The sequence below is a fragment of the Ruditapes philippinarum genome, unplaced genomic scaffold (assembly GCF_026571515.1).
Source record: "Ruditapes philippinarum isolate M1 unplaced genomic scaffold, ASM2657151v2 ctg5949_1_1_1_1, whole genome shotgun sequence".
Classification (NCBI taxonomy): domain Eukaryota; kingdom Metazoa; phylum Mollusca; class Bivalvia; order Venerida; family Veneridae; genus Ruditapes; species Ruditapes philippinarum.
Window position 1 is genome coordinate 1 of NW_026857928.1, and position 58,217 is coordinate 58,217.

At 33.1% G+C, this 58,217-nt stretch overlaps 1 protein-coding gene across 1 annotated transcript; it reads right to left on the bottom strand.

Annotated features, from left to right (window-relative positions):
• Window positions 1–50: 50 nt before the first annotated feature.
• LOC132751543 (uncharacterized) lies at window positions 51–36,288 on the bottom strand. The gene is made up of 7 exons (XM_060741723.1): window positions 36,179–36,288; window positions 23,289–25,700; window positions 20,873–21,447; window positions 20,144–20,302; window positions 18,817–18,993; window positions 15,349–15,418; window positions 51–10,094 (listed from the first exon to the last, which is right to left on the bottom strand). Exons 1-7 carry the CDS (start codon window positions 36,273–36,275, stop codon window positions 7,720–7,722), a joined length of 5,865 nt encoding a protein of 1,954 aa, XP_060597706.1. The 5' UTR covers window positions 36,276–36,288; the 3' UTR covers window positions 51–7,719.
• Window positions 36,289–58,217: the final 21,929 nt, after the last annotated feature.

Sequence of the window (58,217 nt, forward strand, 5' to 3'; positions counted from 1 at the left end):
AAATGAAGAGATACAAAGACATGATGTAGGTCGTTCTTTATGTTTAGTGATGTCACTCTGAATAATAAACTTTATTGATTTATGCAACAGATAACTATGCAAATCTTTAATTGTAACATAGAAAACTAAGAAAATGTCTTGTATAAAATGAACAATAATTGTACCATCAAGAAACAAACATTAAATACCAGTTAAGTCTTGGATTTTCATCTCTTTTGCTACCGAAGACCATATGTTTTTTATCACCAGCGTGTCTTTATAGTCTGATAGAGATGCATCATCTCTCGCACTATTTCGATGAGCTTTTCTGTATTATTTTTCGAAATTAACATGGCATTTATCTTCGTTCGTGGCATCTTGTCCTGTCGGGATCTCTCCGGTGACTGTCCGCGTCCGTAAAAATTCGCTCATCCCGCGAAACGTCGCTGATGCCGTCGCGGAAGCGGATGGTAAATGGACAAAAGGAATAGGTTCAACGTATTCTTTGATTAGCGAATCATTTCCGGACGCGGATGACGGACGCGGACCACTGATCACGTATAAATGGAATAGCGGCCTTATTCATTTGATTCCCATATGAGTCCGTTTTAGTTTATATTATTTCACATATTACATGTCCCTCTCCTTTTGCCGCCCTTGTGTCCACTCAGGGGTTTTGTTTGAGAGAGAGAGAATGAGGGACGGATGGAGAGAGAGACAATGTAAAATAGATAATAGATAAAATATTTAAGGAATAATATAATATTTTAAGTAATAATGGAAGATAAAGAGGGAACATGCAAACTATTAACCTGTATAAGAAAAATTGTATTAAGGGTTACGGACCCTAATGGTCACCTATAAGAATTTCATTATCCGATTTTTATTGCTATTTTTATTTTAGTGCCACTTACCATCTTTCAAGTTTTGCTCAAATTTAAATCACCCTGTCATATTCAGAAGAATTATTTTTGCATATGAAAAATGTCTATGTCTATTATCTATGTCTTTGTTTTTATTTTGGAGTTATACATTGTACCGAGTGACTATAAGTAACGAGTATTCAATGTGTTTAACGTTTTCTCGGTCTTAGATAAATGCATGAGCGTCAAAGAAACTCCCCTGTTCACATGGTTAAAAACGACATATTTTTCCAGCAAGTAAAACCAGTGCTCGTATGTAGGAAATTCAATAAGCTTAAATAAAGAAATATCTTATTATGTAAGTAACCAAGTTTAAAAATATAAAACACACTAAAACGACACTTCAAATAGTCCCTTGACTGGGATTTGAACCTCATACCTCTCACATCCTAAACGAGCTTGCTACTTAATAAATTGTAAAATAAATTAAGATTTATAAGCACATATCAAGAAATTCATATTATATACACTTAACCATATGATCAGAATTGAATTTAGCTTCCGTAGCTAACACAATTATAGAAAAAGATGCTGCTTGGAATTTTCAGTTAATTCTGAAAACTGCTTTAAACTGTAGTCCGTTTATTTTGGCTTTTAACTGGTGCCAGAATTTACAATTTGAGAAAAGGTAAGATTTACGCCATAAATTGTAACAAAATAGAAATATTAATGCAAGATTTTGCCTTTGATATTCCCGGTATTGCAACTGCAGTCCGCTCGTATACAAACAACTTCCAAGGTTATAAATTGTGTTTGATTAAATGGCTCTTCTACAAATTGACATCTAATATTCCGCGGAAAGCTAATATTTTTCCTCGTAGACTGGCGCATATTCCATAGAAATTGGTGTAGAAATAAAATACTTAAGACCATTTTCCCCTTTGAAGCGTGCAGGTTTTCTCTTGGAAATGATGTCAAAAATGACGTCACGGTCACGTGGTATTGCTACACTGATACTGGTGCCTTCATATTGCGGCAATCTTACCTTTCTTTTATATATAGGTACATTTATTATACGGTCAGTTTTTGTGTAGGTACTTTAATAATCGGCAGAGTTTGATTGGCTCATATTTAAAGATCTCATAAGTCAATATGTTTCTATCATTGTTGACCTTTTTTAATATATATTGAACCTTCATCAATAAGTAATTCAAACATATTCTGTTCACCACTTTGCTTTTTTACAACTTCAAATACTTCTGAAAATACAGTGTACATTTAGTCAATTGTGTAAACATTTGTAGAATTTGATCTTTTGTTGGACTACCCAGTAGTGGTACCACATTATGATCTTTGCCACAGGAGGAACAGCTACAGATCCTAAGGGCACCTTACAACGTTACAAATTAACGTATATAACAACTGAAAATAAAAATCGATGTTGTTTCATAATTTCAATTTTATTAAATATATTGAATATGATATCAAAAAAGCTGTCAACATAAATTCACAAAATAATAAAATATGTTTTAACATCGAAAATTGTAAAAGTCAGTACTTACAGTATTATCGTTATAATTATAATAACATTTTTTTTCTTTTATTAAATTTTGTTAAAAAAAACTGTCCACCTAAAATTAGTTATAAGAAACTCTGGTTTATTATCGCTGCACGCTTCTGAGCATTGACCTTTAACAATTTTGAAAGATTTTTCTATATAAATAAGATTGTATTTCAGGCGTTTGTAGATTTCTTTGCTCATTCAAATCATTAGCGCTTATTCGTACTCGTTAGTTTTTTTTTATAGTATCTTGCAGAACAAAGGCAGATTGAAATCGACAGTCTGAAACTCTGGCTATATATAATAAAACCCCGGGATAGGGACAAATCTGACTCAACAGCTTGATATGAACAAATTTGTTAAAGTTTGTTATAAAACGCTACAAACCAAATGTCTAAACTCTAGGACTTGCGCTTGCCTCAGAGAAATTCTTCAAACTTTAATGATCTTAATGCAAGGAATAGCCTACGCAAAGATTCTCAGATCTGCCCAAATGGTTTCAGGGTTAAATAAAGTTATAAAATAACACAGAAAGACGAGGGACAGCCAAAATCATAAAAACTATCACTAGCACCATGGTTTCATGGGAACTAAATAAACAGAAGATACATGTTCTCTATACTAAATCATTATGAAAATGAAATTCAAATAATATAAAAAAAAAAAATATGATTTATCATTATTTCTTTTAACAATATATTCTTCGCTTAAATGCAAACCCGCAAAAATAAAAAGGTTTCTTATTATTAAAAGACGCACCATGTGTTTCAAGCATAACAAAAACTAGAAATGTGTCCACAGGACACGCGTGGCCATACACGGTAATGTTTTGTCAATTTTATGAGTCTGGTTCGAATATTTTTGGGCGACACTTGACACAAGTTAAAAAATAAAAAATGTTTAACTAAGTCAACAGAACGAATTTTATAAATACTGAATAAATCCACAAGCAAACACAAAGGTGCATAGGTGCACATGCTGACTATCATTATTGTAAACTTTCATTCTTGTAAAACATGCAAAACCCTAGGTGCACAGTTTCACAGTGATGGTGATCTTTTTTCCTGTAAATATGGTTGATTCTAACTTACCGATCAAGAAACACATAACACAACATAATGGAACAGTTTTTACTTAGTCAATGGCAATTACACTTTACACTGACAAAATTCACATTCGAACCCTAGGTGCACAAATACACATGCCAACCAAAGTTTCATAACTTGAGGTCAAATACATATTGAGTTACACACGACCTAATTTGAAACCCCAGGTTTACAACGTCACACGTTGAACAACATTCCTGTAAGTTTCATGACTCTAGTCAAATACTTTTTGAATTACATGCGACACAACATGGAGAACGGACGGAAGGACCGACATTCGAACATTTTGTGATTAGGGGTAATTTTCGTTGTTATTTTCTTAAGGTCTGCTTAAGGTCTACTAGCACATAGCTCTTTTGTTATCCTTAACGTTATATAGCCCCGTAACCCAAAGTGAATGCTCGTCCGGACCGACAAACGGACAAGGGTAGTCTAAACGCCACCCATAAAGTGTTGTGACGCTTGTGTATTCAGTCTTACATATAACAGATGTTACATACATTTTACGTAACAAATTTACAAAAAGTCAATTAAGTTCACCAGTTTGTGATGCTATAGAAATAACAAAATAGTCATTTTGCAACATAATATTAATATAAACCAACATCATACCGAAGTATGCATTACTTCAAACAGAAACAAAGATGATAAAAAATATGAAATGTATATATTATGTATAAATGGATCAACTTTCATCCTTCTGAATGTATTCTTGTATGCTATGTTACCTGAATATATGTAACTTTCCTATATAATATATACAAAGGTCACAAAAATACATGTAATTATCTGTGCCAAAAAACACAATAATTTGACAAATAAGATATTCTGTACAGTTACTCAAAAATTTAGATCTATATACATCTTAATCTATCTATCTTAAAGGCACATCTTTTTCACGTAAAATTATATTTGTAAATATGTACATTTTGTTTTATTCTTTTAATCAAACTGGAATGGTTTGTGCAGATAATTTAAAGAAAAAAAACTATAATTAAAATAAAACTTTTATCCGGGAATTCAAGGCTTCAAAGCATTAAACTGCTATGCACATGTTAGTGTTAATTTAGTAAATATTAACAATTTAAAACCAAAAGGGACGCGACCGTGGGTACTTAATTGTTAATTTTTCCACTTTAGTAAAACTAACTGACTTAGTGTTTAACCTCATTTGACCCCGCTGGAACGCCTCAAGCTTATTGAAAGTTGTTTACAATACAATGAAGGGAGTTATGGAGCATATTCCATGTATCAATTACGTCAATCAAGATACAAAAAGAAAACGTTAGTCTGGTGACAGAGTGCGGATTATTAACATTGTGTAGCGCTGAATTTCTTCAATGTTGCAATTTTCTGAAAAATATTGGACGTGAACGATTTATGTGATATCAGCATTAGCCCTTCTCTGTATTTCCAATAATCCTAATTATATGTGTCTTTATTTTTCACAAGAGAGTTATACATGCATATCTACTTAAATAAGATAATAAAAACTTATAAAGAAGACGAATTGATAAATAATAAAAGTTATTTATTCAGACTTCCTTTAATAAAATTCGATTTCCGTACAAAAAAAACTCATTTTTATTTCCTGAAGAAACTCCACCGAGGTCAAAAAGCTTAAAACACACAAATCTTAAATTTCTTACGTAGATCACCTAAAAAACAAACGGAATAAGCAAAATGTTTGAAATTTTGCATGCAATTTATTTATCTTTTTATTCGTCAAATGGCGCATTAGTCTTGAAAATTTCCCAGTCATGTCATGAGAAAAAAAACAACACGGTTTTAAGTTATGAGTGTCATTCAAACATTCAAGTAATACTTTTAAGGAATTCTCAAATAGTGACAGTTATTAAGTGCTCTTGGTTAAAGTAACTTCTCATCAAAAAGAAATGTATATGGTACAACCGATACAAACGTTTGTTGGTCTGTTTTCGTTTAAGCCAGGTGCAAGGAGATTATACAAAGTATTGGTGATGCAACATCTGTAAACAATTTTCTTCCGGCTGTATTTCTGTTTCGCCAATTACCGGGATTGAAGTCTTTATATTGAATATTAATTGTCATCACAGTCACTGTAAATTTACTGAAGTTGATTGCTGGAAAACGCTGAACAGTGACAAATAAGCGAATTAAAAGATAAAGTTGCGTTGCAGTGTAGACAATAGATTATACTACAGCCTGATTGCACTGCCCTGTCAAATATGGATATATTATAGCACTCATTTAAATACTCAATCCCATGTCTGTTAAGTCCGTGTAGTTTACGAGAATTAGTATGGGGTATAAAACTAATGTTTAGTAGGTCAAATTAGCTAAATGTATTGGCGTCGTCACATCTGTAATAGCAAAGTCAGTTTAGTGACATTGTGATATAATGTTCATGAAAGTGTTTGGTTTGATTCCTACTGATGTCACTGTTTTAAATATGCTTTCATTATTTTGCAATGTATTATAATGAAAATGGCCGAGTGCTTGCATAATTGCCTTCACGGATATATAGCAACAAAGAAACACTGTTGTTTTGCCTCGACTTGTTTTACGGTATTGTAATGGCATGTAGTTATTTTAATCCATTAACTTTTAGATGATAATTCTATAACCATGTAATTTAAAAAGAGTACAGACTCAGTACAGTACAAAAGTGCACAACATAATTAACCAAAACGAATACCATAACAAAATCAATGCTAGCTTTTGAAGCCGCTAGTTGCTAAGGAAAGTCGTTGCAAAGTAAAGACAATTGAACTAACAAATTGCTAGGTAAAATCAACGGTTATAATGAATGTACGTAGTTGCAATTGAATCACTGGTTGCTATTTAAAGTCACTTGAAAATTAAAAAGTTACAAGAAAGTTGAATGGATAAAAACCGATAAGTATGTAAGTCACTGTTTGCTATAAAACGTCAATGGTAACCGTTGTTTTGAGTGTCACAGGTCGCCATGAACGTCACTAGTTGCCAAAGAAAGTCGGAATTTGCTATAAATTCTATCAATTAATGACCCTGGGCTTTAACTTGAATATACTTGGTATGTAGAGGTCCTCTTTACAACGCTACAAGCAAAATATCTAAGATAACACCCTAATGGTTCAGGTGAGCGCTATGTGTAGGTAAGGTAAAATCGCACATATCTTATTATTATGATACTCAAATTTTTCACCAAACGAAACATAATACAAAAGTTAAGAAATATGCCGTCTTTAATTTGCTATGATTTGATAAAAAGAAAAAAAAACGAATTCAACTAAATATATTTCATGAAGCAGGTAACAAATTATATTTTCTAAATGCAAAATTATACTTAATTTAAGGCTGATTGTAAAAAGGACAAATAAGATGTTACTACAGCAATTGATACCATTAAATTTCGAGAATAAGGAAAAAATAACCCGTTGAGAAAAAACAGCAACAACACATAGACAGACAGTCAGACACACACACGCACGCACCCCCCTTCCCCCTCCCCCCACACACACACTTATGTAATGTTTATCGAATCATTTTTTTTATTGAAAAACAAATATATAGCTTATTTTACCTACAATTACTATGTATATGTTAGTGTTCATCCGTGCTACTCTACAGAATTAAGCTACTTCGACGCGAGAAATAGCGACTGGAGAATGTTTCTAATTTCTGTAGAACAGCTATGAATACTAACATAGTTAGGGTCAAGCTTTATTTAGCTTCAATAATATTCACTTTTTACCGAGACAACTATTTTCGGAACGCGGTTCTATGAAGCACTATGAAAAATAGAAGGCTAATATGAACGGAGTTTGATATATTATTGACTTTTTTTTCTTTATGAAAATCATCACACATTTTTAATTAGAAATACATCGTTTTCATTGGGTTGCAAATAATGCTGGACACAATATTCAGAAAAAACTATGTGTGTGTGAGAGTTTGACTGGTTGCAATAAAAACTCAATATAAAGTCTCTTACCTGTGAAACATTCCATATCCTTATCAAAATTTTATATTCATTGAGTTCCATAAAACCTTCCTTGAATTATGTCTATCATTTAAATGTTTTTATTTATAAAACAATTGTCAAATAATTTATCTGAAAACGGGAGTACAAGTATGTCCTAATTAAAACTAAAAAATAATTCAAAGTGCCATTATTTTTTCACTGTCCGTTTACATTTTTTTAGTATTAAAAAAAATCTTCGGCTTATTTAACAAATATTTTGCTGGTCTATTTTTTTGTTTTGAACTTAAACCCACGCCAGTCCTCTTGTATCACGTGAAAAGCTTTTGACCTCCGAATGTGTTCTATAACAAATGCATATTCTATTTCTGGGTACACCTGTACCAGATTTACTGTGACTGACTTCGGCAGATTTTCCAGCAGGTTAATATCGTTCTGTAATCTTCCTGGAGGCAATGCTATCGACAACAACTCCACACGTTCAATATTCAACATGTCACGTGACAGTAACCATGAACTTTCATCTAGAATCATTCCCCCTAATTCAACATCAACTAATGACGGTGTTGTTATATTTAATTGTATCCCACACATCGCCCCAAAGCATAACTTTCTTAGAGTTGAATGTTGCGAAAAGTCCATGTTCAACCTCATACAACCGGAGTGGTGTTCTTTACAGGTTACCCCGCTCAATGTTATCTCTTTCATTGATTTTTGACCGGCGATAAAATTTAAAATTGTTTCCAGCATTTTGTGAGTTAACTTGAAAAGGCTAATATTTAAATATTGCAAGTCTTGTAATCGCACAAAATTTTCAATTTCATCATTTGTCCATTTACCCGTTAACAAAGTAACGTTCTGTAAACTTGGAAACAATAACAGATTTATCCAAGCCACCTTTTGCCCGTTACTTCTATAACAAAGTTTCTGTATATTACCGAGATCTTTGAGAGAGAATAAATCTATACTTTCACTTAAACGGGTGGAAGGAAACATAGTGTTAATATCAAGTGATTTTATGTTGGTTTTGTTTTGTTTTAACAAATGTTGTAACTGCTTACTATGCACGGTTAAGTGGTCAATGAAAAAATCTTGTAAACATAAATGAATATGTTTGATTTCAGGCATTTCTTGTAAACACGACATGAACATTTCCTGTATGTGATACAATGGACTACCGAAACCTTTTTGCGTGTCATCTGTGTCAGTTCTATAGTTGCGTGTTGTCTCGTCTTCATTTATCACAAACATCAAATCATTTGATATTGCACATATACTGTCAGCATTCAATCTACTCATAAATTCATAAATTTTTGACATATCCAGAATGTCTTGAACATGTCTACATTTTTCTACAACATTTTTCTGTTCGTCACTATGAGAACTTATAAATATGGCGGCAAAGAATTCTTGAACTGTTTTGTGGGAAAACGATACTTTACTTAACATTTCCCTTGCTGATTTAGATGTACTTTCTGACAACATTCCAGATTGAAGAGCGAATGTCATCTCGTTTTTTGTGAGATATTTTTCAGCAATTGATCCATCAAATACTAGGGTGTTTTCTTTTGTTTCATTGAATAATGTACAATAAGCTAATTTTCCTAAGTACATAAGGAGTGGGTAGTATTTCGTACAGTTATCATATTTAGCAAAGCATTCTGGGATGTCACTGGAAGAAAGCTTCCGCAATAGTTTCAGCTCCCCGTGGATCTTAGTTGTTCTCGATAACAAAAGCTCGACTATATTTATATAGAGATCACATTTGAAATTTTCTATTTGAACACCTTCGCACCATAAACAAGTTGTATATATTAACAGTAGAGGTACATAAGCAAGTTCGGCGTTTTCTCTCTTTCTGATTGCTTCTATGAACTTTTTGACGTCATTTTGTAATGCATCATTATTCGGGTGAAACTTCAATCTTTGAATTATCCTTTTTGAAAGTGTCATTGCCGAGATGTAGCTTAGTTTTGTAAGTTCTACCTTTTTTCCTAATTGACTCGAATTTAGATTCAAAACACCTATTTTCCATGGTCGCGTGGTTGTCAGTATTGTACACTTTTCCCGGTCCTTCCTATGGGGGATCGATCGTGGCTTTTTGTAACATTTCTTGTCTGGGTGAGTCCATTCATCTAGTCCATCTAGTATTACTAGGCATTTCTCATTTTTCAAAATTTTAAGCAGGACATCTTCGGAAAGCTTTTCTTCTAGACCCAAACATTCAACAATGTTTTCAAAGATAAGATCATCTATTGAACATAAATCATCCGAGTCTCGCAGTAAGACTAGGAATAAGAAATCAAATTCTTGCATACAGTCTATATCATCCTTTGACAATTCTTCTTTCATGTTTTCGTCTGGTTTGTGAGCTTGACACCAAACGGTAGCCAAATATTTTGAAAAGGCAGTTTTTCCCAGCCCTGCATCAGCGAGTACACATATTTCTTGATTTCCAGTTTTAAAAATTTCCGATAACGACAGTATCTTTTCAACATTACCCGTCTGTGTTGAGACATTTGAGCTTAATTCCGGCCTGATATAGAAAGAGGACAACGGAGTGTCTTTCTCATCAAAAAGAGGCGACAGGAAAATTTGACTGTGTCTTGTTTTGTAGAATTGAACCAAGCCCTCTTTTAGCCCTGAAATACAAGAGCCGTTCGACCCGAGTGATGCTACCCGAATAGGTTTTTGACACAGAGAAGTTGTTTTTTAATATTATTCTTAGAAGTTTTAGAGTTATGTCCCGGAAAAAGTTCACAGTGTGAAAATAAACAAAAGACAATAACTCAAAGATAAGGCAAGGCAGAGTAACTGTTCTTTTGTACCTCTACTCAATGAGATCTATCTACCTACAAAGTTTCTTGTTGATATCTCTTTTTGCTTCAGAATAATCTCCCGAACGTTATTTCAAGTGTATAAATGAACAAAGAGCAAACACTCAAAATGAAGACAAGGCAGAATTACGGTTCCTTTGCACTGCATATTTATGAGATTTTATTCATAAGATATGCCTACCTACAAAGTTTCTTATTGATTCCCTTTGTGTTTTTCGAGTTATGTTCCGGACAATGTTCAAAGTGTAAAATAAACGAAAGTCAATAACTCCAGAATAAACAAGACAAATTTACAGTTCTTCTACTAAACGAGATCTATATACCCACATAGTTTATAGTTATGAGTAATGTCTCAGACAAGAAAAGGGGACGGACGGACAAAGCAGCGACTAAATACCCACCTTTAGGGGAGAATAATAAATCAAATCAGGTTATAACTCGAAAATTCAATTTGATAAAAAGAACAGATGATAAAAAAATGTATTATTATTTCCTTTTATGTACTTTTCAAATAATACAAATCCACATTTAATATAAAGTTTTTACAAATGCTATAGTTACACTATATAATTAATATATTAATATTTATATAATATATAATTATATTAATTATATTTCATCACACAGTCATATGGATTCGAACCTTATTTCAGTTTAACACTTGACATGTGTATCAAATAATCATTTGTGGCTATCAGTCTATATCTGTTTCTTTTTAATACTATATAAAAAGGGGAAAAAAGTCAAACCACGTGAACTTTCATTTTGTTCGAAAAAAACCACAAAAAATATAGAGGAAAACTAAAAAAGGCACGTTTATATTGTTTTGTTTATGTTTCATTCAGTCTAATTTATTTGATACTACTAGACAGTGTATTTATCTTCGCATCTTTCCTAGATAGACTTTATCGCCAGAAAAAATGCTGCAAATATGCATAAATAAAATAGTATAAATGAAAATCAGATTTTCGAATCCCAAACATTTAAGCGAACGAGACATTATACGATTTATGGCCTCACAATTAAATATAATTATGTTGGTAGTATTAACACTCACACTTTCATTTGGAACAATTCTATATTACGGAGCAGAATGCAAGGTATAATTTTTTTCTTTTACAAGGAGGAGGCTTCAGCCCATTGATATAGAACGATTTTCGCAAATATTATAGATTTAGAAAAGGATAATTTTAGTGGCACACCTAAAAACATTGTTATACAAGTTCAAAAAGACAATTAACATAAGTGGCAGATAATATATGTACAATTTCAATAACGAATACTGACTGAGTACTGATATTAGTGGCGATAAGAAAACGCAGGGTTATGCAGAAGTACTAGACATTTATAATAATTCATACATGCATAACAATTGACCCCTTGATCAAGTTTTAACTTTATAACAGTTTTTAAAGAAACACTTAACAATGCTTGTCATGGTTTTAATCATAAAACTAAGTGCTTTGATTAATATTCTAAGAGATTTTGCTATGAAGAATAATAATGTTATTTATATTCAAAGACATTATTTCAACAAATTTGTTAAAAAATCTTAGACTAATTAATTTTAACGCTTCATGTCGTGTTCTTGTATAATACGTCGTATATGTTTTTAATAATGTAAAATGCGATTTTTGAATGACTAGCACTCACCAAGCTTTAAAACAACTCTGTTCAAGGAACATTCTTAAACTTTGCAAAGTGGGTCAATTTTTCGACTACTTGTACGCGTTTGCCATGACAATCAAAAACGTGTTACTGTTTCAGTAGACCAGAGAAACATTTTGATAAATATATTTCTTCCAAGAAGAACTGAAGTGAATTTCAAATCATTTGCAAACTCTTATGAAGATAAATTTTAACCAATGAACATTCATTCTTATGTATGTGTTTGTACTAGTAATATTTGTCTTGCTGATAACTGAATGATAGAGTGCACGGAATCCGATTGAAATCAGCTCATAGTTTACGCTTCTACATGCAACATTAGTGCACGTAACTGATCGATTTTGTTTAATATACAATTACTTACAGTGCTTCATAATATAACAATTAAAATCATTTAGCAAATGAAAACAAGTGGTTACTTTGTTTAGAATATGAATACCAAAAATCAATGTCCGACCGTTCAGGAACAGTTTGACGGTAAAAATATCCGCTTTAGATTTGGGGGCGTGGACGGTAATTTGCACTTTCCATGAACAGGCTCAATCAAACCGAGCCTGAAACATTTTCAATTTTGTCGTGTTAGGCGTTCTTTAGAGATTCTGTATTTATCTATTTCATGATCACATCCGTGTTATTTGTGCCGTGTGGCGGCTGTAAAAAGTCTCCCAGTACATTTAATCAATGATGTTATATTTTCGATCCTTGAAGATCGTTCAGCACGACATTATTGTTGCGCTTGTGGTAGTTTTAGTTTCAACTTTTCGGCATTTTCTATTTGATTGGTTCCAATATTCCTACTTGAATAATGTTGAATAACCCTTAGGATAGGTTGTCTGCTTTTTAAATTTGTCTTTTGACGTCTTATCTGTGATATGCAGGCTTCATAGCCTCTGATCCTCTTTCAAAATTCCATTTTAATTAGTTCCGCCCATTGTTTTCTCGTTTAGGGCACACGCATTTTTTTTACTTGGGGACCATATGCCGCTTGTCATGGAATGGCACGAACGTGTCATATTGAAGGTTCCATGATGACCGCCATATGAACACATCTGCAGATGTTTCAAAATTCTAAATTTTACCAGTTCATGTTAAATGTTGAATTCTGCTTAAGCTGGTGCTAGGGGGCGTGGACGGTAACTCGCACTTTCCAGTACCGTCCATGAACAGGCAATTAAACCGAGCCTGCAACATTTTCGATTTTGTCGTGTTGGGCGTTCTTCTGGGATTCTGCATTTATCTATTTTTTGAGATCTTGTTATTCATGTTATATAATATCCATATGTTTGAACACACTAAAATAATCTATAACATTAATAAAACATTAAAAACAAGATAAAATATATGTTAGGTCAAATCAATGTGATCTGCCTTGTGCCCTGTCCTGTTTTTGTTTGGGGGCCTCCTGGGCTCCTTGCCACTGGCGCTTGTTACTGGGTCGGGTGGGGGCTGCGTTCATTGAACGCCGCCTTTCCTTGTTGATCTTGTTTATCATATTTTGTTTCAGACTGCAACATGGCAGATTAAAATAGAGAAAAACAGAATCCCCAAAAAAATTCCAACACAACAAAATTGAAAATGTTGCGGGATCGTTTTGATGGAGCCTGTTCATGGACGGTACTGGAATGTGCAAGTTACCGTCCACGCCCCTAGCTTCAGCAGAATTCAAAATTTAACACGAAAATGGTGAAATTTTTAATTAAGAGATATCTGCAGATGTGTTCATACGGCGGTTATCATGGAACCTTCAATGTGACACAGTAGCGCCATTCCATGAAAAGCCGCGTATGGTCCCCAAGTAAAAGAATGCTTTTGCACTAAACGAGAAAACAATAGGCGGAACTAAATGAAAATGGGATTTTGATAGGGGATCTGAGGTTATGAAGAAAGGCCAAAAGAAGAAACTAAAAGTACCACATAACATGTTTACACAACAATAATGTTGCGCTGAACGATCTTCAAGGATCTACAATATAACAACATTGATTAAAAGTGCGGAGAGACTTTTAACAGCCTCCACACGACACAAATAACACGGATGTAAAATAAAATATCCTTCGGAAATATTGGTGCTGCTCTATAAGTAAGAAGTGAAGTGCGAGGCAGTCTTTTTCATTTTTAACATGCTTTTATATGCCTTATCGTTCAACATTTTCAATTCAATCGCTATATGAAAGTCAATATTTTGGATAAACTATTTAATGTAAATTCTGGAAACAAAGTAGTGATCCCTCGGAAGCATTAATCAAAACAAAATTAGAAGAGAATTGCAGACTCGGTTTGATTGAGTTTGTAAGTCTGACATTTGAAATTTGACCATAAGGTAAGGATATTATATTTACATAATTTGTTGGATTGGTTGGTTAAAACATTTTTATTTTCAAGCTCGATTGCGAAACAATGTCTTGCAATTAATATTAATCACTTTCGAGTCCGCTTCCTGGAACCAACAAGTACTGGTGTCGTCGTGACCCGATTAGGGCTCGAACCCATGATACCTTGGTTTAGAGGCAGACTCCTAAACCACTAGGCCACCGCTCTCTAAAATGTGTGTTGGGTTAAGGGCTACATTATTTTTTATCTTTGAAAGGTATCAAAATATCAACAGAAATCTTGGAGTACTTGACTATTAGTACAGGTTGTCTACGCTTTTGACTTGCCATAATGTCAAACTATCATAAAATAATCTCCCTTTATCACCAAAATCAAAATTACTGTCAGGCACCCGTTTTCAATAAAAATGGTATTACTCGCCGTTGCGTACTTTCCGATACGATTAACAAGTGGCTGTCTCATATTTTCTTTTAAATAAAAACATATTTTAATATCTATTAGTGTAAAAATAACACAATAGATATAGCTTTCAGTACCCGTTAAAGTGTCCTCATTTACAAGAAAACTTAAAATCTGATAAACAAAATCAACAAGAGACGGCGGCGTTCAATGAACGCAACCCCCACACGATCCAGCAACAAGAGCCAGCGACAAGGATCAAAGTTATCGCAATGCCACTGTCAAAATGAAATGGATTTTTTTTCAAATATAATATTTAATCAAACATGGTACGTATATAGCACGCTTATGAAGACCCCTGTTATGATTGCAATTGAACCCCCTTGGGTCAAGGTCACTTTGCTTAAAATAGAAAAAGGGTCAAACACGTGGTAAAAAATTGAGACGGACGCACAGATATGGGACTGAAACAGTAAATGGTTATTTTTTTATGTTAGGGCCATTGGCATTTAACACAATTGTAATGTACCGTGCTCTGGTGTTCTCTTTACAGTTTGTTGACCCAGTATCTATTTCAAGTAGTGCGGATGCCCACAGGGACACATTAACAAAGAAGAAATCGTACATCATATTTGCTTTTGGCGGGGAGATAATAACATACCTGATTTAGCTGTTTCATATTCTATCAGTTTTTGTTGAAGAGAATCTTCTACATTGAATCTTTTTATCTCCTACAATAGAAAAAATGAAACAATTAAATATATTTTATTTGGTTCTTTTCAAATATCTTTATTGTATAAAGTATTATAAATATTCAATATCTATAATCCATAATTATTATGATACCCTTTTCACATTGGTGTGCCTCTCTTTTTTAATTTTCTTATTTGCAGTAGCCTTTAGTTGAAAAGTATAAAATTTGCAGATGAGCCTTCTCAAAACAAATCGTGCACTAAAGAACAATATGGTATATGATCTTTCACCAGAGATAGATGACTAGGAAAAAATCATTACTAACGTCATTTGGTCACATTTAAGTTACCCAAGAATCATATCTGTAAAATTTTGTAAAAATCTCCGTTAAGAAATGTTGGTCGATAAACTATAACTGCCACAATACAAAAAGCCTCTCAAACGCTCATTTCTGTGTTATTAATACTCATATGAGATGAAAGCAAGAATGGTATAACATTAAAATTGCATAATTTAAAGGTCTTCACTCAAGTCACTTTCCAATATAAGGAAAGGTTTCAAACGTGGCCACGCAGCATGTCTCTATTTAACCCTTGATTTTGATTTCCATCACTCATGTAAATATTTAAAACACAATATGTAACACTTTAGCCATGTAGCCGCTGTTTGGGCTTTTTTATCAAGGGTGTGATTCATAACATTGGGGGCAGTTTATGCTTCAAAAATTAAAATTTGCAGTTCAAGTCATGTTAGTGTCTCATGAGATTTTTACATAGCTCCACTTAAAATAGTTTCACCTTGTGTGACTTACATATGTTTAGAAAAAATTCATTCCTGTAAAGGCTGTTCAAAATTTATTCCATGGTTAATGCCGACATGTTGTTAAAAGGTATTGTTGACAGTCAAAGGTCAAACAGTCAGTGAAGGTCAATGCTACTAGTTGTGAATACATGGGTTGTTCAATATGTAATGAGGTTGTGTTTATATCTTTTATTTGATACATTCAACAGTTCTATACAATACATAATAACAAAGTTCATTCATTTCTGAATGCAATCTGAAAATATATTATATATTTTATAAAACAGTTTTAAAGTTATAAGCAAGTTATAAGAAAGTCATGTTTGCACTATCGCCTCTTTTCCCCTGCACACCGATGTGTTGCGACGTCAGCGACGTCGTTCTCGCAGTTAACGTTGCTATGTTGTCTTGTCTCATTCATAGCTTTTCAAAATATTCTCCCGAATGCAGAGCATATCTTTGGTCGCGTTCAACTCGCTAATTGATGATTATTTCTTCATACCACTCACTTTTCTGAGACTCTTTGATGCATCTCTCTATCTTATAGTCTTCAAGATCTAGCATGTACCTTTCATTAATAAAGAAATACATAAATTAATTGTATTAAGAGATAAAGTTGATACTATTCTCATTATTTTATAACCTAAATACATTTCTTCTTTACTGAAAAACATTGAAGCAGGAAATATAAATGTTTTAAATCTAATTAACGAATTCTTATTTTTCATTATGCTTTTTTATTTTGATCTTAAACGCCGATATGTTATACGTAAATTATTAAACTTCTATTAGGATTATTCAACACTAAGATATTTTCTTACTTTTCTCATGCTTAAATCTTTCGTTTGTATGCTATGCGCAGTTCCTATGCTCACATAAGCAATTTCGGCAAGCTCCCACACCTATTCGTATCAGGCGCTGACTGAATTGACGCGACATTTGACGCTTTCACAGACTTTTTCCTTCCGGATCTATGTTCGTAATTCAGGGATGTGTGTTCCTTAGAAAACTTTCTTGTGCCACCTAAACACTACGTACGACAAACACTGTTATTCCGCTTAGCCTCTTGCAACATTGATAATGTTTCCGACGCCGATTTTTCTAAATGCAAGCAAAACTTAATGTTCACCAGCACGTCAAGACGTTCATGCATCATAATATTTACTGACAACCCCTTCAGGGGGACCCTGAACAAATGTAAAAAATTCGACGTTTTTAAGACCAAATGACGTCTTTTTTACAAAAACGTCACGATATAACTACAAAAACCATTTGGGGTTTAAAGGTTTTCGTCATTGAAAAAAAAGTGCCTTTCTTTAAATTTATATTATGGTTACCTCTCTTTTAAGGGGAAAAAACGGAGACGGGGGAAGGGGCGGAAAAAGGGGTTTCTATGGGTTTTTGAAAATGATCAAAGGGTTTTTATGTCCGTTATATTTTTACTTTCCAATGGGGCCCGGGAAATTTTGGGTAAAGGGAAAAAGTTTTAATTTTAAAAATTTATAACCCCATTTTTATATTAAAATTTAGAAAGGGCAGTCGAATTATATTTTTGAAAGTCCTCGATACGTAAATTTTTTTATTTTTTTAAATGTATCCAGAAACATTAGAGGCAACAGTTGTTTCAGAGAAAAATACACTTGATTTTTTTCATAATTCCCATTTATACACTCTACTGCTCCATTTAGGCTGGTAAAGATCTACTAGATTACATTTTGTGTCAAATGGCTAAGCTCTAGGTTTTTGAGTACTAGAGTAAAACCATTATGATTTTTGATCGGGTTTATGTTGCATCAACACTGTAATGGGCATACTGGTGACTTTCCAGCTTTACTTGCATATTCCGGGCACTTGCGGGCACTTGAGTAGAATCATCAACATTCCACAAGCTAGCTGGAGCTTCCTTACAGAACAGAATTCAAAGTCCCTGACGAGAGTGGTAGTGGTATCAAGACAACAACCTTAACACATCGGAAAATGTTACTATATATGTAACTGTAAAGGACATATTTATTATGTTATATAATAAATAGTAATGTTCTATACCGTCATTGTTTTTTAAAAACACTGATAGGTGATCACGTAATGATCATTTATTTTTGGTCAAAATACAACTTTAGTTTATAAGCAAACAGTTGAAGAAAATTATGTTGATGATGCACGGAACACAGATTGTCAACATACCAGCTTAAATATTGGCACAACTTTCTCTAGGTGAGCTGGTATGTTGACAATCTGTCTTCCGTGCTTTCTGTCTGAAAATGTGTATATAAACGGAACTAGAAATATGTCCTTAGAAGAATTGCTAAATAACATTCTGTAAACTTTAAAGAAAATAGCTTAAACCTTTAAAGAGCCGCAGCCTTCATGTGACTCAACATGAAAACGCACGCATTCGCACGATCGGACGGACAAAAGGAAGGAAGGAAAAAGGCAAATCTAAATGCCCTCCAATATGCATGCGGATCAAGGAGGCATAATAAAATTAAAAAAAAAAACAACAAAACTTGTTAGCCTTATTTTCTGCAAGCGTATACTATTATCTACAATACAAACATAAGTGCCCTTTAAACCATGGATATATGTACATCTACTGATTTATCAACTAACAAACACTAGAAACGTCAAGTTGTACCTCTTTTCCTTTGTTAACCTGTGTTTCAAGGTCAGTAAATTTTTTTTCAAGCTCATCATAATCTTTTTTTGTTGCAGCATCCTCTGTTGATTTAAGAACTTTTGTCATTTCTTCTTTGATTTGCGTCAGAATTTCTTCAAAGCTTTCAGTAGTAATTATAAAGTCTTCTTTCTTCAACTAATGAGAAAAGGTTTATTACATTTTTCTGTCAGAGGTAAAATTTTACATTTTTGATGTACGATATTTACTTTTCTGTAAAAACATATTATACATGTATATAAGGTATGGCATGTTAAATGTTGTAAAATTCAATTAATTTATTTTTGGTCTATATCTAATATTATTTATATTGTATAATTCTAATTATTATTCAATTCTACGGATTATTTGTTCATGGTACAAAATATGTGTGTGTAATAATTTTCTATATAGATGTATATGTCTATATTTGATATATTGTATAGTTAAACAAATACTGTATACTGAAACATGTTTATTCGATAATTTGAATCATGGGATAAAATCACAATTTTTAATAACGGGATTTCATTGGTTGATTCAAATCAAAGTGCATGTACACTTAGCAAATTAGGCACCGCCTTAAACTAAGCACACATTTCAGATAGACATGGATGCAGCCATTTTGATTTTAATTAACCAAGTAAATGACGTGTAAGAAAATTAAGATTCTATCCCATGATTCAAATTATCAAATAAATATTGTTCAGTTTACAATATATATTTTGAATTATACAATATATTTTCAGAAATATAGAACATTTTTTTATTGTTTTTATCATATATATGAAATATTATTGCACTAATATAATTTTACGTGAACAAATATTTCGATGGATTTGATAAATATTAGGTTATAGAATATAAAAATAAAACTTTGCAACATAAATATTGAATATAGAACAAAAGTTTAATTTATTGAATTTTGCAACGTTAAACATTCCATAATAACGTCAGACTTTAGTTCAAAATAAGCTTAATCTTATTTTATTTTATCTTTCATATTTGTTCTGAGGACTTTTAAATTCCACCTTTACAACTGGATGTATGGTATAGGTGTCTGTTTGTCAGACTATTCTAATTTCTTCACTTTCATTCTTATCTATACATATAAATCCAAATATCTGTGTTTTTATATTTTAACGTTTCATAGGTATTTAAGTTTGATCTCATCGATGTATGTTAACTTAAATTAACAATTATGAAGCCACTTACAACAGTGTTCCAACTACTCTTAATATGTCCTTAATATGCTTCTAAACCCCATTAGGATTTCAAATTTTTACATATATTCATTATTTACACTTACATCTTGGAGTTTCCCCAAAGCTTGTTGTGCAGCATGATGATGAACAAGTTCCTTACCATCTTGTAGAACTGCTATCATATCATCTATATAAGAGTTTGCCACTCTTTCCTCTAACTCCATACTGCTTGAGTGGAAAATCTTATTTCTATACTGTCTTACCTATTGAATTGAAAGCAAATCTACGTCTAACATATACGCTTAATTATACTTTACTCAGCACTGAGACTAAACCAGGCTCTTAAGTTTAGAATTAAAACTGATAAGAGCGATACCTAAATGCATCTTCTCGGTCCGTTCAGTCAAACGCTAGATCGAGCACAAAGTTAGACTGCACAGAAAGATTATGGTAACATAACTTTTATAAATATATTACCTTACCCAAACTAGTAAGGGTCGCGAAAACAACGTAAGTTTAAAGCCGGGCTTAAACATTTACACCTTACAAAAATATAATCTGTTGCATACAAATTCATTTAGTTAAAAAGTTTTTTAAGAAAACTACATGAGTCTCATACATAAAAAGGGCAGAACCCTACAAAATGGCAATAATTGGTTAAGTTATATTTATGTTTAGGAAGAGAATATAAGGCTTTACTGTACAAGCAAGTCCATATTCTTATCAAAGTAAAAGATCTTATCTTCACTTTGGAGCAGCAACGGGTTGACTCTTATAACATTAATTCTAAATATTCAATTAAACATAAACAGATAGTATTAAAAAGGATTAACCTTTGAAAAGAGATTGTTATGCACTGTAACATTGCATCCAATATGATTATGAAAATATTTGTTATTTATGATAACATGAAGTAACCCTGCACAGTCCGTATTGTCTGCTGATGTCTTGTCATTGTACCCAGGAGCATTTATAAAACATTTGCAAATGCTCCATGGGTCAACGGACCAATGACGGGCATCGCTGTTTTTCCAAAAAGGTGCCGGTGGATGTGATGCATGATTCTGTAGAATGTTGTCATAGATGGCACCACATACGTTGTTTGGACAGGGGTTCTTCTGTTTTGGATAGCAACAGTTACATTTATCTTGATTAAAGGGGCATTTTCCTTTTGATATTTGTAAGTGGTCTGGCTGAAGGGTTGTTATCTGACAGACGCCACATGGTACATTTGGTTTCGGAGTCTTTGTTGCTTGAATTTGGTTTATGATATCTTTGTGCTGCTGTTCTCCTATATCAGCACAAAATTGTACTAATCCCTCTTTTAGATAACCTAAGCCTAGGCCTGCCTTTACCCACTGACGGTATTTGTTGTTCTTCAAATGTGTCCCGTGTGCAATCACGGGATCTAGAAAAAAAGAAATATATTTGACTGATTTTTTAAAGGTTTTTAGGAAAACCAACCATGACTTCAATTGAAAGCAAACATATGTATGCCCCTAATACTATTTAAACAACCAAAATCAATTTAACAATGTTACGTCTTCACATGTGCTTTCTGTTTATTATCATATTTAAAATGAGTCCTTATGATCATTCCTGACTGCGAATGACAAAAATTAAGTTCATCTATAAGCCACAAACCTCTAAGATATATTGCAAAAATATCAAAAATTACTGTATTTCTGTATATCTTATTAATCTAAATTTTCTAACTAATACAGTTCCTTTTTGTTACAAGAACTTAAAGACTCAAGAGGGGTGTTGCACTTATTCATTATTCCTCATCAAACCGAGTCTGCAATTTTCATGTTATTTGTTGTGATAAATGCTTCCTGGGGGTCAATTTGTTTCCAGATTATTTTATATATGTAAATAGGTTTGTGTTATCAAGAATAATCTTTCAATTAGAGCCAAATAAATCAACTTGTCTGAACAATGTTTCATCTTAATTATCCTTACGATACTGTATTATCTCCATGATTTACGCTCAAGTGTACCGAAGTTTATGATTTATAAAACGATTATAGAGGTCTAACAGTCATTGTTATATGCCAAAAAAGAGATATTTTTATCCACAAAAAGACAACATGTGTTGTCCTATACATCAGTCCATACAAAGCTATCGATTTTCTTCTTACTTCTAAGGCCAAACTCATTGAAAATATTATATTAATGAAAATATACTAACTTTATTGTCACTTTTGAAGTAATCATCATAGCCTGTTTTGTCAAAGAATAAAGCAAATTCATAAATAAATAACAAAGTTATGGCAACGTAAGTTAATATAAATAATTTGACCTGTATGGTGTATTAATGTTCAAGGTCATAATAGGTCAGAAAAATAAGCAGGCCAATAAATATCAAAAAGGTAGGTCTTTATGTTGTTTGCAAGAACATTTTATATATTAACAATCCCTTAGCGACTTAGTTTTACGTTAAGGCTGTGTTTCTTTTCAAAATATATACGGAGATCTGTGCTCACTTTTTTATAAAGCTACTTTTCTTTTTACACAATTTAGCATTTTACTTTATCGCATTCTTGCATTGCTATATTTTCGTAATTAGAGTTGTAATTCAATTAGATTCATCAAAATTGTTTAAAGCAACTCTACAACTCTATAAAAGAATGTAAAATATGTATATAGCAACCTGTTATATACCAAAAATGTTTAAGTCTATTACATTCAGCAAATCTCTATCTAGCAACAACATACCAGTATTGTTCTTGGAATGATGAAATCAAGCAAATAATTTGTGATTGCCGCAATTCATTTGGGTCACAATAAACACTTTAATTTATTAAAATATGAATGAATATGACAAAAGGATGTTTGTGGTACGCCCGAAAGATATTTAATTGGAATTATTTGACAGTTATGGGAATTGAAAAACATCATAAAAAACAGTAACATGCTAGTATACACAAATTTAAGGTGATAGAGACAGAGTTAAAACATTTTCAAGACACCGTTAATGCAGTTAATTTTAGAAATATCATTAGAAAGATCCTTTTCAAGATATCTGATACTTCATACTCATATATTTTAGATTCCGGTACTATCGCACTCGGTGGTTTTTGCTACAATCTGAACAGTAATGACGATAAGTGCAAACTACTATTGAGCAATATTGATAATTGAAGTCCTTTCGCATTTCCACTTATTGACACTGTGTTTTTTTAAAAATATTTGTAGGGACACACTCTCCTGACATAGCTTTGACACTAAGTATTGGTTGTTTCTTACCTTGGTCCCTTGTCAGTTGCTCTGCCATATCCGCTTGTTGATGTATCGGTGTTACAGGCGGTAGTGTATTTGCCGTAGCGGGAGGTTTGCGTTTGTAAAGAACTGTTGGGGTTGGTAAAGATTGACTAGCCGGAGGTGTAGGTGCCCTCGGCGTGGGTGTCACAGGCGCTGGTGTAGGTGCCGTAGCGGGAGGTTGGCGTTGGTAAAGAACTGTTGGCGTTGGTAAAGAATGACTAGCCGGAGGTGTAGGTGCCCTTGACGTGGGTGTCACAGGCGGTGGTGTAGGTGCCGTAGCCGGAGGTATAGCAACTGTTGGCGTTGGTGAATATAGACTACCCGGAGGTGTAGATGCTCTTGGCGTGAGTGTCACAGGCGGTGGTGAAGGTGCTGTAGCCGGAGGTAAAGCAACTGTTGGCGTTGGTGAATATGGACTAGCCGGAGGTGTAAGTGCTCTTGGCGTGAGTGTCACAGGCGGTGGTGAAGGTGCCGTAGCCGGAGGTAAAGAAACTGTTGGCGTTGATGAATAAAGACTAGCCGGAGGTGTAGGTGCCCTTGGGTTGGATATAGGTGATCCAACCGGAGATGTAGGTGCAATTAGCGTTGGTAAAGTTGGGCTAGTCGGTGGTGTATGTGCCATTGGCATGGGTGTCACAGGCGCTAGTGTAGGTGCCGTAGCCGGAGGTATAGCAACTATTTGTGTTGGTGTAGATGCTCTTGGCGTGAGTGTCACAGGCGATGGTGTAGGTGCCGTAGCGGGAGGTTGTCGTTTGTAAAGAACTGTTGGCGTTGGTAAAGATGGACTAGCCGGAGATAAAGGTTCTCTTGGCGTGGGTGTCACATGCGCTTGTGTAAGTGTCGTAGCCGGAGGTAAAGCAACTGTTGGCGTTGATGAATATAGACTAGCCGGAGGTGTAGATGCTCTTGGCGTGAGTGTCACAGCCGCTGGTGTAGGTGCCGTAGCCGGAGGTATAACAACTATTTGCGTTGGTGAGTAAAGACTACCCGGAGATGTAGGTGCCCTTGGCGTGGATATAGGTGCTCCAACCGGAGATATAGGTGCAATGAGCGTTTGTGAAGATTGCGTAGCCGGAAGGGAAGGTGAGTTTAACGTGGGTGAAGATTGCTCAGCCGAAATTGTTTGTGCCCTTGGCGGGGATGAAGATGGTCTACCCAGAGGTGTAGCCGAAAGTATAGCATTTGTTGGCATTGGTAAAGATGGACAAGCCGTAGCTGTAGGTCCCCTTGGCGTGGTAGTCACATGCCGTGGTGAAGGTGCCGTAGTTGGAGGTAAAGCAACTGTTGGCTTTGGTGAAAATAGACTAGCTGGAGGTGTAGGTGCCCTTGGTGCAGATAAAGGTGCCCCAACCGGAGATGTAGGCGCAATAAGCGTTGGTGATTGTCCAGCCGGAGGGGAAGGTGCTTTTAACTTGGATGAAGATGGCCTAGCCGGAGTTGTATGTGCCCTTGGCGGGGATGTTAATGGTCTACCCGGAGGTGTGGGTGCCCTTGATGTGGATGTAGATGGACTAGCTTGAGGTGTAGGTGCCCTTGGAGTGGGTGTAGGTGCACCAACAGTAGATGTATGGGCAATAAGAGTGTGTGAAGGTTCTCTTGTCGGAGGTGTAGGTGCCTTTACCGTGGATGTAGGTGAACTAGTCGGAGGTGTAGGTGCCCTTTGAGTAGGTGAAGATGGCCTTGCTGGAGGTGTATGTGCCCTTTGCATGAATGTAGACGGTATACCCGGAGGTGTAGATGGCCTTGTTGTGGCTGTAGAAGGACTAGCTGCATGTGTAGGTACCCTTGAAGTGGGTGAAGATGGCCTAGCCGGAGGTGAAGGTGCCCTTGGCGTGGGTGTATGTGCCTCAACCGTAAATGTAGGTGCAATAAGCGTGTGTGAAGGTTGTCTAGTCGTAGGTGAAGTTGCCCTTGGAGTGGGCGAAGATGGTCTTGCCGGAGATGGTGTGGATGTAGATGGTCTACCCGGAAGTGAAGATGCCTTTGTTGTGGATGAAGATGGACTAGCTGTAGGCGTAAGTGCCCTTGGAGTTGGTGTAGATGGCCTAGCCGGAGGTGTATGTGCCATAAGCGTGGCTGTAGATGGCCTAGCCGGAGGTGTAGATGCTCTTGACGTGGTTGTTGTAGATAGCTCAGCCGGAGTGGATGAAGATGGCCTATCCGGATGTGTAGATGCCCTTGGAGTGGGTGAAGACGGTCTTGCTCTTGTCGTAGATGTAGGTGATATAGGCGGTGATGAACTCACTAAAGGTTGCATTGAAGCCATCCTTAGTAAATTTTCCCTATCAGGTGACCTCTGCTCTGTGAGCGTTAGCCGCCGATTACGAATCGACGGTTGATCATGATCATCATACCGTACAGGTACTTTCCTCTTTGGAGTCGAAGGTATTATTTTCTCTAAAATATAAAACAAATATAACATCTAGTGTTTTAAATTAATTTATTTATAATTGTAAGTATAAAATAGTAATGATCCAAGGTGAATTTTTAAGGACAAACTAATAAAACAAGAACCGGTTGAACCGGGTGATGCTCCCCGAGAAGGTTTTGGACACAGGAAAGTAAAAAAAAAAGCAATAACTCCAAAATTAGACAAGGCTGTGTTTAGGTACTTTAGCAGTGCAGTTTTATCCAATGAGATCTATTTACCTACAAAGTTCCATTTTCTAATAGTTTAAGAGTTATGTCCCGGACAAAAGTCGTAAAGTAAAAATAAACAAAGGGAAATAACTCCCAAATTAGGGAAGATATAGTTACGATTCTTGTTCACTGCAAACCTACTCAATGAGATCTATTGATTTGCAAAGTTTCATCTTGATAACTCTTATAGTTTTAGAGTTATGTCCCGGACAATGTTCATAGTGTAAAAATAAACAAGGACAATAATTGACAATAATAGTATTAGGCAAGACAAAGTTACGGTTCGTGTGCATTGCAAACTTACTCAATAAGATTTATCCAACTTCAAAATTTCATGTTGATACCTCTTATAGTTTTAGAGTTATGTCCAGGACAATAAACAAAGGACAATGTTTCAAGTATAAGGCAAGGCAAAGTTACGTTTCTGGTGCACTGCACACTTACTCCATGATATCAAACTACCTACAAAGTTTCATGTTGATACCTCTTATAGTTTAAGAGCTATGTCCCGGACAGAGTTCAAAGTGTTAAAATAAACAAAGGGCAATAATTAAAAAAATAGGCAAGGCAGAGTTACGGTTATAGTGCAATGCACACCTACTAAATGAGATATATCTACCTACAAATAGATGTTGATACCTCCTGTTGTTTCCAAGTTATTTCCCGGACAAGAAAAGCGGACGGACGGACGGACGTTCTAACGGGACAGTAATAATGTGGCTACTCTTTTGTTCTCTCTGTTGTTCTTTGTAGTCACACAAAAGAAAATAGCCACATAGAATCATAACGGTATGAATGACATCAAAGAGAAACAATAGTTACCTAGTGTCCCTCTAGCAACATTATATTGCCCCGTGAGAGCGGACGGACGAACAAAGCGGCGACTATATGCTCACACTTCGGAAAACATGAAAACCAGATTGCATTTGTGAAAAAATGCTTTACCACCACATTATGTAATACAACATTCAATAGTAGGTTAGGAACAGAAGATTTTTTTTGTTTCTTTACAACTGAACTTTGCAAATAATGCAGTTGAGTCTAGTGGTCAATGTTATATTCCACATGGCCTAGATTTCATGACTAAAAAGAAGTTCATATCATCAAAATCGAGGTCAGCTTATATCAAAGTTCTATTTACATTTCAAATTGTGCACATGGTCCAAATATCATAGCTGTTTACCATAGGACAAGAAAGTAGATCACACGTAACAAATCAAGGTCAGCTTATATTAAAATTAAATTTTTCCTCCCAAACTTTGCACATGGTTCAAATGTCACGGTTGTTCATCAAGTGACAAGAAAGTAGGTCATTCTCCCTTTTGACAGGGCAAAATTTCAATCCAAGGGTTAAGTTCAAACAAGTTTGATACAGATCCACCAGACAATGTCTCATGCTCCTGTTTTCTCCTATTCAGAAAACATTTGTTTAGTTTTTGTTTTTAATATTTAGATAATGAAATCAATGAAACATGGTGCGGGGCCAATATTGACCCCAAGGCTATAATTTAAACAGTCTTGGTAACGGTCCCCTACACAATGTTTCATGCCTCTAGCCTTTGTCAGTTCAGAAAAGAAGATTTTGAGGTTTGTTTACTATATACATATAATATTATATAGAAAACCTATGAATCCCCCGGGGCAGGGCTAATTTTGAACTTTAGTAGAAGACCTATAGATAATATCACATACCAAAAAATATCATAGCTATGAGCCTTGTTCCTTCTGACAACAAGATATTCTAAGTTTTTACTTTGTGTACATAATAAAAACCAATGACCCCATGGGCGATTAGAAAGCGTCGCTTTATTGTACATGTAACATTGCACATTCTGATTTAACGTCCTTGCTTTTGTGTGATTTAATGTTCGCTGTCATTTAAAAAAGATGATTAGTTTAATGAATTCAACTTTATTGGGAACAGGTAGAATTAACAAGTATTACCCCACATATCGTTTGTAAACATTTCCAAGGATAGTATGCGCTTGGACAATAACAAAAAGACACTATACATCTTAATGCTCACGCAAAACATTAAAGACGTCGCAAAATGCTGAACAAATTATTCCAATTGCTTGCAAGTAACACAAGTACACCAAACCTCTCCACCTTAGCAAAAATATCAACCATATTGCCTGATAGTTTGTGTAATAAATGTAAAAATAATGTAAACATTTCATACTGTTTACAACGTGTTTTGAGTGGCCGAATGGTTAACCCGTCGGACTTATAATGTAAGGGTTGCTGACCGCGTGGGGTGAAAGCTTTTCATATGAAAGTCACTCATTGTTTGGTTCTGGTTGTTCCGGAAACGGATCTGATATCGTTTCAATAAGTTAATAGCTTACAACACAATCAAACTAATATAAATATGTATTAACTAAACTTTTAATCTTAGTGGTGCTTCAATATTATTTAAGTTATCAAACTCATGAATATATTTTTCATATATCTTACTTTAATATTTAAAGTTATCTTAGTAAGCACAGTCATAAATACCTTTTTCATATATCTTACTTTAACATTATCTCAGTTATAACAATGAATACATTTTTTCACATTTCTTTCTTGAATATTTTTTTTACAATCATGAAATACATTGTTTCATATTTATCTCATAAACAAAGGCGCAGATGTGTAATAAAGACATTTGATAAAAACACGTTTAAACATTGCACATAATAGAAACGAAAGTTTGTAAAATCGTTGACGTTCTATATCTAGACAGATGACGTAACCATTAGATATGTGACATACCCATTGAAAATGCGACGCGCTAAAAATAAGTGCGGAAACAATGTCGTGTAAGAATCTAAATAATATATCCAAATATGCATTCGGATGCGCATCATTAGATAATTTCTCGAATTCGAACTACATTAATAGTGGGGCGGGAAATAAGGTCTCTGCTGTCAAAATAGTGCAAATTGTGATACAAGCATGAAACTTTCAGGAAATTATCTTTAGACCATGTAGATTTCAAAAGTGAAGTGGGCCCAAAAATATCTCTGCTCATTCAAGATGGCCGCCATTTTCAAGATGGCCGCCATATAAATTTGACGTACATAATAGCTCATTCATTCCAATTTTTTGTACAGACTTGAAACTTACACCAAAGCATGCATATAGTTTCCCCTTTTCAAATATTTAAATCTTTCAGCAATTTCGCTTGCATATTTCTTCAGAATCCAAGATGGCGTCCAATATGGCTGCCAATTTTAATGAAAACTGATATATCTCTTTTGTAGTATAATTTTTTGCACACAGTATGCTTATTTCCATATAAAATTGTTAAACATATCAAAATAAAAATCAAATTTTAGGTTAACCACATTGTTAGTCATGTTTTTAGTTTTTTGTACAAAAAAAAATCTTTAACAATATCAAAGAAAAAGTGCCACTTTTTGCATTTTTCTCTAACATGGTTTTCTAGGTCTATGTACAAAATTCCAAAAGTTACATAGTTTCTAGAAGTGTATTTGATATTGAATCAACACTATGTTTTACTGTATAATTGTAACAAAAACAAAAAATGTGAAGGTTTTATACTTATTCAAAGTGGGTGGGGTAAATATATCAGACAATTGTAGTACAAAATAACGTCTTTTATGAATTCTTATGCAAATATTCACTGTAAAAGTATTTTATTGTATTAAGGTATTTTGGTCTTCCTTTAGGTCTAGAGGGTGTACTAAAATATCAATAAATGCAGATACAATTATATGTATACATTCAGTTATTAAATGTGTTTGCATGATATAAGTTGTTTCAATATTCTTAATATAATTTGATAATTGTACAGAAAGAAGACTGAATATTCATCAACGAACCATATGTTAGATAAAATCATGCCTTGACCTGAGTGAAATGTTGTCTATTTATGAATAAAATTATTTCCTGGACAATTTAGTCTTGCTAAATGCTTGTAACAGAATGATTCAAAGTTATATTTACTTGAACATCTTTGTAACCAAGTATAATTGAGTTAGTACTGTCCATTTCTAATAACTTATGTAGACATGATATTTTCAAAAGAAACAAAAATTAAGGCGACTGATATTATCTATGTGTGCTAAAATGGGTATCAATAAAACAGCTTGACCCACATAACATAGCTTATGATTTGGAATATAAACTAAATGTAATCATACTTTATTTTCCCCATTAAACAATAGAGAATAGTTGACCCTAGATCACTCGCCTAAGATCCACTGCTGGAATTTTAAGGTCTATAATTCTTTAATACTGAAGAATGCTAAAATCATATAAGGAGTATCTTTTTTCACCAAATACAGTCATGATTTATATACTATTTGAAAAGAAACATGCCCAATAACTAGGCTCTCAGAACTACAAAAAGACTCATATAACTATATTCCAATAAGAGTCCATGTAAACTAAGTGATTTTGACCCTATGCCAAAATAGTTCATAATCTTTATATAGCATCACAATGTGATGATATACGATATATTTTCTTCTCTATACACTGTAGTTTCGGAGAAGAATTTTATTATATAAGTCAATGTAAACAAAGTGACAGGTAAAGCCATTTTGGACTGCAGGAGCATGATTTAAAGGCCCTCACGAGGAACACAGTTTTTAAAAACCTGTGTCGTTGTTGTTATTTAAAAAAATCAACAAACAAAGAAACTACAATGCCTAGAGCTTAGATAGTCACCATATAATCTTGCCAAGTAAAGAAGACCTCTTTTAAAGTTACATTAAACACTTTTGGATCATTAAGGGTACATTCAAAATTAAAAATCTTCTCAAAAATCAAAATGCACAGAGCACAGGTACTAAGCATGTAGCCCCACCTTGTGTCTTTTTTAACATATTTAATGTATCATGCTCATAGAGCCAACTGGGTTCACAGTCTTGTATAAGAAAACACATTAAAACATCAAGTGTTAAACAACAATGACTTGAACTAAGATATTTGGGATGTAGCCTGATATAACATGCATCCATTTGTATGATGCTACTGCAGTCTAAAATGGTTTTGCAATGAGTATCACTTAATTTACAAAGACTAATGTATTAAATCTGTTTTCTCTTAACCAACAGTATACGACGCATAGACATTAATCATGTAACATCATAATTGTGTTATATTTCATGGTCAACATGGTCAAAATTTACTAAGTTTATATGGACTCATATATGAATATGGTTATTAAAGTCCTTTCGTGTGAAAAAAAATGAAACTAGATATTGAGCATGTTTTTTTAAACGCAACCGGATTCAATTATGACACAAATCATGTGTGTTATGACATAATTGACACTCCCAAAATGATCTTGTTACCTTTTTTCCAACAATGATCTTAGGTGAGTGATCCAGGGTCATCATTGCCCTCTTATTGAAAGAAAAAAATGAGATATCATTACTTTAGGAAATACACTTACTTTGTATCTTAACTTTTCAAAAAACTGCATGCAGGCCAGGCCATATCATTGATATATTTGTTTCACATCATATACATTTTGTTGGCTTTTAAGCCAGGTTAATATTATAAATATAAAATTGTGAAGGAGTCAAAAATATGCGTTTATGGACTACCTTTATACCTTATATTCATGTACTTGCCTGCTATTTTAAGCACGTTTAGTTGATTTATTGTCTTCTTATATGTCTTTACAATTAACAATTAATATATGATATCAAATATATTGAAACAAAAATTATCATGCAACCAAATTTAATTACTGAATGTATACACATGTTTGTATGTGCATTTCTTGCTTAGCCACTTAGCCCGAAGGAAGACAAAAATACTTTCATCGCATAAAAACTACTTTTTAAGTTGGAACATTTGCATAAGAATTCATAGAAAAGCAAAAAGGCAAAGAAATAGAATGAACTTAGCTATGTTTATTTTCTGTTGTTTTTTCTTTTACAATAATTACCGTATAATATTACCCCACCCACTTTCACAAGATATAAATCCTACAGATTTAATGTTTTTCTTACATTTTTTACAATAAACACATGATATTAATGGAATGTCAAATACAGTTTAAGATATTAAGTAAACTTTTTTAACTTTGTACATTAATTAAGGAAATCAAATTTGAAAAATATGAAAAAAAATGGATTTTTTTTCTTTGATCTTTCTAAAAGATATTTCTAAGACAAAAACTTTTAAAATGTTTACTTTTATTGAGATTAACATATGATTTGATTATCTCTGATATGTTTAAACACTTTTTATCATAATAAACATAATTTGTGCAACAAATTATACTATAAAAATGATATAACAGTTTTGCACAAAATCGACGGCCATATTGGACGCCATCTTGGATTTGGAAGAGGCATGAAAGAGAAATTTTGTAAGATTTAAATTTTTGAAAAGGACAAACTATATGCATGCTTTTGAAATTAGTTAAAGGTCTCTACCAAAAATTGGAATGAATGAGTTGGTATGTACGTCAAATGTATATGGCGGCCATTTTGAAAATGGCGGCCATCTTGAATGAGCAGAGATATTTTTGGGCCCACTTCACTTTTGAAATCTACATGGTCTAAAGATGATTTCCTGAAAGTTTCATGCTTGTATCACAATTTGCACTATTTTCTCAATTTCCCGCCCCACTATAAGTAATTTTTAGCGATATTGTTATTTCTTAAACTTAATACTCGCTAATGTAAGCGTTACACTATAGGCGAGACACTGAAAAGAGGCTCCTGTGATCAATAGAATAATTTAGAATCAGAGGCCCCATAATAGCATTTTATTCATCTTATTCAATAAATTTATATAAAATCTCCTCTCATTCAGTGTTCTCTATATCTTACTTGAATATTATCTATCTGATCACCATCATGAATACATTTAAATAATATCTTACTACATGTATATTATTTTAAGTGATCACTAATATGAATACATTTTTCATGATTCTTACTAGAATATCATTTATCACAATCCTGAATACATTTAATCATAAAATTTACCTTGCTAGAATACTATTTAAGTTATCAAAATCTTGATTACGTTTATTGCTTACTTTAATATTATTTATTGATCATAATCAATAATTATCAATTCTCAATTTATTTTTATTAAATCAATATTATTTTAGATAATATCACAGTCAAGTATTATGAAATTCTGACAAAAGCAAGTGCTACAGCGACTGAAATTTCATTTAATAAATTATACATATCCTTCAAAAAAAATTGCATTCTCAATCATATGATATGTTAATAACGAAACATTGCAAAATCTATTATGTCTAACATGATAACAAAAACATATGGGGCGTCCGTGGCCGAGTGGTTAAGGTCGTTGACTTCAAACCACTTGCCCCTCACCGCTGTGGGTTCGAATCCCGACAGGGACTTTGGATTATTTAATGTAAGGAAGCTATCCAGCTAGCTTACAGAACGTCGGTGGTTCTACTCAGGTACCCGTTCGTGCCTGAAATAATGCACGGAGGGGCACCTGAGGTCTTCCTCCATCAGTAAAGCTAGAACGTCGCGATATGACCTATACTGTGTCGATGTGACGTAAAACCCAAAACAAACAAACAAACAAAAACATATTTTATACGCCCGATAGCAAAACCTGATATTTATCATAACCCTGGTGTCAATATTGGCACAAAGGTGACAAATGTCCCCACAACTATGAGGCCATTCAGTATCATACGATAATTCAGATAAAAAATTCTTAATTCAGTCTGTTTCATAAGTTAAAGATCTTTTTTAATTACTCAAACAAATGTACAATCGAACGTATATTACGCCGGATTGAGCTTGATTGTTTGGTTTTTAGTTCCACCAAAACAATAGAGCTCATGAAGCGACTTTCAAGATTTACTTGTGGAGGGAGACCTTAAATATCCCACCGTGCATTATTCCAGGCACCTGAGTAGAAATTCCGAGATTACGTACGCTAGTAGGATAGCTTCCTTTCATGAAAAGTGCTTAGTGGTATTCAAATCCACAACGGTGAATAGAAAGTGTTTTCATGTCAAATAACTGAACCACTCGGCCACGGATGCCCCGTATTATCATACTTATACGCATATACGAAGATTGTACACAAATTAATAGAACTTTGTGTTTTGTGTCTTCATATTCCGATTAATTTAGAGTAAATTCAAATGTATGGCAATCGTAAATTGTTTTCTACCATTTGAGCATAAATTTATCAAATTATTGTGCTAAACGAGTGTTATTTGTGATAATGAATAACAATGGTTACACGCACCCGGCGCAGCGCATCAAAAAGATTTTTGAACCTAAGTTGTACTGACATGTTGTGATAGTTTAATTTTTCCATCAGATAAGCAATACTTCTTCAGCTACGTACGAAAAGATTACATAAAAACAGGTCAATAAATAGGCCATCGGACACTCGGTTTCAAAGACGGCGAATACGAGATAATAGACATGAAATAGCGAAGAATGGCGAGGAAGAAAGCTGAAAATTTGATGGGAAGGATTGTATTTGAGACCATTTTAACTAGATACACATGTTATCAATAAAATGATTTAATAATGATGCACAGTAATTATTTATTTAGAAGTATTTATCCCGAATTTGTTTAATAAATGATAGTGATTATTTGAAGAGTGATAATTTTATTTTACTGTACAATATCGTAATGTTTAAATTGAAACGGGGCCAGTTTAAACCCCAGGGCTTTTATTTGAACACACTTGGAAGACACCCATTAGAAGATGATTCATGATGTTAAGTTTTTACTACACACATATAATGAAAAACAATGACCTATAGTACCACCTAGCACCCCCCGGCAGGGCCAATTTTTACCCAAGGGCTTTTATTTGAACAAACTTGGTAGACACCCATAAGAAGATGTTTCATGCTAAACATCTAAGCTCTAGCTCATTCGGTTTTTTAAAAGAAGATTTTTTAAGTTTTTACTATATACACATATAGTCAAAAACAATGACACCCCTGGGACGGGGTCAGTTTTGAACCCAGGGCTTTTATTTCAACAAACTTTGTAGACACTTACCAGAAGATGTTTCATGCTTAATATCTAAACTCTAGCTATTTGGGTTTTTTCAAAGAAAATTTTTCAGTTTTTGCTATACACATATAAGGAAAATCAATGACCCCCGGGGCGGGGCCAATTTTGACCCCAGGGCTTTGATTTGAACAAACTTTGTAGACACTCACTAGAAGATGTTTCATGCTTAATATCTAAACTCTAGCTATTTGGGTTTTTACAAAGACGATTTTTAAGTTTTTGCTTTACACATATAAGGAAAATCAATGACCCCCGGGACGGGCCAATTTTGACCCCAGGGCTTTTATTTGAACAAACTTGGTAGGCACCCATTAGAACATGTTTCATGCTAAACATCTTAGCTCTAGCTCTTTGAGTTCTTTAAAAGGAAGATTTTTTAAGTTTTTACTATATGCATATAGGGAAAATCAATGACACCCCTGGGGCGGGGCCAATTTTGACCCCAGGGCTTTTATTTGAACAAACATAGTAGACACTCGTTAGAAGATGTTTCATGCTAAATATCTTAGCTCTAGCTCTCTGGGTTCTTTAAAAGAAGAGTTTTTAAGTTTTTACCATATGCATTTAGGGAAAATCAATGAACCCCTGGGGCGGGGCCAACTTTGACACCGGAGCTTTTATTTGAACAAACTTGGTAGACAATCACTAGAAGATGTTTCATGCCAAATATCTAAGCTCTAGTTTTTGGGTTTTTAAAAAGAAGATATTTAAAGTTTTTCTTCCTGACAGACGACGGAGGGACGCCGGACTAAAAGCGATCACAAAAGCTCACCCTGTCACTGTGACAGGTGAGCTAAAATCAGGAGAAATGTTGGCTGGCCGGCCACCGGTCAATTGTATAAGGAACCTTGAACAGAATATGATTGATTTCTTGATTTTTCTCATCTCTACAAATGAGGCATGGTTATGGTTACACGATTTAGACACCAATAGCACAAGAGAGAATAGTTTCAGAAAGAATGATGTTTGTTACGTTTTGTATTTATTTTTCGACATCATGAACGTCTTTTATTTTATCTTAAAAGTGCACCGGTTGCTTAACGCTTGTCATTTTAAATTGTCAAAGAAAATTTATTGATACTTGCACTTTTTTATATAGGACAAGCTCCGAGATTTGACTTTTGTAAAATTGTGTACGTAAAACTCACAATGTGGATATTAGAGCTTTAGTCCTTTTACTTTTTGCACAGCCCTCGTATGTAAGAAAATGAAATCACTTTACCTATTGGGAATCGTTTTGACAATGCCATGACCAATGCGACTAAAGCGACAAGAAAGGCAATTATGAAGCCAAGTGTCTGTGCGTTTATTAATTCCATTATTCCTGTTGATCTGCAAAAATAAAAGTACATTCATAATTGTTCATTTCTAAAGCAAAATGCATTTTCATAAAAATCTGTTCAGCATATCATTAAACCAAGACACGATTGACAAGTGTGGCATCTTCAGGTAATGGCTTTGTGATCAAATTCCAGTAAAATGTTTGATTACTTTTTGCCTTTCATGCAAACTCTGCTATTAATCAGGAACATAACTTGCTTATCATTAAAAACTTTCTTTTCGTAAAATATTGGTATGATTGAGTACAGATATGACGGATAGAATTTTGACAACATATATCATTTTTATTTGTTTGGGTCGTTAGACCAAACAAATAATGGTAGCGAAATTTCAGAGTCTAATGCTGTTAATTGCAAATGCCGAAAGTAGTCCATTTTTTTGAAGCGGTTACTTCCCTTTATATGTACACTAACGCCGAAAAATTCAGAGGAGATCACTGCGTAAAGATGGTCAAAGACAGGCGCATTAATTTTCAAGCAAAATAATTTCCGAATGGTCGAAGATTTCTTATATTGTTTTATTGAATTTTCTGATCGAAAATAAGTAAATACAAAGCGGACATTCAATCTCTGACACAGAAGATTAAGACAAACCTAACAACCATTAGTTCTCAAAACAGCTTAAAACTAGCGATTTAAAAGAAAGAAATATTTTTATTTTGTTACAAGTTTCCAACAAATTACAACGAATTCAAAGTTTAAAAATAGCGTTGGCCTAAAGAATTGTCAATAAATGCACAATCACAAATTACGCGGATGAATATGATTTTATCAATGAAAATACTATTTTTAACGATGTCGATTACCGAATACTACACAAACCGAGTAGTGGAATATATAGATTCTACATGTCGGACTGTTTTGGCGAGAAGATTTTCGCTAAATTATTTACTTCAATTTTAAACAACAGGTTTATCCTGAACAAAATACCTCGAAATTAATAAGGATTACAAACCCGAAATGCAATGGAAGTTCAAAATTTAAAATGACTGGATGTTATTCAGACATTGTTAGTATAACTTCTCCGTGGTGCAGGGGTAACGCGCTCGCTTAGTGAGTGAGAGGTCTGGAGTTCAAATCCCAGTCGAGGAAACTTTTTTTTATTCTTTTTAAGTGTCTTTGTTAAGGAAGTAGCCATGATATGCAAGGATAAAGTGTGGCTGTCGTAAAAAAATGAACATAAATGATTTTTTGATGCAACTCTAGTTATGCAGAATTCCGTATTTATCAAACTCTGGTGCCTTGCAAAATGAATTATAATACATAAAAATAAACTTATACAGGAGAATACATACAGATATACAGTACGATTTAGATTGCAAAGATCAGAAAATACCACAGAACTTGCAGACCTTTGATTCTTTATTAATATACATGCTTAAAGTAAGCTCCAGGATTATTTACATCTGTGTTAAACAACAGTTAAAGTCGTTACAAGCCCTAATTTTTCTTCAAGCCGTTCACATAAAAATTCACCGTGGCTGAAGGGTTTTCGCGCTCGTTTAGGAAGCGAGAGGTCTGGAGTTCAAATCCCAGTAAAGTCAGTAAAGGGAACTCATTTTTTTCCTCAAATTGTTTAAGTCAAATAAACATTGGATTAAATATCAGTGTTGCATTTAGTCTTATAGCCAATTTACTACAATTAAAACGCTGGAAAGCATTGGTGGCACTTTCTTACATTCTGAGACCCAAACAAATTCAGCGCCTTCTGTGCTTTGATTTACTGACTGTAAGTAGAATATTGATTTTGGACATTTGTGAGATAAAGTATGTTATTTTATCTGCAAATTATTGGTCCAATAGATAATTTCATTATCTTTTTTACGGTATCTTATTTTACTCTTTTAGCATCGGTTTTGTTAATGAGTAGTGTCCACCTTTCTGTCTCTTTGTGAAAATAATCTGCTTTGCGACAAAATTATCAATGTTATGGTCAATATTTGCATATACAATAATGTAAAGCTAATAGTAGTTGTGCACTGTATTAAATATTATTTTACAAGTTTAGATTTTTCAGGTGATTCGATATTCTTTGTCACCTGACTTCCGTTATGGTGAAAGACGTATATTTTTTGGCTCTCGTTTTTTTATTTTATGCTAAAATGTGACATATATAGGAGTTAATTGTTTGTGGAACTATTTGCCAATGTAATCCATGTTCAAAAACATCATTTAACATGGAAATTTATGTCAGAAAATAATATGTTTTATTTTTTTGAAATTGGATAAAGTGTAATGTCAGCAGAACACGATTATGAATGTAACGGTAAGGTAGATATTCTTGATAAACGACTGAAAATATAACCGTAAGCTATAACAATAATACCATATACAGTTATGTTACATAAACAGTTAAATCGTTCTGATTAAAGATCATTGTGTTTAGGATTTCATCAGTCGGCATTTGAACTTGTAATTTCGTCATCACGTCATTACGTCAATATCATGAGCATAAATACTACAGTTTCCTCGCTATCCAACAAACTAAAACTTAGTTCACCAATTAAGAAATTGTTTTTAAAAAAAAAAATAAAAACAATTGATTAAAGTTTTGGGAGCCCTTCCCCAGTCCCACCGAAAAAACTAAATTTTTAAAAATGAGAAAATCCTGCCCCCTTTGTAAACATCCCTCAAAAAAAATAAAAAAAATTTAAATTTTCCTTATAAAAACTTTGGGAAATCGATAAAAACGTTGTTCAAAATTTGCTTCTGGTGTAACTGAAAAGCTGACGTCTAAAGGGTATTTCTAGAATTGCAAAAAATAAATGGAAAGGGACAATAAAAAATTCGTGAACAATTCAATTTTTCCAACGTCTTTTGAGTTTACAGAGGACATAAAAATCCCCACGCCCAAACAATATCAGAATCTCGGGGTAAAAAACAAAAAGAAACCCCTGACGAGATTGAGCCCCAAATTTTTTCCCAAGAAAAACAAAAAATATTAAGATAAATAGACCGACCGTTCGCATGGGGTTTGGGGAAGCCTTTATCGGGAAAATTGTGACATTTTGCCAAATTTTAATCTTATCCTTCCGTCATCAAATTTTATAACACGCTCATTTTTTAAAAAGCGGTTACGCCGGCCCCTATCCCAAAAAAGGAAAAACAGAAAAAAAGAATAAAAGAAAGAAAGAAAGAAAGAAAGAAAGAAAAAACACGAAACACGAACCTCAAAGGTGTAAAGTATTTAAAAAACTATGTTTGAATTCCCTTTAATTTTTTAAAAATTTTGGGCTCGAAAGTTCTTTAAAAAGAATTTGCAAAAATTTTCCCCATTTTTATTTTTAACAAATTTTTAGAAAGAAGTTTTGGTTTTTTTTTTTCCTAAAAAAAATTTGGGAAAAGAGAATTGGTAAAAACATTTTTCCCCGAGCCCAGATATCCGGGTTTACGACGGGCCCCTGTAAATTATTATACTGGTAGCGGTAAACAAAAAACATTTTTTTTCAAGGGCAAAATACAAAATGTAAATTTAACCCACCAATCATCCGTAAAAATTTTATTAAAAAGCAAATTAAATGGAAAAAGGTGTAGTTTCGGACCCAAAATTTATTAAACCCTTTTCATTCAAAGGGCCCTTACTGTGCCAAAAAGTAAACAAGCAAGAGCCCGTTTAAAGTCCCAACCCCATGACGACCCAATTTCTCCCGTAAAATTTATTTAAAATTGCATAAGAGTTGTAGTCAGGGCAAACTTTAAAAAAAATTAAATGCATAACTCTGACAAAATTAATTGAACCATAACAAGCCGATGATCTGCACAACTTGACTTGGTACTGATCATTCCCGTAAAGTTTGGATGATATTTATATTTCACCAGTAGCTCTTGAGAAATAGTCCGGACAAGTTTTTGTGTATCTGGCAACACACACAGAAATACCTTTTATTCAAGGGCCATAACTCGGACAAAAATTATTCAACCAAAAATCTCTTGCAATCTGCACAAGGACTTGAGCTACAAATCAGTTCTGTACAGTTTCATTGAAATTGCATTAATAGTATAAGACGATAGTCCGGACAAATATAAAAAAATAAAGGGCTAACAAAAATCATTAAACTAGAAAATGCTGATGATATGCACAACTAGACTTAGAACCGATCACTCATGTAAAATTTTGATGAAATTGCACCAGTAGTTAATGAGAAGTCCGTACAAGTTTTGTGACGTATGGACAGTGACGGCAGACAGACGACAGAGAAGTGATCCCTTTACACCTCAGAGGCGACGCAATAAAAGTCAAGCATCATCACATATCGTTTCACAACATGGGGACAGCTGTTTTCTAACCACTAGAATGCTAAATTATGATTGCAAAAATCAACAAACGTCATTATAAACAGAATGTTTTATACAACATGATTAAATGTATAAAGAAGGTAGTACCTTATATAACATATACTTGTAAAAAAACATTTTTTTTTAAAAAGTAATGGTTTCAACGGGAAGCCTGTGGTAACCAGTAATTAAATGGAAAACATGAATAACGTAAGTTGTCAGGCTGTTTGTTTCAATGTGGTTCAAATAATAAACAATTCCAAAAGCAATATTTTTTGTTTGAGTCATGTTTATGTTGAGTTCTCACTGTTTACAATTAAAATAATTAAATACATTTCGAAATTCATCTTCTTTTATAACTAATTATTATCGTGTCGTCCTCATAAAATGATACGAAGAGTTTAAAAATGTTATGATATTGTCATCAATTTTCTCAATGTTGATACTTAGGTTACTTGTGGCTTAATACTCGACTAAATCATTCAGAAAAATATATAATAAAATGGCGAAAAAATTTCACCTCACAGAAACTGCCAAGGAACGGAGAAAACCCGTTATTAACAGAGACAGAAAATTTGTTATCCATGTACATATAACAAATAATTTGAAAAAAGAGATTACCATCAATATCATTTTAAGAAAGTTTCCCGAAAGACCTACACGGCAAATTTTGTCAAATGCCGACAGAAAATCTATAAAACAGCAAACATTTTCCCTTTGCGAATTTATTCTATCAACTAGAAAATTCGGTATAAAATATGATCAAATGTCGAATATTGAGTCTTGGCCTGATTATTATATTTCAAATATTTCATTCAAAACTGAATTTATACAATGAGTAGTAAGATATTGTACTTTTGCTTTTATATCATTCAGCTTATTTTCATTTGAATTCGCTATAAATAAGTTTCTCTTATAAATAAACTTTGTAATTAAATTAAATGATTTTTTTAATTCGGAATTCCGTCTTATCTAACATGATTTTGTTCACTCCGAATCATTAAATATGTGCTTAATACTTTGTTACAAATTATACTAAAATGTGCAGTCTTCACACAATATTATTGAACATAAACAACATTTGAATGCAGTTACGATATGAAAAAGTCAATGTCAATACAAACCTGATATGACTAGACATTTTTACTTTTCCATTTCCTGCTTCGACATTACATTTCAATTCTGGTTAAATTACTTTTTTCGACACTATATCTTCCATGTCAAATTCTAAGTAATTCTAAGCAAATATCAAATTAAAATAGGCGGATGATTGATACAATTAATCTAATATGTTTTTAATTTACAACCGTTCTGAAATGTCCTCGTCCGAAAAAATTCGTGAACATACACACTTAAATATATATTTATTGTTATGTTCATATTATACTTAACTGTTCATTTCCACATGGTTTAAAGTAACGTTTTATTTCTGACATATTGTCACCCGTTTAGCTCACAAATATTAAAAAATGTACTTATTAATGCAAACGCGATATTAACAACTATAATAGGTCAGTGGTTTGGATTTCAAAACGTTTTTATAAATTCCCTTTAATACAATGTTTACTCTATGCATGTTTTTCACAATTCAATACTTCATATATAAAAGTGTAAAATAATATTTCATTTGCCACGCAAAGTCGTATTTTTACATTTCCTGCCGTTTTATAACGTTGTGTCATTGTTATATTTGCTATGATTATATTATAAACTGTCTGAAGATATGTACAAGCATTGAAAGCGCTTAAAGAAATAAACGTTTACAAAATTAACGTTATTTATATTCTGCATTTCCCAAAACTACTTCTTTTTTCTATATACATATGTGTATCTATAATTTTTAGAAAAGATTCTTATTTCCACATCAGCCCGAAATGTATGGATATATATTATATACATTTCGGGCTGATGTCGAAATAAGAAAATCTTTTCTAAAAATATCCCTTATGTCAGAGTACTTAAAATAATTTTCAAATTAATTTTAAACATGTCAAATTCTTAGGTGAACGCAAAATATTGTCCTTATATTGCAGTAAATTTCACGATTATCTAAAAAGAAACACATACAATAATAATTAAATTACTTTAATCTGAATGAATATAATCCCTACAGAATTAATGTCTGCTTATTTATTCATTGCTAAGATTTATTTAATGTATTATTTTAAATTTGTTGATTTTCTTGCATATATATATAAAACCATTTTTGACAGGCAATGTGGCCAAATACAAACGGTTGTTTCTTAATACAGACAACGGTATTGATTTCAAAATAAAACGTTTTTGTAATTGTCACTTATTTTATAAAAATCATTTGTTATTTTACAGATTATATATAAATTACTTTTAAAAGCAAAAAAAAAAAATGTAATTTTACCTGACTCACCACTTTCTCTTGTCAGTTGAAACAAAAAACATATTGCACGACCTCCTCTATTGTCTAGATTATTTCATAGTTCTTATCATATATCTTTACAACGTATTTATAAATTAGCATAAGCCCCCTTGTTTAATTACACTGTCCACCAGATCGAATGATGCTCGTTCTAACCCTAGACAAGATTTAAAGTATATTTATACACTATCATATCCTTATCTGTATAACGTATAGATGTCGACCAATAGAAAGCCAGGTTCTTAAATAAACTATAAATCACAGCATGTAGCTTACAGCGCGAACTTCTTCTTTTTTTTTTGCCTCCGTGTAATTTTTTTATGATTCTATAGATTTTCAAAAAAGTAAATAATAATAACAATAATGAAATGGCGCGCATTCGTGGCATATAATTGTTATTCATAATATTCATAAATCAATTAAATTTAATTCTTTTATATATATGCTTTTAATTTACACGCCAACGATGACTTTTAACATGAATAAACGTCTGTTCGCCTTATGTTCGCAAACGTTGATGGTATGATGCCATACTCTTTGCTTGAAATCATCAAAAATAATGTTTGAGGGTATTTTTTTTAAATAGGTCAAGCATGAAATAAATTCTGTAAAATGCGTGTTTTATATGTTTCACTCAATACAAACTAACATCCGCAATATGGTATTGAATAACGCACAGTGTTTAAAATTTAAATATTTATTTCGCTTGTAAAACATTTTAAATATATATCTTTTGAAAAATGTTTAAAAGGTAAATATTATATTTCATTTATAATCTATTAACAGTACAACGCATACGTTCAAAACCCTAATGGTCGGTTCTCAAAATAGTTGTAACATGTCTCTGTTATTTCACACAAATTAATATTTTACGTAAGCTTTAACACATATAAATATTGTACGTAAACAAGTAAAAACAAATGTCCCGGACCAAATATTCCGCTGCAAGTTTAATTAAGCAATGAGTTCGTTAATGTACCATTCAAGTTTACGGCAATTTTCTTCCGTATTTTATTTCATACAAGCATTTTGGAAATTTGATTTTCTAAAATTCAAACAATACTTTTTGCAGCAGATATATAGCCCTATACACTTTTAATGTGAGCATGTATGTGTAGAAAACTATAAGAAACTAATACCGGGTTATGTCAAGCAAAGGGGAATTATGTTGGAACATGTTTTCTCAAAATGAAAGATCTTTCCATGTTTTTTTCTGCAATGGACAGAGGTCTAAAAGGAAATCAACAACTGTTATTTACAACTGAACCAATTTATTTGATTTTTGAATATTGTATATTATTCGTTTGTTTTTATGTAACGTGACTTTTTATTCCTTTCTTTAAAATACTGTTTTTTTTTGTAGCTCACTCGAGAAATAAGAATACAACCAACCTCACCCAACTCAAAACTACACAACAATTTTTTCTTCATATCTTTTGCTTACCGGCCCTTTATGCCTCAGAGAAGCTGACTTTTTTCTAAAGCTTTAATTTTGGTGTCCGCTATAGTTTCCAACAGGATTATTATTAACAAATTACTTTCACCCTATTTTTGCGTCTGTCTTAATTTTCTACCACAACAAATGCATGACAACTAGTAGTAACAAAAACCAATATAAAACAATAAAGACAAGCATGTGTACTTGAACCTGTGACACATAGATGTATTGTTCGGTTGTTGCATTGAAAGTGATCGCTGATACGTATCGTGACAATAACGAGGACACTGTTGCCCACGGAAAATTTGTAATGACTACCTGAAAGTATGAAAAAGTATAGACGAACGTCCTGCATCTACTCAAAAATATATTTTATTATATTGGGCTTACCTCTTAAAAATCTCCAAATCGAGCACAAGAACTATCAAGTAGCTCGTAAATTTTGTCAAAAATGCTTCTTACAAACACTTCACTCCAAGAACTATGTCTCAGATTGTTTCGATGCCTCTTCAATAACCATGAGCACTAATAAAATATTTGTTTAGGTGCGCAAAACATCGACATAAATTTAAATTAATTCAAGACTAAGGTACACCCACTTGTTATTATGCGATAATAAATTTTAATCCCATACCCCAAATGGTTTTCAACACTACATTGTGCATGTGTTTTATATTTCAGCTGAATTCGTTTATTCATTATCCTTTTCAATGTTGCATCTTAGCAATATAACGTGTCATATACAACTTGCCACTGGTTATCTTTTTTGAATGTTCAAATTAGCAAAATATTGTATATAACCCACGTCGCCGCTGTGCTAACTCTTGGGAATGTGACATTGGAATGTCAGATGTCAAGCAATCCTGTTTCTGTACAATAAATGCAACACAAACTGATGATTTTACATAAAGTTAGTTAAACCCTGTCTCTCATAAGTATAATTATTGTGAAAAATAGCCGTTTTCATTGAAAAACCTCCAAGTCACAAGTTCAAACTGCTATGAAACTATGTAAAATCCTCCAATACTTATCAAATTTTGCATAATTGTTGACTGGACCATTGCTTTTGTAACGGCATGCTAATTCTTAAATTATATATTATATGCAACGATGGGACATCTCAAAATTGCCAAAAATCACTATTTTGCGTTGATTTCTTTCCATCAAAATTCATCTCAACTTCTCAATGGATTGAGATAGAGTGAAAGGCTTTTCAGCGTTGGTTAAACATTACCTAACGATCGACCTGGGGTCATTTTAGCCTCTCATAAGTCCACAATTTTCTTGGCGATGAGGGGGACTACTGCCTCTATCCAAACCCTCGAAAAAGAAGGGGGCACATCCCTCTACTGGCAACCCATGATGTAACTTTTGATAGGGGTCTGCGCCGAAAAATCGATCACGTTTTTAGCTACATTCTTCTAACGGAAAACAGTGTTTTGGGCCTAAATAGAATCATTTTTTCACTTTTTGAGGCCTCAAAAAGGAGGTGAAGTCGAAAAGCTGTCAAAACACGTCTATATGAAGTAAAGAGTTAACAAAAAATGATGAAAAACCTTGGAATTATCCAAAATCTATTTTTTTCCAGGTTACATGTGGCCTTTCCCATAAGTTTGGTAAAAAATTGTTGTTTTGTAGCATTTTTAATTTTTTTATTTAACCCTTTCCCACATTAGCATATTGTAAAAAATGGCCGTTTTCATTTAAAAGCGTCCTGTCACAAGTTCAAACTGCTATGAAACTATGAAAAATACTTCAATACTAATCAAACTTGGCACAAATGTTGACTGGACAATTGTCTTTGTAACGACATGCTAAGTCTTAAATTTCCTGTTACCATGGCAACGAGGGGACATCTCAAAATTGCCAAAAATCACTATTTTGCGTTGATTTTTACTATCAACAAGAGCCACCGCTGGGCGGGGGCAACGCTCGACTTTTTACTTTTTCTAAACGCAAACATAGAACGGATTGAACATATCTTAACGTTTCCTTTTTATAAATTTAGTTGGTCTGTCTTGTCACATTAGTTTTGTTTATATATTTTGTATATATATATATAATTAGAAACATTACCTAATTACTAAAAATAGCATCATGACGCAATTTCTAAAATTAGAAACAATGACACAATTTCTAAAAAATTGAAACAATGACGCAATTCTATAAATAGAAACAATGACGCAATTTCTAAAAATAGCAACAATGACGCAATTTCTAAAAATAGAAACAATGACGCAATTTCTAAAAATAGAAACAATAACCAATTTCTATAAATAGCAACAATGACGCAATTTCTAAAAATAGAAACAATGACGCAATTCTATAAATAGAAACAATGACGCAATTTCTAAAAATTGAACAATGACGCAATTTCTATAAATAGCAACAATGACGCAATTTCTAAAAATAGAAACAATGACGCAATTCTATAAAAAGAAACAATGACGCAATTTCTAAAAATAGAAACAATGACGCAATTTCTAAAAATAGAAACAATGACGCAATTTCTAAAAATAGCAACAATGACGCCATTTCTAAAAAATAGAAACATTGATGCAATTTCTAAAAATAGCAACAATGACGCAATTTCTATAAATGGAAACAATGACGCAATTTCTAAAAATAGCAACAATGACGCAATTCTATATATAGAAACAATGACGCAATTGTAAATATATTTATACACACACACACACACACCAATAGATATATAATTATGGTCATTTAATGCACAAATCTGAGAAAATTCAGTAATTTAACCTTCAAGGTCAAGGTCATTAAATAGCCCAAGCAAATTTGGGTTTGATAAACAACAAGGTCTGGTCCTTAAGAATGTTCTGTTATAATATGAAGTTGATTCCTTCAATAATAGCAAAGTTACAGTCAGTTACCGCCAAAACAATGAAAATTTCAATAATTTGACCTTTAAAGACAATGTCATTAATAAGTGAAGGTCAAGGTCTTTCGGTATATTTTTAACAGTTATCTTTGAAGATTATAATGTTCAAGTTTCAAGACAATCCGTTCAAAAAAAACAAAGTTACAGCCAATAATAGCCAAAAAAATGGAAATTCCAATAATTTGACCTTCAAAGTCAAGGTCATTTATGAGTGAAGGTCAAGGTCTGTCTAGTTATTTTTAAGGGATACCCCTGAAGATAATTATGTTAAAGTTTGAAGACAATCCATTCAAAAATAACAAAGTAACAGCCAATAATAGCCAAAACAATGAAAATTTCAATAATTTGACCTTCAAAGTCAAGGTCATTTATGAGTGAAGGTCAAGGTCTGGCGGGTTATTTTTAAGGGATATCCTTGAAGATTTTTATGTTCAAGTTTGAAGACAATCCATTCAAAATAACAAAGTTACATGAACAAGCCAAAATTGGACTTTTAACCTTGAAGGTCAAGGTCATTTATGGATGAAGGTCAAGGTTAGTGTAGTCTACTGAAAGGTCTTGTCCCAAGGGTTGTTGTGGCCAAGTATGAAGACAATACACCAATAAATAAAAAGTTATGATCCAGGTACAAGTTTGCGGACGGCAACGACAACGGCAACGCCGACCCGACTATAACAATACCTCTACTTTTTTTTTTTCAAAAAATAAAAAGTCGAGCTAAAAATGATTTCAAAGTGCTGCAACTTCTCAATGGATTGAGATAGAGTCAAAGGTTTTTCAGCGTTGGTAAAACTTTACCTTACAATTGACCTAGGGTCATTTTTAGCCTCTTACACGTCTAAAATTTTCTTGGCAATGAGGGGGACTACAAGGCTTTGTAGAATGTAAGCGGCCGCAATTTTTAAAAGTTGTTTATTTCGTCGGAGCAAAAATAATTATGCTGAATTCAGAGGATATCATTTTGATTTGTTAGTCATACATGTTTTTAGAAGAATGAAAACTTATTTGAGGATTATTACAGACAATAAATAACTGTTGACAGATGTGCAAACATTCAAAAAGCGGCTAGAAAATTGAAAAAACACGGAATAATTTGTTGAAAGGCTGCCTTACGAACTCTGGGTTGTTTACTTATTCTTCAGGCTGGTGACTTATATTGCTTTTAAAGTTTCATATTGCATTAGACAGATTTTGCTCGTCGGATATGCACGTATATTATCAAGAGCAGTTTTGCATGTGGAAGGAATTTTCCAGACTGAAAAAAAAATAATTAGAGATTGGTAAATTGAATGAATTGAAATAAGTTTTCTTCTTTTTATTACCTTTGAAATTAAATTCAAGTTATTTATCAAGTTTACTAAACAGCCCTGAAAAAGTCAGAATTGTCAGCAAAATAAAATTGCGGTGCCACATGGGGACAAACTTAAAAAAAGTAGTTTCGTCATTGAAAAGTGTGAAATCAAATTTGATAATAATTTTCGCTATGAAATTATCAAATATAGTTTGTACGGATAAACCAGTAATCAACTGAAAAGCATAAAATAAACATGTATAATCTTAACTTCCAGATGACAAATAAAAGCGCGACTAGGCTTTCAATTTTAACGTTACAGTTTCAATAAAATGGCAAACTTACATCAATTTAGGATAGTAAAGGAACTTCGGTTTACATCATTTATTAAGAAACATATCTTAATATTTGCATTTATTGGAAACCATTATTTAAACAAGAAATATCTTTGAAAGAAAGAAAACGTGTTAATTTGCATCATATTCGGTTTTTGGTATTTCTAAGCTTGAACTTTATGTAATTTATTAATACAGGACATATAAAAAATAGGACCTTAATTATTTACTTAAAAGTTTTACGGATTTACCCTTGAACATACTTTTGGAGTGATTTCTCTAATACCATATGAAAGAAAAAACAACAAACAAAATAAAAATGTTCAAAGAGCTAATAGGCTGAAATAGTAGCATTCAAAAAACAGACTTGACGAGGAAATACAGCAGAGTGGAATACAGCATGAATATTTAGATGATGTCTCCTTTAAGATGGCTACTTTTTTAACGCAATCGAAAAGTAACAGTTCTGTCACCAAGTATTATTCCTATTTTCAGAAATGGGAACATTTCAATAGTTCAAAGGGCAGATTATATATTACTGCATCTCCAATTCATATAACATTTTATTGAACAGATCTTATTGACAAACATTCGCCGAATTCTGTGATTTGCAATACTGTTTATAGTATTAAATGGGCTCATTCGTTAAAGAATCTACACGACCCAACAGACAATATGTTTGTGATTAACGAACACTTTGTAAGCTTGCTATTAAAAAGGAGCCAATCACATCGGACGTTTAAATAACTTTATGCGAAAAATACTGTCATTTTAATGATGTGCTAGTCATTCGAGATATTTCAATGATTTTACTAGCTTACTCAGGCTTTTTAGGGTTTTATGAGTTAAGTAATTTGCATTGTAACGATATTTAGTTTTACGACAATCATTTTTTCTTTGTATATCAGAAAAAGCAAGACTGACCAGTACCGACACGGTAATACAATCGTTTTTTCAAAGAGTGTATCAGTAGCATCTCCTTATAACATGATTTAAAGATATTTCAAATTACGGATTTGTCCGTTTCGGATGACAGCTTCATGTTTAAACCGTGTTTTATGACAAAAAGAAATGTAGTTTTATACACAAATCAATTCATTAAGTTATACTTGGGTTAGAGAATGTTTGGTTTCTAGATTAAAAGAGGTTGTTGGAGATTCGAACATCGGTTTACATTCTCTTCGCGCTGGGGGAGCTACCATGGCGGCTTACGCTGGTGTAAATGACAGGTGCTGGAAGAAGCACGGGCGTAAGAAAGTAGAAAATAGTAATGCGGATATGTTTCGGTCTCTTTGGAGAGGAGATTGAATGTTTCAAAATCTTTGGCGCTGTAGCAAGTAAATCTCGTTATTTCTAAAGCCCGCTCTTTTTGTGTTTTCAAAATCGCACGTCTGGTATTGCATTTATGTTTTTGTTATTTCATTAACAAAAAATAGTGAAGAAAAAACTATCTATTTCACGCGTTTCATTAGTAAAGCGTAAAATATTTGTCTTTCGTAACGTGTATAGTTTACAATGTAAAATATTGGTCAGGACTTGTGCACGAGTTTTACGTGCTTAATAGTGTAGTATTTAAAGGTTTATGTGTATTAAATATTCATACTACCAGACGATTTAGTACAAGCAACATTTTCTAGTAAAGATAATAGGTTGGAAATATATGTATATGCACATAATGTTGTTTTTTTCGTAAAACATTAGCTGAAAATGTAAAAGTACAAATCAATCTTTATTACATACATCAATCGTTGTTGTATAATTATTAAGAAACATCTTTGTCTTTTTTGAAAATTTGTTTAAATAATATTTTGGAAACTTATGTTATTTATAGACAAAATACATTTGCGTATAATTTTTCTTTTATATGTGTATTGGCTAAAAGCACTTATATGATGATATAAGGTTGTTTGATTTAACTGTTTTATATTATTCATACGTAAAGATGTTTGCAATAATAATAAGATAAATCCATTTATGGTTTTCAATGGCAAGATTTGTCAAAATGAATTGAACTTGCGATGTTCATAACTTTATATCAAAAAGGAACGAGGCGCGACATTCACCATCTTACATTTGACAAACGGGCACAGGTTTTTCAATGAAATTTCATTTATTTTAAATGTTTTTGATCTGTGTTGATTTCCTGAGCGAGTCGGTTCGCATACTTAATATTTGTTTTTCCTTTCCGGCGTAATAAATTTTCAAAACAGTAATAAACTGACTGGTATTTGTGTTTTTCTCATTTAAAAAGAAAGAAAAGAAAAGTATACTTTTACTTGGGATATTTGGTTATACATGTAGATCTCTCTTTTATTTTTTGCAATATCAAAGCTGCTTTGCTTCATTAACTGCTGTTGTATTTGTTCCTCTCTGCAAAATAAATCGTACGTCTGGTATTGAATTTATTTTTTTGTTATTTTTTAAAACGGAAGAAAGTGAAGAAAAGACTACATACGCTTCAAAGTTATATACATTATTAATAGCGTGTTACCTAAAAGGGATTTTAAAACATTATTAAAATTTTCAATTATATTTTAAGAACTATTTATTTGTTCTTTATCTTATGTTTAAGATGGTAAATATTGGTTATTAGGTTCAGCACTGAAGTAATTAAATCTAACTTAGTCCGTACCTTCAGAATTTGCGTCCTTGGTGAAATATGTTAAACTTTGTAAAACGGTATATAAACACGTTATGGCTAAACCCCAAGATTAAAACGATTTATGTCTCAACAGTGAAACATCAGCAATAATGTTGTAAATAATAGAATCTAATCTAAAAGCGTAACACTTGAAAATACTGATTTATGACAATCGTGACAATTCAACTTAAAGTGTTCTTCAGACATTATACATAAATAGAGACAGTAATTTACAGATACATTTTGCTATTTACTGTTTAATTTTGATGAAATTGCATGTTTTCAAAATCATTCTCTCCAAAGTTAAACAAATGTATATCATGTGTCATATGTTTTTCTTCAATTAAGTCTTCAAATCGGTAGCTACACATTCTCCTTAATCGCAGTCCAAACGATTGCGTTTTCCGTTGGCTAACTTGGTACCTGGACAAAGGGTCAACGACTCGAAGTTTAAAAGTAAAAATTTAAAGTGGATTGGCCTACAATGGATTAGTTTTCCATAAATATTTCAAATAGTGGTACAAATAATGGATATTAGTCATGTACCTTTTCTTATAAACATTTCTAGCACAAAAATGATTAAATTGAGTATGAACAATGAACATTTATATGATGAAAAATATTTTGTTCTTGAACACTTAATTATCTGCTAAATTATAGGATCATGTATCTGATTTAGATACTTGCCAATTACATCCATATATAAACAGTTCGTGCTTTGTTATTAATTTCAGATACTATATACTATAAACGTAACTATTGCATTACATTTCTTATAATTTAATGGAAAAACTGTGTATTTATTTTTTTCACACACGCACGCACATCACGCTTATTTTAAGATATGATAACTATAGGAGACAAAGGGTAACAAAACATTACACATATGAATAAACCTTTGGGACTTAGGTATATCATTATTATTTGTTAGCAATAAAAAAGATACGTTATCATTGTCATGATTATGACATGGGAACTGTTGTCGACAGAAGACTTTAACCTGCACTGTTAAATAGCTGGAACATATCAAACGTCACACTGTCGTTGACATTACGTTATTTTTTTATTTTTGTAAAATACATGTTGTTTTATAGGGCAAGCTGTTTTTTTTTCAATCGTCTGTGTCTGCTTCGTAAATAACACTACAAATATTACAAAACTGCTCGTAAATTTTGTCATCAAAGTACTGATAACATTCACTTTATTCCAAGTGCCTAGTCCTTGATAGTTACGACGACTCGTATAAAACACTCTAGTGCATATAAAAATGTCCTGACTCGTATAAAACACTTGATCAATCCAACAAAACATATCTTGAAGTGCGCTAAAATTTGGACCAAACATCTTTCCCTGTCCTTGAATAAACGAATTCATTCTTTGTTGGTATTTACTAAAGGGAAACTATGTATAAATTTGATATTTGAAAATATTGAAAAATTGCTACACAGTCCTTCTGTAGAAGTAAAATGAACATGATTAAAATACTACACTATATTTAGCAAAAATACTTTTAAATATATAGTGTCATTAAAAAATCTGCAGTTTTTTTATAGAAAAGATCAGCTTTACTTGACCTGTAATAAGGAGCGGAGATGCCTTTACATAATTTGTGCGATCTTATTTTAAACAAGAATGTCGAACGACACATATACCCCCCTTTCTAACCATTGACTCACATAATTGGTAATTTTATTAAACTTGCCAAAAATAGGTACATGGAAGTGTTCAAATATGGATAAATCAACGGAAACCATTTTGACATTTAAGGCCCATGTGACATTGACCTTTGACCTAATGACCCCTAAATCAATAGAAGTCATCTACTACTTATGACCAATAACTAGGTGAAATATGAAGACTTTGTGATGAATACTTTTCAAGATAATCAGCGGAAACCCTTTTGACATTTCAGGCCCCTGTGACCTTGACCTTTGATCTAGTGACCCCAAAATCAATAGGGGTCATCTACTAGTTATGACAAATCACTATGTGAAATATGAAGACTTTGTGATGAATACTTTTCAAGATAATCAGCGGAAACCATTTTGACATTCAAGGCCCCTGTGACCTTGACCTTTGACCCCAAAATCAAAAGGGGTCATCTACTAGTTATGACCAATCACTATGTGAAATATGAAGACTTTGTGATACATACTATTCAAGATAATCAGCGGAAACCATTTTTCCTATTTTAAGGTCCCTGTGACCTTCACCTTTGACCTAGTGACCCCAAAATCAATAGGGGTCTTCTACTAGTGATGACCAATCACTATGTGAAATATGAAGAATTTGTGATACATTCTTTTCAAGATAATCAGCGGAAACCATTTTGACATTTAAGGCCCCTGTGACCTTGACCTTTGACCTAGTGACCCCAAAATCAGTAAGGGACATCTAGTAGTTATGACCAATCACTGTGTGAAATATGAAGACTTTGTGATACATACTTTTCAAGATAATCAGCGGAAACCCTTTTGACATTTAAGGCCCCTATGACCTTGACCTTTGACCTAGTGACCTTAAAATCAATAGGGGTCATCTACTAGTTATGACCAATCACTATGTGAAATATGAAGACTTTGTGATACATACTTTTCAAGATAATCAGCGGAAACCATTTTGACATTTTAAGGTCCCTGTGACCTTTGACTTAGTGACCCCAAAATCAAATAGGGGTCATCTACTAGTGATGATCAATCACTATGTGAAATATGAAGACTTTGAGATACAATACTTTTCAAGATAATCAGCGGAAACCATTTTGACATTTAAGGCCCTGTGAACCTAGACCTTTGACCTAGTGACCCAAAATCAATAGGGGTCATCTACTAGTGATGACCAATCACTATGTGAAATATGAAGACTTTGTGATACATTCTTTTCAAGATAATCAGCGGAAACCATTTTGACATTTAAGGCCCCTGTGACCTTGACCTTTGACCTAGTGACCCCAAAATCAGTAAGGGACATCTAGTAGTTATGACCAATCACTGTGTGAAATATGAAGACTTTGTGATACATACTTTTCAAGATAATCAGCGGAAACCCTTTTGACATTTAAGGCCCCTATGACCTTGACCTTTGACCTAGTGACCTTAAAATCAATAGGGGTCATCTACTAGTTATGACCAATCACTATGTGAAATATGAAGACTTTGTGATACATACTTTTCAAGATAATCAGCGGAAACCATTTTGACATTTTAAGGTCCCTGTGACCTTTGACTTAGTGACCCCAAAATCAATAGGGGTCATCTACTAGTGATGATCAATCACTATGTGAAATATGAAGACTTTGAGATACATACTTTTCAAGATAATCAGCGGAAACCATTTTGACATTTAAGGCCCCTGTGACCTAGACCTTTGACCTAGTGACCCCAAAATCAATAGGGGTCATCTACTAGTGATGACCAATCACTATGTGAAATATGAAGACTTTGTGATACATACTTTTCAAGATAATCAGCGGAAACCATTTTGACATTTAAGGCCTCTGTGACCTTGACCTTTGACCCTAAAATCAATAGGGGTCATCTACTAGTTATGACCAATCACTGTGTGAAATATGAAGACTTTTTGATACATACTTTTCAAGATTATCAGCGGAAACCATTTTGATATTTAAGGTCCCTGTGACCTTGATCTTTGACCTAGTGACCCCAAAATCAATAGGGGTCATCTACTAGTTATGACCAATCACTATGTGAAATATGAAGACTTTGTGAAAAATACTTTTTAAGATAATCAGCGGAAACCATGTGGTCTACCGACGGACAGACCGACAGACAGACCGACATTAGCAAAACAATATACCCCCTCTTCTTCGAAGGGGGGCATAATAAGACATATTCGGTAAGAATTGTACAGACTTTAATACATTTCTGTAATAATTTTCTTTCAAAGATGAGCATAGTATATCTTCAATAATAATCGCCAGGAAGGTTTAATTCTATAGGAACACACAAGTATACGAGTTTTGTAGTTTATTAATACTGCCTAATGATTCTATAACGAACGGCGTACATGAAAAACAAAGGTGAACAACTCTTCCACAATAATGTTCGGTATATAACCGTTGACAAACCGTACCTGACTACACTATCCATAATCTGAATAATTTATTAGAAATATTTGTTAACCGGCTTTTTTAATTTGTCCAAAAATAAGCGAAATGTGTGTTATTTATTGAATAGCGTTTAAGTCGGAAGTAAAGATCGTGGGGTTTTGCATATATATCATGACCAAAATGAAACAGACTAAATGATAAATTGCACGTATCTTTTTAATGTGATAGTTGTTTATTAAGAGACTTTATTATCATTTAATGATTGATTTATTGAGTTTTTACACCACGAGACGAATAAAGAGTTTGGGCTATGACATTATAAAATGTAACATAATAATGCAACAAGATTAAAAGATATAATAAAATAAATTATTATAATCAAGTACATATAAGTAGTGTTTATTACTTATATATGGTAGAAGATATTTATTAATATAAATGCACATTGATTGAAGAAAAAACTAGAAATGTGTCCAAAGGACACGGATGCCCCCACTGACAACATAAATATTTTAAATAGTGAAAAAAATCAATAAAGGGCCATTATTCAATTAAATTTGGCCGCAGCAAAAATTCCTTCCCTTGCTACTATCTACACATTAAGGTTGTTCATCCCTGGAAGTTTAAGCAAAATCTGCAATCAGGTTAAAGAGGAGTTGCATTCACAAAATTTTTATATGGTATATAGTGAAAAAATCAACAAAGGGCCATAATTCTGTTAAATTTGGTCACAGCAAAAATTCCTTCCTTTACTACCATCTACACATTAGGGGTTTTTCATCCCTGGAAGTTTAAGCAAAATCTGCCATCCGGTTTTAGAGGAGTTGCGTTAACAAAATTTCTATATGGTATATAGTGAAAAAATCAACAAAGGGCCATAATTCTGTTAAATTTGGTCGCAGCAAAAATTCCTTCCTTTACATCCATCTACACATTAAGGTTGTTCATCCCTAGAAGTTTAAGCAAAATCTGCCATCCGGTTTAAGAGGAGTTGCGTTCACAAGATTTCGGGACGTACGGACAGACGTACGGATGGACGGACAAGAGCAACGCTATATGCTCCCACTCTGTGGGGGCATAAAAAGGGTTCGTATAAGAGGCCTGTAAGTATGTTTCTCATTTAGGTTGTCTGATTATACTTTAAAAATCTTTTATGTGCTATAATTTCAATAGCGGTAAACCGTATTCTTATATAAAATATAAGGTTACTTAACATCAAGGGAAGTTACTTAACATCAAGGGATAATTTTAGAATAAGATTTTGCCACAATTTATTAAAATTTTGTTTTATAAATATAGTATTTTGCTAATAATGTTACAAAATTCAAAATAGATTTCTTTTCCATAATACAGTAGGGTGAACGTTTCGGTTGTCTAAAATAGCGTTTTTCCTGCGTGCGTTTTTCGTATATCGTGCGTACGTATATCGTGCAACGTGCGTTTGATGAAACGCTTTCTCAAGCGTGCATCGTTTACAAGCGTTTAACGTTTATCGTACGTATGAAAGCGTGCGTTTGATATCCCCAGAAACGTTAAGCGTGCGTCTGCGTTCGTCTAAACGTTTAAGTACCGTGTTTTGTATCTGTTACTATTGAGAACTTAAAAAAATATCTTAAACAGATCTGTTTTGTAAATTTCGAGTTTCTTAAAGATATTCAGTGTCTCTTTCAAAGAATAAAAATATTATATGGAGAAATATCATTAAATGTGATATTTTCATTTTTAAAAGTTTGTGACCTCATGCTGAATATCGGATTTCGACATGCTTTACGCCGAAGTTTAGTTTAAATTAAATCCTTTTTTTACATACGCTTAGGATTTAATCACTATTTAATTGCAACATGTTTGATATTCAATTCAGCAAACGTGTCTATATGCGTACCAATATATCCGATATCAGGTTCATCAGACAATATATGATGGTAATTAGACTAGTCCGCCCCCTCCCCCTTTACCAATTCATCTTCTGACATTTTTACACAGATTGTCCGAATCCTATTTAGGGTTATATGAAATTTAGACAATTCCTCACCATTTTACATATTTCTTTTTCTTATTAACAGATTTTTATCGATATGTAACAGCCTGGCAGGGACTCGAAGCCCTGACACTCGGAATGCATGTACATTTACCATTCTTAAAATAGTAGGGTCATAACCTCTTTTAATAAAACGTTTAATGATTTTAGGTGCTAGGGGGCGTGAGGGATGTTGCACTTATTCATTATCCCTCATGTACAGACTCAATCAAACCGAGTCTGCAACTCTTATGTTATTTTGTTGTGATTAATGCTTCCGAGGGATCACTTTGTTTCCAGAATTTTAGTAAAGAACAGCAGAAAAATTACCATGACCCCAAAAATCTTACGAAGTTTGTAAATCAACACCGCCATAAAAACAGGCTGCTAATCCCTTGTCGCAGAAGAGTTTTTAAATTCTGGAATTCTTTAAATCAACTGATTGTAATTTAAGAAATTAAATCAAAGTTACGATTAAAGTAAAATTTAGTAAAATATTTCCGTAATTAATGATAGCGGTAGCCCTGTTTTAGAAAGCTTGCTGGTAATAAAAAATTG

Bases quoted from the DNA above. Each gene is read 5' to 3' on its own strand.
- LOC132751543 (XM_060741723.1), bottom strand. From the start codon at position 36,275: ATGGAATTAATAAACGCACAGACACTTGGCTTCATAATTGCCTTTCTT. The intron at 25,701-36,178 runs GTAAAGTGATTT...TTTATATTTTAG, and splicing joins GTCAAAACGATTCCCAATAG to AGAAAATAATACCTTCGACT. The intron at 18,994-20,143 runs GTAAGTGTAAAT...TTTTCTCATTAG, and splicing joins CTTTGGGGAAACTCCAAGAT to TTGAAGAAAGAAGACTTTAT.